The 72,089-nt window shown below is 35.9% G+C and overlaps 1 protein-coding gene, 1 long non-coding RNA gene and 1 pseudogene across 5 annotated transcripts; 2 read left to right on the plus strand and 1 right to left on the minus strand.

Annotated features, from left to right (window-relative positions):
* Positions 1 to 6,279: 6,279 nt before the first annotated feature.
* Positions 6,280 to 36,696, plus strand: LOC138857802 (uncharacterized). The gene is made up of 4 exons (XR_011396996.1): positions 6,280 to 7,526; positions 11,510 to 12,727; positions 16,711 to 17,928; positions 36,317 to 36,696. It is a non-coding gene; the product is annotated as an uncharacterized lncRNA (long non-coding RNA).
* Positions 28,235 to 56,586, minus strand: Gale (UDP-galactose 4'-epimerase). Of its 4 annotated transcripts, none has more exons than XM_014241476.3 (4): positions 56,331 to 56,586; positions 48,040 to 48,283; positions 28,990 to 29,280; positions 28,235 to 28,938 (listed from the first exon to the last, which is right to left on the minus strand). In XM_014241476.3, exons 2-4 carry the CDS (start codon positions 48,280 to 48,282, stop codon positions 28,417 to 28,419), a joined length of 1,056 nt encoding a protein of 351 aa, XP_014096951.1. In that variant the 5' UTR covers position 48,283; positions 56,331 to 56,586; the 3' UTR covers positions 28,235 to 28,416. The 4 variants fall into 4 exon arrangements, with proteins under 4 accessions (XP_014096951.1, XP_014096949.1, XP_014096950.1 ...); XM_014241474.3 differs by having other exon boundaries at positions 48,040 to 48,290; XM_014241475.3 differs by having other exon boundaries at positions 56,311 to 56,586.
* On the plus strand, positions 32,752 to 36,317 carry LOC138857801 (uncharacterized; annotated as a pseudogene).
* Positions 56,587 to 72,089: the final 15,503 nt, after the last annotated feature.

Raw genomic sequence — 72,089 nt, forward strand, 5'->3', positions numbered from 1 at the left:
TCTTCAAGCGGCTGATGACGCCATAGTAGAATCTGACGATTCAGATCTACCCCAAAATTTTTAAGTCCTCTGCTTACGCCTAATATGAAAACTGCTTAGACCAGTATGAATCTACAAAAGTTATGATCTCTGATCAATTAAAGCTAATAAATGCAATTGCACCTACTCCACATTCGAGAGCAGAGCTGCTACAAATAGAAAGTCAAGAGGCAAGTTCAGAGGAGGAGGTTATAAACAATGGCCGTCCTTCCGGGACATGTTTATAGCAGGCGCAATAATAACACAATTCGCACTTAATGACGCCAATTTCAATTCGATTTGGGAAACTCTAAAAGCAAGATGTGAAAATGAAAGAATATCGGTCGTAAACAAGTAACGATACTAATAAACTTACCTAGGATTTAAAAACAAACAAATGAAGAATTTATAAACTTACCTAAAATTCAGAAAGGAGCAAGTGAATAATTTATAAGACTACAATCCACTGTTTCAAATTGTTTGTCGGATCTATCGACACAAAATATTCCCACAGAGAGCTGGGATTCAATACCGGTAAACATATGCAACGTCGCATTATCAGAAAAATCGTTACTTTTAGACAAAAAACTAATTTAAACAAAATTGGTTCAAAACGACCTAAAAAGAAGCTACAATAGACCCAAGCTAGTAGCAAAACCAAATTAAACAGAAGCTTTTACAAAACGTAATCGTTCACATCGGAACAGAATAAACATACGTCATGCGAACTATGCACAAGAGAGCATAAACTACAATCTTGCGAGAAGTTTAAAAACTTAAAAGTTAACGAACGAAATAATTTTGTCAGATCAAAAAGACTTTGTACAAATTGCTTGTCACATGCGCATACACTTAAAAAGTGCAAAAGCAAATTCAATTGCTTATATTGTCACAAAAGACACCACACAATGCTTCGTTACAGTAATTTTCCATATCACCCCAAAGAAGCACTTATACAAAAAGAACCACAGGTTTAGTTTTAACAACAAGTCGTCTCCATCGAACACCGAAGAGAACTGTTTAAACTTAGAGCCTCAATAGACCAAGGATCACAACGATCTTTCATAGTGTCTAGGGTGCAAAATAGGCTAAAACTGCCATCAAAACAATATATTTTTGAAATTACGGGAATGGGTGGAAGAGTAGTCCAAAACTCAAACAAAATCTGCCCCATTACCTTAATTTCCCCCAAGCGGATAGGAACATTCAAGCAAAAGCTATAGCCTTAGCGCAACTTACAAATATGCTTCCAAGCTAGGACACAAATAGCAAGCATTTGCAAAAGGTTTCACACCTGAAGCTGGCAGATCCCAACTGCAATGCCCCCACTCAAATAGGTATAATAGTAGGCAGCGACCTTATACCGCAAATAATAATTTAAGGTGTTGAAAAAATTTCAACCACCCTTCTAGCCCAAAATACTATATTTGGTTGCATTCTAAGTGAACTAGTTACAGAACCAGTTTCCACATCAACAACTCAAGTTGACGAAAAGTCGAAAGAATACGTTAATTCACAATTCAGGGAAATTTAGGCAGTTAGAAAAACGCCCCCTGATATCAATTACAACTCCAGAAGTCAGTATTGTGAAGACTTCTACAAAGCCACAACTACTCAATCAAATAATGGCCTGTACGTCCTACGAGTACCACTAAATTCACAATCTACCAACACTCCACGAATTGGCAGAAAAAACAAAGTCAGAGTCCCTTCTGACAAGATCAGGTTTAAAAACACAAATATGTAACTTTTCGACCCCGCAGGATGGCTCTTGCCAATAATGATACAAAAATCCTGCTTCAAAAATCTTGAGTCATGTGGCGCGCTACTACTTGCCAAATTAGGGCATACGCACTTAACATAACATATTTTTTTTTATTTTTTTTATTTTGTAAAAACACCCCTTTGGGGAATTTGTTTTATAGCAATCTAGTAAATTAATACTAATAAACTATTTGTTTCTGACTTAAATTTATACGGTTTTAAAATTACAAAATGCTTATCCTATGATATTCATTTCAGATGTTAAACTTATACATATCTATGTATTATAGTCACTATTTTAGTGAGACCTGAACAATGATTATTTTATTTTATAGTTAATTTTTTTTTTTTTTTTTTTTTTACACAAGTTCGAAAGGTTTTTCTCGCTTTAATCTTCTGGTAAGGCCATCATTATTAAGGAGCTGGAGAGCCTCAATGTTGATATGTTGTTGGAGTCGTTGTGCATGACCTTGAGCATACTTTTTGATGACGGTGTCAACAGTTTCTACATTCAGATCCGTATGCAAGTTGTCATTGCGAATGTACCAGGGTGCATTAACAATACCACAAAGTACTTTGTTTTGAAATCTTTGGATAATTAATCTGTTGCTTTGACTGGTACATCCCCAGAGTTGAATACCATAAGTCCAGATCGGTTTAAGGACTTGTTGATACAAGAGTAGCTTGTTGTATATTGACAAGGCAGAATATCTGCCTAATAGCCAGTACATTTTTCTGTACTTATGTTTTAATTCTTCTCGTTTTTTTTTGACATGTGATTTCCACCTAAGTTTAGTATCAAGGGTCATACCAAGATATTTTGCTGTATTCTCATACGGAACTATTTTTTGGTTCATAAATATTGGTTTGTGCTGTATACGTTTATTGATGAAATCGATATGCACTGATTTGGTTTCATTTAGCTTAATGCGCCAAGTAGTTGTCCAGCGTTGTACTTCTGCAATGGCTTTTTGTAATTTTTCTGTTGACTCAATATTATTGTCGCCAACGGCTAAAATTGCAGTATCATCAGCAAATGTAGCAACAATATTTTCGTTAAATGTTGGTAGGTCACTAGTATATAAGAGATAAAGAACTGGTCCCAATACACTACCTTGCGGAACTCCCGCTTGGATTTTTTTTATTACAGAAAAAGCGTTCTCTTGTTTGATTCTGAAATAGCGTTCTGATATATATGATTTCAGAATTTTCGAGAATTGTGTTGGAAGTAACATTTTAAGTTTATAGTTCAATCCTGCATGCCAAACTTTATCGAAAGCTTGTGCTACTCAAGGAATATTGCTGAGCACACTTTTTTTTCTTCTAATGTTTTTATACTCTCGCAACCTGTTGCTACAGAGTATAATAGTTTTGTTCACCTAACGGTTGTTTGTATCACCTAAAACTAATCGAGTTAGATATAGGGTTATATATATATAAATGATCAGGATGAAGAGACGAGTTGAAATCCGGGTGACTGTCTGTCCGTCCGTCCGTGAAAGTCTAACTTGAGTAAAAATTGAGATATCTTTATGAAACTTGGTAGACATGTTTCTTGGTACTAATTACCATTAATCAAAAACAAATAACTTGCCATAACTAAGCTCCGCAATAAGATACAAGACTGTTATTTGGTACACAGGATCACATTAGAGAGGGGCATCTGCAGTTAAAACTTTTTTTTTAAAAGTGGGCGTGGTCCCGCCTTTAATAGGTTTAATGTGCATATCTCCTAAGCCGCTAATGCTATAATAACAAAATTCACTAGAAGCAAATGTTTTTAGCACTTCTATTGACGGTGTGAAAATAGTTGAAATCGGGTGGCAACTCCGCCCACTCCCCATATAACGGTACTGTTAAAAACTACTAAAAGCGCGATAAATCAAGCACTAAACACGCCAGAGACATTAAATTTTATCTCTGAGATGGTATAAATTGGCTTTATAGGAACCGCGTTCAAAATTAGTCAGTGGGCGTGGCACAGGTGAAAACCCATATCTTGAGATCTGCTCAACCGATTTGAACCAAATTCGGTGCATAACGTTCTTTTCATGTTTCTATGTCATAGTGCGAAAATGGGCGAAATCGGACTACAACCACGCTTACTTCCCATGTAACACCATTTTTAATTCCATCTGATTCTTTCACTTTCCACTATGCAAATCAAGTAACAATGATTAATAGCAATTAAAGTATGCCACCTTGCGGCCAAAAATTGTCTAAATCGAACCAAAACTGTTCAAACCCCTAAGTACTAAATATGTGGACCCCAGTGCCTATAGTTGACCTTCTACCGAAAATATCTGTCAATCCACAAAGAAATCTCAAACGAGTATACCATTTGACTTTGCGAGAGTATAAAATGTTCGGTTACATCTGAACTTAGCCCTTCCTTACTTGTTTCAATTGTATCAGTTATTCGATGAACCTGATCAATCGTAGAGTGTTGATTCCGAAAACCAAATTGATGATTTGGAATAAGATTTTTCTCATCAATTATTGGTTTTAATCTTTTCAATAAAAGTTTTTCAAACAATTTGGACATAACCGGAAGCAGAGAAATTGGTCGGTATGATGTGGTTTCATGGGGTGGCTTTCCAGGTTTGGGTATCATAATAACTTCAGCCACTTTCCATAATGACAGTACATATTGTAGTCTGAATGATGCATTAATCAGATTGGTTATTTTAAGTAATGCTTTCCTTGGTAGTTCTCTAAGTATCTGGCCGGTAATCAGGTCGAAACCAGGAGCTTTTTTAGGGTTCATGGTATTTTTAATTTCTTTTTTGATTTCAGCTAGAGTGACCCGTGGTATTTCCATACTTTCTTGTGCAATAATGTTTGGTAACAGTGTAGTGTCATCCATCGTGTTGGGTTGAAAAATCGTTTCAAGGTGTTCAGCAAATCTGGATGCTTTCTCATAGTTATTTCTAGCCCAGCTACCATCAATGTTTTTAATTGGAGGGGTTTGCATAATTGGTCTTTTCAGTCTTTTGGTAGACTTCCAAAGTGAATATTCAGTACTTGAGTCATTTGTAAGTTCACATAGAAACGCACTCATGGTATCGTTCTTAAATTGTTTAATTTCGTTTCTCAATTGAGACGTTAAGTTATTCAGTCTAGTTTTATCTAGTGGGACTCTGGATTGTTGCCATTTTTTCCTCACTTTTCTTTTTTCAAAAATTAGTTCCAATATTTCTTTAGGATAATTGTTACCTTTTGGTCTTAAACAAACTTCAGATGTATTTTGCCACGCTGAATACTGGATATCATTGGTCAGTTTTTTTACATCCAGATCTAACTGTTCTTCAGATTGTAATGGAACTGCTAATTCAATTCTTTGGTCAAGTAAAATTCTAAAGCTTTCCCAATCAGTCCATTTGTTAGTCAGATATGGGTTAGCTGGCTTCATTATAACGTTTTCACTTAAAGTTAGAACAATCGGCGAATGATCTGAATTTAAATCGAGAAGATCTTCTATTTTTATGTAATTGCTTGAAACATCTTTTATCAATAAGATCAGAAACCTTGTTTGGGTCAGTAGGCCAGTATGTGGGTTTGCCCGTTGATAAGGTTTCACACCCATATATTTGAACCGCTTTTAATAACTCCCTTCCTTTAGTTGTGATGAGCCTCGATCCCCAGTGCGTGTGTTTAGCATTAAAATCACCACCAATGATGAATCGTTTTCCTATGTTTTTGAAGAACTCTTCATATCTATCACACTTAATATTGTGTTTCGGGGGGCTGTACAAGCTAACTACCGTAATGTTACCATTCTTTGTTTTAATGTTTATTGCCGTTGCTTGTATATCTTCCGCTTCCAGTTTCATTTGCTCATTATGGTTGAGATTTTCATTGATTATTACCGCACTTCCTCCCCTTGCTGCCATATAACAAAATTATTCTAAGAAAGTCGAAAAAAATCGACACCTCTCTTACAATAGTGCCTCATAGTTGTCAAAACTTTTATAATTATAAAATAATTCAAAATCATACTCCCAATGTGATACAGTGACGCACCTAGACTTACAAATAGCAAAGGTGGCACTTATCGCATCTATCTAAGCGCTGCTAATATGGGTGGTTGATTTATGGGAATCAGCTATAAAAAGCTTCAAATCCTAAAGTAGATAGATATTACAAATATAAATATAATATATCGAATTTACCACATTACTTCCGTTAGAAAAAACCATTCTCAATTCACGGCTAATCACTGTACTCTCCCAAGATCCCTCTTCAAAGGTTTCAAAGGAGCACCCATTTTTTCAATGTCTGAGCCAGGCGTGGAGTCGCTATCCTATAAGCCGATAATAAAGAAATAATGAATAACCGCCAATTAAAATAACATATATATAAGTATCACATAATAATAAGTCAAGCCAGAAAATTCATATTAAGGGTATATCCATATTACCCCCTCACGTACAATAAAGTTGCTTATCTTATCTAAGCACTAGTACCAACATAAAAATACAAATTTTGATATAAAACCAAAATCTTCTTTTATGTTTTATCTACAGATAAATATGGCTATACCACTACTGCATTCACATGCATACCGCGCCCTCGAGTACTCCAACAGCAGTACCCCGTGATACCTGGTACATTTACAGCATATATGTACTACTAAATGAGTATAAACTTCCTCCTCCAAATATACCGCTCCACCTGGGAAACTAATGGCACGCCCCAATATAAACCATCATATACACCACAAGTGGGAACAAATCTGAGAACACTCACAGGATCTCACCACAAACGACAACACCGCCACACTCAACCATTAAGAAAACCACGTACGATGACATCTGACTTCACCAATTATACAAAAGGAACTGGATCATCATTCGCTAAAACAATTCGTTTCGTCAACACGCCTGAGCGCAATGCCAACATTCGTTCTGCAAACATTAATTACAAAAAGTAATTCAGCAATTGTCAAGTTATGCAAACGTTTACGAAAAGAATTTACAAATAATTTTGCTTTAAATTTTTCGCGAAATATAATTTCTCAAAAGTTTTCATAAACTTACGAAAAGACTTAACAAATAATTTTGCTATCGATTTTTCTGAGAAATATAATTTCTCAAAAGTCTTCATAAACGAATACAACAGCTCTACATGTACTGACAATGCCACTTTTAGAACTAAGTAAAATAGAATATAAGACGAAGGAAAATTGTAATTTCGGTCAGTTTGATTTGGATAATAATAAAGTGCGGTCGTACTGACCAAAAATAAACTAGTGTGTTTTTTTTTACTTCCGTCACAATGGAAGGTATTGATTGGCGCCCGAGCAAAATTTAAAAACCGGGAGTTATTTTTTAACAAAAAGCCCTCAAGCAGTGCTGTTACAAAGGACTAAATACTTAGCTTATCGCGTGAAACGTCCTCAATTAGTACGGTGCGTAGCTGAAGTTAAAAAACCGGAAACATATCGCGTATGGTATACGGCATATTGATAATGTGCGAGAATGTATCCATAAACTTGTGAAATCGCAAGGAACCCAAAATACTCCAAATCATAACTTTTATAAAAAGTCACAACAAGAATAAAAGTGAGACATTAGTTTTGAATACAAAGCCCAACTGAAAACTGCGGAAATTAACAAAACGCTGAAGTGAAAGCAAAATCCAAAAAGTCCCAAGTGACAGTGTGATAGATAAACGGTGCCCAAGTAGCAGTAACAACTATCCAACAAACTTTAAACAACGAGGGAATCCATAATTGAACCTAGGTAAATTATAAATAAAAATTATTTTAATTTATGTAAAAAAACAACTTTTAAATAGTTGAAATACCCGTGAATATATTTAAAACTATTATTTAATAAAAATTATTATAAATGTATGAAAAATATATGTTAAGCTTCAGAAATTAGAAAAAAAGAGTGCTTAAAAATGTCATATGTCCTAAACCATACACCACCTAATGCACATCGAACTATACACCCTAATATTAAACATAGCGACAGAAATATTTACACGACAAGGACCACAAATAGTACAGGCAACACTCAATCCTAATGCAGGATCGAATATAATTTTCTACCAAGTAATAGAAGAACAATTTAGAAATGATCTGGGAGATCTTGACAAGATTTCCGACATAGTAAAATGTCTTCGCGAATTCTTAGGAAGTCAAGGTGAATATAATTCATAGAGAAAGAGTGTACAACGTATCCTACAAATATATGAACACACAAAAGGCACACCCAAATATTATGGTATTTTAAATACCATTAGAAATAAAATAGTGAGAGAAGCAAATATTGCTTTGAAATCTTACAACACTCTACCGGATTGATATTGGAAATAGCCAGTACATTTTTCTGTACTTAAGTTTTAATTCTTCTCGTTTTTTTTTGACATGTGATTTCCACCTAAGTTTAGTATCAAGGGTCATACCAAGATATTTTGCTGTATTCTCATACGGAACTATTTTTTGGTTCATAAATATTGGTTTGTGCTGTATACGTTTATTGATGAAATCGATATGCACTGATTTGGTTTCATTTAGCTTAATGCGCCAAGTAGTTGTCCAGCGTTGTACTTCTGCAATGGCTTTTTGTAATTTTTCTGTTGACTCAATATTATTGTCGCCAACGGCTAAAATTGCAGTATCATCAGCAAATGTAGCAACAATATTTTCGTTAAATGTTGGTAGGTCACTAGTATATAAGAGATAAAGAACTGGTCCCAATACACTACCTTGCGGAACTCCCGCTTGGATTTTTTTTAGGACAGAAAAAGCGTCCTCTTGTTTGATTCTGAAATAGCGTTCTGATATATATGATTTCAGAATTTTCGAGAATTGTGTTGGAAGTAACATTTTAAGTTTATAGTTCAATCCTGCATGCCAAACTTTATCGAAAGCTTGTGCTACTCAAGGAATATTGCTGAGCACACTTTTTTTTCTTCTAATGTTTTTATACTCTCGCAACCTGTTGCTACAGAGTATAATAGTTTTGTTCACCTAACGGTTGTTTGTATCACCTAAAACTAATCGAGTTAGATATAGGGTTATATATATATAAATGATCAGGATGAAGAGACGAGTTGAAATCCGGGTGACTGTCTGTCCGTCCGTCCGTGAAAGTCTAACTTGAGTAAAAATTGAGATATCTTTATGAAACTTGGTAGACATGTTTCTTGGTACTAATTACCATTAATCAAAAACAAATAACTTGCCATAACTAAGCTCCGCAATAAGATACAAGACTGTTATTTGGTACACAGGATCACATTAGGGAGGGGCATCTGCAGTTAAAACTTTTTTTTAAAAAGTGGGCGTGGTCCCGCCTCTAATAGGTTTAATGTGCATATCTCCTAAACCGCTAATGCTATAATAACAAAATTCACTAGAAGCAAATGTTTTTAGCACTTCTATTGACGGTGTGAAAATAGTTGAAATCGGGTGGCAACTCCGCCCACTCCCCATATAACGGTACTGTTAAAAACTACTAAAAGCGCGATAAATCAAGCACTAAACACGCCAGAGACATTAAATTTTATCTCTGAGATGGTATAAATTGGCTTTATAGGAACCGCGTTCAAAATTAGTCAGTGGGCGTGGCACAGGTGAAAACCCATATCTTGAGATCTGCTCAACCGATTTGAACCAAATTCGGTGCATAACGTTCTTTTCATGTTTCTATGTCATAGTGCGAAAATGGGCGAAATCGGACTACAACCACGCTTACTTCCCATGTAACACCATTTTTAATTCCATCTGATTCTTTCACTTTCCACTATGCAAATCAAGTAACAATGAATGATTGGGTATCATAATAACTTCAGCCACTTTCCATAATGACAGTACATATTGTAGTCTGAATGATGCATTAATCAGATTGGTTATTTTAAGTAATGCTTTCCTTGGTAGTTCTCTAAGTATCTGGCCGGTAATCAGGTCGAAACCAGGAGCTTTTTTAGGGTTCATGGTATTTTTAATTTCTTTTTTGATTTCAGCTAGAGTGACCCGTGGTATTTCCATACTTTCTTGTGCAATAATGTTTGGTAACAGTGTAGTGTCATCCATCGTGTTGGGTTGAAAAATCGTTTCAAGGTGTTCAGCAAATCTGGATGCTTTCTCATAGTTATTTCTAGCCCAGCTACCATCAATGTTTTTAATTGGAGGGGTTTGCATAATTGGTCTTTTCAGTCTTTTGGTAGACTTCCAAAGTGAATATTCAGTACTTGAGTCATTTGTAAGTTCACATAGAAACGCACTCATGGTATCGTTCTTAAATTGTTTAATTTCGTTTCTCAATTGAGACGTTAAGTTATTCAGTCTAGTTTTATCTAGTGGGACTCTGGATTGTTGCCATTTTTTCCTCACTTTTCTTTTTTCAAAAATTAGTTCCAATATTTCTTTAGGATAATTGTTACCTTTTGGTCTTAAACAAACTTCAGATGTATTTTGCCACGCTGAATACTGGATATCATTGGTCAGTTTTTTTACATCCAGATCTAACTGTTCTTCAGATTGTAATGGAACTGCTAATTCAATTCTTTGGTCAAGTAAAATTCTAAAGCTTTCCCAATCAGTCCATTTGTTAGTCAGATATGGGTTAGCTGGCTTCATTATAACGTTTTCACTTCAAGTTAGAACAATCGGCGAATGATCTGAATTTAAATCGAGAAGATCTTCTATTTTTATGTAATTGCTTGAAACATCTTTTATCAATAAGATCAGAAACCTTGTTTGGGTCAGTAGGCCAGTATGTAGGTTTGCCCGTTGCCCGATAAGGTTTCACACCCATATATTTGAACCGCTTTTAATAACTCCCTTCCTTTAGTTGTGATGAGCCTCGATCCCCAGTGCGTGTGTTTAGCATTAAAATCACCACCAATGATGAATCGTTTTCCTATGTTTTTGAAGAACTCTTCATATCTATCACACTTAATATTGTGTTTCGGGGGGCTGTACAAGCTAACTACCGTAATGTTACCATTCTTTGTTTTAATGTTTATTGCCGTTGCTTGTATATCTTCCGCTTCCAGTTTCATTTGCTCATTATGGTTGAGATTTTCATTGATTATTACCGCACTTCCTCCCCTTGCTGCCATATAACAAAATTATTCTAAGAAAGTCGAAAAAAATCGACACCTCTCTTACAATAGTGCCTCATAGTTGTCAAAACTTTTATAATTATAAAATAATTCAAAATCAAGTTAGGGGACCACCATACTCCCAATGTGATACAGTGACGCACCTAGACTTACAAATAGCAAAGGTGGCACTTATCGCATCTATCTAAGCGCTGCTAATATGGGTGGTTGATTTATGGGAATCAGCTATAAAAAGCTTCAAATCCTAAAGTAGATAGATATTACAAATATAAATATAATATATCGAATTTACCACATTACTTCCGTTAGAAAAAACCATTCTCAATTCACGGCTAATCACTGTACTCTCCCAAGATCCCTCTTCAAAGGTTTCAAAGGAGCACCCATTTTTTCAATGTCTGAGCCAGGCGTGGAGTCGCTATCCTATAAGCCGATAATAAAGAAATAATGAATAACCGCCAATTAAAATAACATATATATAAGTATCACATAATAATAAGTCAAGCCAGAAAATTCATATTAAGGGTATATCCATATTACCCCCTCACGTACAATAAAGTTGCTTATCTTATCTAAGCACTAGTACCAACATAAAAATACAAATTTTGATATAAAACCAAAATCTTCTTTTATGTTTTATCTACAGATAAATATGGCTATACCACTACTGCATTCACATGCATACCGCGCCCTCGAGTACTCCAACAGCAGTACCCCGTGATACCTGGTACATTTACAGCATATATGTACTACTAAATGAGTATAAACTTCCTCCTCCAAATATACCGCTCCACCTGGGAAACTAATGGCACGCCCCAATATAAACCATCATATACACCACAAGTGGGAACAAATCTGAGAACACTCACAGGATCTCACCACAAACGACAACACCGCCACACTCAACCATTAAGAAAACCACGTACGATGACATCTGACTTCACCAATTATACAAAAGGAACTGGATCATCATTCGCTAAAACAATTCGTTTCGTCAACAGGCCTGAGCGCAATGCCAACATTCGTTCTGCAAACATTAATTACAAAAAGTAATTCAGCAATTGTCAAGTTATGCAAACGTTTACGAAAAGAATTTACAAATAATTTTGCTTTAAATTTTTCGCGAAATATAATTTCTCAAAAGTTTTCATAAACTTACGAAAAGACTTAACAAATAATTTTGCTATCGATTTTTCTGAGAAATATAATTTCTCAAAAGTCTTCATAAACGAATACAACAGCTCTACATGTACTGACAATGCCACTTTTAGAACTAAGTAAAATAGAATATAAGACGAAGGAAAATTGTAATTTCGGTCAGTTTGATTTGGATAATAATAAAGTGCGGTCGTACTGACCAAAAATAAACTAGTGTGTTTTTTTTTACTTCCGTCACAATGGAAGGTATTGATTGGCGCCCGAGCAAAATTTAAAAACCGGGAGTTATTTTTTAACAAAAAGCCCTCAAGCAGTGCTGTTACAAAGGACTAAATACTTAGCTTATCGCGTGAAACGTCCTCAATTAGTACGGTGCGTAGCTGAAGTTAAAAAACCGGAAACATATCGCGTATGGTATACGGCATATTGATAATGTGCGAGAATGTATCCATAAACTTGTGAAATCGCAAGGAACCCAAAATACTCCAAATCATAACTTTTATAAAAAGTCACAACAAGAATAAAAGTGAGACATTAGTTTTGAATACAAAGCCCAACTGAAAACTGCGGAAATTAACAAAACGCTGAAGTGAAAGCAAAATCCAAAAAGTCCCAAGTGACAGTGTGATAGATAAACGGTGCCCAAGTAGCAGTAACAACTATCCAACAAACTTTAAACAACGAGGGAATCCATAATTGAACCTAGGTAAATTATAAATAAAAATTATTTTAATTTATGTAAAAAAACAACTTTTAAATAGTTGAAATACCCGTGAATATATTTAAAACTATTATTTAATAAAAATTATTATAAATGTATGAAAAATATATGTTAAGCTTCAGAAATTAGAAAAAAAGAGTGCTTAAAAATGTCATATGTCCTAAAAAATACACCACCTAATGCACATCGAACTATACACCCTAATATTAAACATAGCGACAGAAATATTTACACGACAAGGACCACAAATAGTACAGGCAACACTCAATCCTAATGCAGGACCGAATATAATTTTCTACCAAGTAATAGAAGAACAATTTAGAAATGATCTGGGAGATCTTGACAAGATTTCCGACATAGTAAAATGTCTTCGCGAATTCTTAGGAAGTCAAGGTGAATATAATTCATAGAGAAAGAGTGTACAACGTATCCTACAAATATATGAACACACAAAAGGCACACCCAAATATTATGGTATTTTAAATACCATTAGAAATAAAATAGTGAGAGAAGCAAATATTGCTTTGAAATCTTACAACACTCTACCGGATTGATATTGGAAATAGCCAGTACATTTTTCTGTACTTAAGTTTTAATTCTTCTCGTTTTTTTTTGACATGTGATTTCCACCTAAGTTTAGTATCAAGGGTCATACCAAGATATTTTGCTGTATTCTCATACGGAACTATTTTTTGGTTCATAAATATTGGTTTGTGCTGTATACGTTTATTGATGAAATCGATATGCACTGATTTGGTTTCATTTAGCTTAATGCGCCAAGTAGTTGTCCAGCGTTGTACTTCTGCAATGGCTTTTTGTAATTTTTCTGTTGACTCAATATTATTGTCGCCAACGGCTAAAATTGCAGTATCATCAGCAAATGTAGCAACAATATTTTCGTTAAATGTTGGTAGGTCACTAGTATATAAGAGATAAAGAACTGGTCCCAATACACTACCTTGCGGAACTCCCGCTTGGATTTTTTTTAGGACAGAAAAAGCGTCCTCTTGTTTGATTCTGAAATAGCGTTCTGATATATATGATTTCAGAATTTTCGAGAATTGTGTTGGAAGTAACATTTTAAGTTTATAGTTCAATCCTGCATGCCAAACTTTATCGAAAGCTTGTGCTACTCAAGAAATATTGCTGAGCACACTTTTTTTTCTTCTAATGTTTTTATACTCTCGCAACCTGTTGCTACAGAGTATAATAGTTTTGTTCACCTAACGGTTGTTTGTATCACCTAAAACTAATCGAGTTAGATATAGGGTTATATATATATAAATGATCAGGATGAAGAGACGAGTTGAAATCCGGGTGACTGTCTGTCCGTCCGTCCGTGAAAGTCTAACTTGAGTAAAAATTGAGATATCTTTATGAAACTTGGTAGACATGTTTCTTGGTACTAATTACCATTAATCAAAAACAAATAACTTGCCATAACTAAGCTCCGCAATAAGATACAAGACTGTTATTTGGTACACAGGATCACATTAGGGAGGGGCATCTGCAGTTAAAACTTTTTTTTTAAAAGTGGGCGTGGTCCCGCCTCTAATAGGTTTAATGTGCATATCTCCTAAACCGCTAATGCTATAATAACAAAATTCACTAGAAGCAAATGTTTTTAGCACTTCTATTGACGGTGTGAAAATAGTTGAAATCGGGTGGCAACTCCGCCCACTCCCCATATAACGGTACTGTTAAAAACTACTAAAAGCGCGATAAATCAAGCACTAAACACGCCAGAGACATTAAATTTTATCTCTGAGATGGTATAAATTGGCTTTATAGGAACCGCGTTCAAAATTAGTCAGTGGGCGTGGCACAGGTGAAAACCCATATCTTGAGATCTGCTCAACCGATTTGAACCAAATTCGGTGCATAACGTTCTTTTCATGTTTCTATGTCATAGTGCGAAAATGGGCGAAATCGGACTACAACCACGCTTACTTCCCATGTAACACCATTTTTAATTCCATCTGATTCTTTCACTTTCCACTATGCAAATCAAGTAACAATGAATGATTGGGTATCATAATAACTTCAGCCACTTTCCATAATGACAGTACATATTGTAGTCTGAATGATGCATTAATCAGATTGGTTATTTTAAGTAATGCTTTCCTTGGTAGTTCTCTAAGTATCTGGCCGGTAATCAGGTCGAAACCAGGAGCTTTTTTAGGGTTCATGGTATTTTTAATTTCTTTTTTGATTTCAGCTAGAGTGACCCGTGGTATTTCCATACTTTCTTGTGCAATAATGTTTGGTAACAGTGTAGTGTCATCCATCGTGTTGGGTTGAAAAATCGTTTCAAGGTGTTCAGCAAATCTGGATGCTTTCTCATAGTTATTTCTAGCCCAGCTACCATCAATGTTTTTAATTGGAGGGGTTTGCATAATTGGTCTTTTCAGTCTTTTGGTAGACTTCCAAAGTGAATATTCAGTACTTGAGTCATTTGTAAGTTCACATAGAAACGCACTCATGGTATCGTTCTTAAATTGTTTAATTTCGTTTCTCAATTGAGACGTTAAGTTATTCAGTCTAGTTTTATCTAGTGGGACTCTGGATTGTTGCCATTTTTTCCTCACTTTTCTTTTTTCAAAAATTAGTTCCAATATTTCTTTAGGATAATTGTTACCTTTTGGTCTTAAACAAACTTCAGATGTATTTTGCCACGCTGAATACTGGATATCATTGGTCAGTTTTTTTACATCCAGATCTAACTGTTCTTCAGATTGTAATGGAACTGCTAATTCAATTCTTTGGTCAAGTAAAATTCTAAAGCTTTCCCAATCAGTCCATTTGTTAGTCAGATATGGGTTAGCTGGCTTCATTATAACGTTTTCACTTCAAGTTAGAACAATCGGCGAATGATCTGAATTTAAATCGAGAAGATCTTCTATTTTTATGTAATTGCTTGAAACATCTTTTATCAATAAGATCAGAAACCTTGTTTGGGTCAGTAGGCCAGTATGTGGGTTTGCCCGTTGCCCGATAAGGTTTCACACCCATATATTTGAACCGCTTTTAATATCTCCCTTCCTTTAGTTGTGATGAGCCTCGATCCCCAGTGCGTGTGTTTAGCATTAAAATCTCCACCAATGATGAATCGTTTTCCTATGTTTTTGAAGAACTCTTCATATCTATCACACTTAATATTGTGTTTCGGGGGGCTGTACAAGCTAACTACCGTAATGTTACCATTCTTTGTTTTAATGTTTATTGCCGTTGCTTGTATATCTTCCGCTTCCAGTTTCATTTGCTCATTATGGTTGAGATTTTCATTGATTATTACCGCACTTCCTCCCCTTGCTGCCATATAACAAAATTATTCTAAGAAAGTCGAAAAAAATCGACACCTCTCTTACAATAGTGCCTCATAGTTGTCAAAACTTTTATAATTATAAAATAATTCAAAATCAAGTTAGGGGACCACCATACTCCCAATGTGATACAGTGACGCACCTAGACTTACAAATAGCAAAGGTGGCACTTATCGCATCTATCTAAGCGCTGCTAATATGGGTGGTTGATTTATGGGAATCAGCTATAAAAAGCTTCAAATCCTAAAGTAGATAGATATTACAAATATAAATATAATATATCGAATTTACCACATTACTTCCGTTAGAAAAAACCATTCTCAATTCACGGCTAATCACTGTACTCTCCCAAGATCCCTCTTCAAAGGTTTCAAAGGAGCACCCATTTTTTCAATGTCTGAGCCAGGCGTGGAGTCGCTATCCTATAAGCCGATAATAAAGAAATAATGAATAACCGCCAATTAAAATAACATATATATAAGTATCACATAATAATAAGTCAAGCCAGAAAATTCATATTAAGGGTATATCCATATTACCCCCTCACGTACAATAAAGTTGCTTATCTTATCTAAGCACTAGTACCAACATAAAAATACAAATTTTGATATAAAACCAAAATCTTCTTTTATGTTTTATCTACAGATAAATATGGCTATACCACTACTGCATTCACATGCATACCGCGCCCTCGAGTACTCCAACAGCAGTACCCCGTGATACCTGGTACATTTACAGCATATATGTACTACTAAATGAGTATAAACTTCCTCCTCCAAATATACCGCTCCACCTGGGAAACTAATGGCACGCCCCAATATAAACCATCATATACACCACAAGTGGGAACAAATCTGAGAACACTCACAGGATCTCACCACAAACGACAACACCGCCACACTCAACCATTAAGAAAACCACGTACGATGACATCTGACTTCACCAATTATACAAAAGGAACTGGATCATCATTCGCTAAAACAATTCGTTTCGTCAACAGGCCTGAGCGCAATGCCAACATTCGTTCTGCAAACATTAATTACAAAAAGTAATTCAGCAATTGTCAAGTTATGCAAACGTTTACGAAAAGAATTTACAAATAATTTTGCTTTAAATTTTTCGCGAAATATAATTTCTCAAAAGTTTTCATAAACTTACGAAAAGACTTAACAAATAATTTTGCTATCGATTTTTCTGAGAAATATAATTTCTCAAAAGTCTTCATAAACGAATACAACAGCTCTACATGTACTGACAATGCCACTTTTAGAACTAAGTAAAATAGAATATAAGACGAAGGAAAATTGTAATTTCGGTCAGTTTGATTTGGATAATAATAAAGTGCGGTCGTACTGACCAAAAATAAACTAGGGTGTTTTTTTTTACTTCCGTCACAATGGAAGGTATTGATTGGCGCCCGAGCAAAATTTAAAAACCGGGAGTTATTTTTTAACAAAAAGCCCTCAAGCAGTGCTGTTACAAAGGACTAAATACTTAGCTTATCGCGTGAAACGTCCTCAATTAGTACGGTGCGTAGCTGAAGTTAAAAAACCGGAAACATATCGCGTATGGTATACGGCATATTGATAATGTGCGAGAATGTATCCATAAACTTGTGAAATCGCAAGGAACCCAAAATACTCCAAATCATAACTTTTATAAAAAGTCACAACAAGAATAAAAGTGAGACATTAGTTTTGAATACAAAGCCCAACTGAAAACTGCGGAAATTAACAAAACGCTGAAGTGAAAGCAAAATCCAAAAAGTCCCAAGTGACAGTGTGATAGATAAACGGTGCCCAAGTAGCAGTAACAACTATCCAACAAACTTTAAACAACGAGGGAATCCATAATTGAACCTAGGTAAATTATAAATAAAAATTATTTTAATTTATGTAAAAAAACAACTTTTAAATAGTTGAAATACCCGTGAATATATTTAAAACTATTATTTAATAAAAATTATTATAAATGTATGAAAAATATATGTTAAGCTTCAGAAATTAGAAAAAAAGAGTGCTTAAAAATGTCATATGTCCTAAAAAATACACCACCTAATGCACATCGAACTATACACCCTAATATTAAACATAGCGACAGAAATATTTACACGACAAGGACCACAAATAGTACAGGCAACACTCAATCCTAATGCAGGACCGAATATAATTTTCTACCAAGTAATAGAAGAACAATTTAGAAATGATCTGGGAGATCTTGACAAGATTTCCGACATAGTAAAATGTCTTCGCGAATTCTTAGGAAGTCAAGGTGAATATAATTCATAGAGAAAGAGTGTACAACATATCCTACAAATATATGAACACACAAAAGGCACACCCAAATATTATGGTATTTTAAATACCATTAGAAATAAAATAGTGAGAGAAGCAAATATTGCTTTGAAATCTTACAACACTCTACCTGATTGGACAGCCATCTCAAAATGTTTATCACTGCATTACGCTGATAAGAGAGATCTAGCGACTCCCGAGTACCAAATGACTTCATTAATATGGGGTAGGTTCTCAGTGCAAGATTTTTCCCAAAAAGTTTATAGACAATTATCATTAATATTGAACAAATTAGGAAGCTTAAATGTATCAAAAGAGTCTGTAAACTTATTGACTCAAACATATAGTTACAGGGCATTAGATACCTTTATCCGCGGTCTAAATGGTGATTTGTCAAAATTCTTAGAAACGAGTCAAAATTCTTTGAAACTTGAAAATTAAACTTATAGAGCAAATTATGCTCTTAACAATAATTCAATAGGAAATTTCCAAAACCAACTACAACGCAACTACTACAACCTCTACGCACCCCACCACTGCCTCCTCGTCCAAAATATTTTATTCTCAACTCACTTACTGTCCCCAAGGGCCTCGCGAGAAATTCTTATTTAATCCTCAACAAAGATACATACCAAACAGACAATACAATTATCAACAACCAGATAACCAATATCTAGAATTTAGCGATATTCATTTTTTAGGATGATAAGCTCTTTGTTACCCTACATAGAATTTACAACGAAGAGCGGCGAAACCCTAAAAATTTTAGTCGACACCGGGTCAACAAAAAACTATATTCAACCACAATTCGTAAGGAAACCTATAGCAAATAAGAATGCTTTTTATGCAAAATCGGTAGCAGGCGATGTAGAAATCAAAGAACACTCCTTTGCTAATTTATTCTATATTAAAGAAAATATTAAGTTTTACATAACGCCATCATTGAAAATATTCAATGGCATTTTAGAGAACGACACGCTAAAGCAGTTCGAAGCTGTCATCCACCCAGGAAATAACTTCTTACAAATTAAAAATGGTAATAAAGTAAAAATTAAACAATTTGCGTCTCATGCCCCCTTAAACTCAATAGAAATGGGACGAACACCTTACATCGTCACAAAAAAAAAAACTAGGTATGTTAGTGGCAAGACACCCGAAACTCTTTTCAGATCCGGATGAAAGACTTACATTTACCACAAAAGTAGTAGGTGAAATCCGTACGAAGTCTGACTCTCCTACTTACACTAGATTTTAGCCCTATCCTATTGCTTTAAAAGCTGAAATTGAAACACAAATTGATAAGTTACTTCATGATGGAATTATTAGGCCTTCACGTTCCCCGTACACCTCTCCCGTATGGATTGTAGGTAAAAAACCTGATTCGGCAGGTAACAAGGGAGTACAGAATGGTAATCGATTATAGGAAATTAAACTCCGTGACAATTTCGGACAGGTATTCAATACCAGAAATAAATCTCGTTACATCGCAGCTGCGGGATAACAAATTTTTTATGGTAATTGATTTAGAAAGTAAGTTTCACCAAATCCCTCTGAAACCGGCAGATTACGAAAAAACATCGTTTTCTGTTTGCAACGGCAAGAACGAATTCACTAGGTTACCTTTCGGACTTAAAAACGCTCCGTCGATTTTTCAACGAGCTCTCGATGACATCCTCCGTTAACATATCGGAAAGAAATGTTACGTTTATATAGATGATATCATTATCTTCAGTAAAAGGGAAGACGAGCACACAAATAATATTTTAAAAAATTTTAAAACTTTGGAGGATGCCAATTTAAAAGTACAACTGGGACCTGAAACACTAAAGGAACTTCGATCTTTTCTAGGATTGTCTGGGTATTACCGAAAATTTGTTAGGGACTATGCAAAATTGGCTAAGCCCTTGACATCACTCTTAAGAGGGGAAGAAGGTAGAATCTCGAAGAAAAAATCTTTCTTTGTTTCAATAAATCTAAACCTAGAAGCTAAAGAAAAAAAGGTGCAGTTCTATCACAGAACAACAAACCTATTTCCTTTATTTCGAGAACTCTGAATAAGGCGGAGAGCACTACGCCGTCAATGAAAAAGAATTTCTTGCCATAATATAGGCACTAAATTAATTTCGAAACTACCTATACGGATCAGCAAACGTAAAAATATACACGGACCACCAACTTCTCAAATATTCTCTAAGCAACAAGAATAATAACAGTAAGATGAATCGGTGGAAGGCCATTCTCGAAGAACACAATTATGAACTCTTATATAAGTCAGGAAGAGCAAATCTCGTTGCTGACGCCCTCTCCAGAATACCACGAGATGTTCAAACACTATCCATGGCAACAAATAGTGCTGAAAGTTCTGCTCATAATCTGATATGTCATGTTGACGCTCCCATAAACGCATTTAAGAACCAAATCTTTCTCAATATAGCCCCCACCCCAGATTATAAGTTCGAAATCGTTTTTCCTACCTACCATAGGCATACAACATCCCAACCTCAATAAATCAATCAAAATTTCGATAATTTGGTGCAAATTTTAAAGAAATCTTTATCCATTGACCCTAAATTGTATAAAAGCTTCCGAACCAACTATAGGAATAATAAAAGAAATATTTCTAGAACATTTCCCAAACTATAAGATTAGATTTCCGAATAAACTAGTAAGAGATATTAAAAGTGAACAAGAGCAAGAAGAAGTTATCTTAAAAGTGCACAAGCGCGCTTACAGAAGCGTATGGAAAATAAATTACAATTCTTATAAAATAACAACTTTCCAGATATGACAAGGAAAATTAAAAATATTATAAAAAATGCGCTTCCAATGAAGCCACAAATCCAAGCCACACCTATTCCTCAGTTTCCAGGACAGATAGTCCACATGGACATATTCTTAGTTGGAAAAGAGCGGGTATTCACAGCAATTGACGAATTCTCCAAGTATGTTATAAAAAATTCATGATAGAAAATGAATTTGGAATAAAAATCTTTCGTACAGCCCCCTACACTAGTTGTTCTAACTGTCAAATAGAACGATTTAATTCCACCTTACAAGAAATCATGCGTTGTTTACAAACAGAAAAAATACATCGATCATATCATGAACTCCTAGACAGATCCGTAAACGAATACAACCTATCTATTCATACAGTTACAGGAAAAAAACCCTTAGAAGCATTTTTTGGCATACGGGTAAGCTCGAATCCCGGACTACTAGCAAAAGACAAAGAAAAGAGAATTAAAAAACTCGTAGAGAACCAGAGATACCACTTACCATAACGAAAACAGGGCACCCCCAAAATAATGTACAGAAGGAGAGGAAATTTTTGTAAAAATAAATAAAAGACTAGGAAACAAACTCGCGGCCAAGTATAAAAAGGAAACAATAGCACAGAATCTTAATACTACAGTTATAACCAAAACAGGAAGAGTAGTTCATAAAAACAATATCAAGCAATCTTGAAAATTAACAATGACACATAATATTACTTTTAAACAATCACATCATGGATATCGGACAAATAATATTTTCTTGCAAGTTAGGAGTTATCCCCACTGACATTTTGACACAGAAAGAACTAAACCTGATCACAGACTTTGACAGCTATAGTAAAATAAAAATTGCAGTGCTTTTTCAAAATAATAACATAATATTAACACTACTTATAGCTCAATTTTCTCCTAATGTATTGTACTATCTAAAATAATATTTGAACCCCTGCCAACTATTCAAAACAAATCTATAGTATAGATTTTAAGGAAGCACACTGTGAACTTGAGAAATTAGAAATCGCTGATGTAAAAGAAGTTGTTCAAGAAATAGTTGTATTTAAAAACTTCAAAGATGTAAATCATAAAACAAAAAGGAAAATTTTTGATATATATAACTCTTTTCATCATAGCATTTGTTTTATTCACATAAACGGAAATGGTACATAGTATCAAAACCACAAATAACTACAAATACTGTCTCAAGTGAGAAAAACGGACCATTTCTACAAATTTCAACAGCAAATTAAATTAACTATAAAAACGATTGAGAACAATCGACTTAAGAGGGGAAGAGTTAATGCAAACATTAATAACAAAATAAATACAAAATGAAATTCAGCAATGGTCAAGTTATGCAAACATTTACGAGTAGACTTTACATATAATTTTGCTTTCAATTTTTCCGCTAAATACAATTTCTCAAAAGTCTTCATAAACTTACGAAAAGACTTTACAAATAATTTTGCTTCCGATTTTTCCGAGAAATATAATTTTTCAAAAGTCTTCATAAACGAGTACAAACAACTCTACAAATGCTGACAATGTCACTTTTAGAACTAAGTAAAATAGAATATAAGACAAAGGAAAATTGTACAAAAAACAAAAATATGTTATACTTGTAGGGAATAGCACATAATTAGTGGTACACACGTATATTCAAAGTTCATATCTGCACGTTCTTCGCAATACCCCTTGTTCTTGTTAAAACACAAGCAAGCAGGATTGCAAACAAAACATTCAATCATATTATATATGCACATAAATACGAACATAATGTGCATGCTTATGTAAAAAGGTTATTAACCTTGTTTTAATGTACACAATTCACAATTAACAGTTTTTGAACTCGTCTCCAAGCTGCATATGACGCATTTGTAGAATCTGATAGTAGACTCCGATCTACCGGAAAATTTCAAATCCTCGGCTTACGCCAAATACGAAAACTGTTTAGACCAGTTTAACGAAACAAAAACAATGATTTTTGACCAATTAAAATTAATCAAAGCAATTGCACCACAGCCGGTATTAGAGTAGACACAGAAATCTTTCATGGTAAATGAAATTAAATAGAAGTTTCTTCAAAAATCAAACTTTCACATCCGAACAGTACAAACAAACGTCATGCGAACTATGTACAGAGTATGTATTATCTACCGAAACAATTTTGTAAAAACAAAAAGACTTTGTACAAACTGCCTGTCAAATGCGCATACACTTAAAAAGTGCGATAGCACATTTATTGCGATAGCAAATAATTGCGTTTACTATGATATGCGACATCATTAAATGCTTCATTACAGCACATTTTCCAGCTCACCCCCAAACAGCGCGAATATGAAAAGAGCGTCTATGTCACAAAATAGGCTACAACTGCCCACAAAACTAGCTGATTTTTAAATCACGGGGATGGGCAAAACAGTAGTCCGAAACTTAAACAAAATCTGCCCCATTACCCTAATTTTCCGCAAAGCGGATAAGAGCATTCAAGCAAAACACATTATTCCAAGCTATCACATAAATAACAAGCATTGGCAAAAGGTTTCACACCTAAATATAGAAGATCCCAACTGCGATCTTATACCACAGGTAATATTCGAAGGTATTAAGAACATTTCAAACACACTTCAGCCACAATATACTATTTGTGGTTGGATCCTAAATAGACTAGTTACGGAAGCAGTTACCACCATGACAACTTCATTCGCCATGCACCGATCGAACCACCAGGATCCACCATACAAGAGGACACAACATACACCACACCGAAAGAAGTACAAGAGAACAACGAGCGACCTCAAAGCTCTCTTTCGCAACGCCATCGAATAGATATACGCGCTATACACGACCCCCGCTTGGCATCCGTAACGGCAAAAGATTTACTAGTTTTATTTTATAAATATAAAATAAATAAAATTGTGAACTTAATTTTTTAAAGAAAACTAAATACAGTCCGGTTCTTTAGTGAAGGCTTTAATGTCTACGGTGAGTGGGAAAAAACTTTAGAGAATATTTTCGAAACAAAAGTTTATTGCATATTTATTGTTTTTCCTCACTACTTTTGAGGATGCAATGTAGACGTGTTATCGATCTTTTTTGGGTGTTCGGTTCCCCAGAAGGCCTTAATTTACCCATATAATATATACAGTTCTAAATACAATAAATCTAACTAGAAAAAAAATACCAAATCTAACTAGAAAAAAATGTATATATAAAATCTGGTACACTTTATGAAGAGAAATTACATTAACAATATAAGTTTAAATAATCAATTTAAACAAAAACCAAAATGAATATATAAAACCTGGTACAATTCATGAACAACAATAATAATAATCCAAACACTGTACTAATTAGTAAATAATATTTACAAAATATTCTATATCATTAACAGCGATATACTTATTAAATGTTAATTTAATCTTTAGGAATTTAAATAATTGAAAAATATTTGAATTTGTAATAAAAACATTCTTAAAGTTATAAATTTTAAAACATAACACGGCAACACACTGTAGCAGATTTGAGGAATTTGGACGTTGTAGCAGAGAATGTAAAGTATAGAGAAGGTCCAACTACGTAGCAGCGTGTGAATTGTCAAAACCTAACAAAATATGATGAGCGTGTTTCACCACAGCTAGCTCGGAGGGAAAAATTTTAACAGTGGCGTCTGAACAGAGCTGAGCATTCAATAAAAATTATGCTCAGAAGTTTGCATTGATATTACAGCCGCATGTTACTCCTTTGACTTACATTTTTATACGCGTATATGCAATCATATTTTTATGATATGAATATCATTATGCCAATTTTTATGAATGCATGCAAAACTGATAAGACTCTAATAAATTATGTAATTTTCAAAATAATATATAGTCAGTTTGGGCATTTATTAATATTATATAGTTTTTACATAATATGCGTTCCTAATAAATATTTTGTATTATAATGGTATATCTGTTATCATATTAATCTTATATAGTCATATGTACATATATCTGAACATACGCATTTGAATGTACACATTCAGAAATTCAAATCATAATTTTATCCCTTATCAATACACTATATGTGCGCGAATTGATTTATATGTCAACATACTTGTATATATGTATGTATATATAACATTGCCGAACAAATAATGCATACACAAACCAACCTAAATACATATGAATATCCGTACACATGTAAATATGTAACCCGCAAAAACTACAAAAATTGTTCTACAAAATCAACAATTGTTACAAGCCAAATAGCCGAAGCCCAAATTTATAGTAAATCACACAACAACAACATTTACATTCATGAAAGCAACCTCGCTTCATCCATTACAACAGACACCCTCTCATCTCCCCGAGCATGCGTTTGCCTACAAGCGTCTTTTCGCGACGATGGCAAAAGCTAAAAATCATAAATTGAACAAATTTCTGATGTTCCCTCTAGAAGGGAAAAGTTGCATCCCCGCAAGCCCACAAAACACAGAAAAAAAGTGACAAAAGTGGCAACAAATCTTTTGTCGATTTAAAATATTTTACAATTCAAAAATATTTTTCCATTACAAAAATCTCCGTCAATATGTATGCATGCTCATACATAAACATTCATATTTACGATAGTTTGTTGGCAAAGCTGTTAGAGCGGCAAGGAAAGCGGTGACACCCGGCGGCCATTCCTTAATTTTTTTTTGGCACAGTTTGGATTTTCTACCAACAACACAATGTTGTGACGCTTTGTCGTCGCGTCAGTCCTTCGACACAGTGACTCTTTGACAAGAAAACAAAAAACGTGAGCTTCGGTCATTGGTTGTCCGTGGCAACGGAGATTTCGCATGAAACATTGAGTGTACCTATTTACATACATACGTTGCATATAGACAAATTAACAATTATAATGGGTACTTTCATATTTGTTCACATGCACACATAATTACAAGATGCGTTCCAAAGTAAAAAGTAAAAAAGTAACAAAGTGTAAACTCTATTGGCGCCATCTATATGTCGACTAGTGCGTTAGAATCTGCTACCCTTTATCGACTTCCAGTAAAAATTTCCTGACATTTCATCTATTGGAAGTGAAGTTATTGCGTTTTACGTGTCAGTATGTTTTTGTCATCAGTGCGAAAACGTGCTTCGAATAAAGAACCAACATCAAATTTTGTTTTAAAATTGCTAAAACTTTCACCGAAACGTTTCAATTGATGAAACAAGTTTATGGCGATTATTGCCTATCCCGTAGTAGAGTGCACGAGTGGTTTCAACGTTTTCAAAGTGGTCGTGAGGACATAAATGAGAAATGAGCCGAAACCCAAAAAATCGAAGACAATGCGTATTTGTTTTTATGCTTCCAAGGGTATTGTCCAAAAAGAATTTGTTCCACCCGGCCAAAACGTTAATGCGGTATTCTACCTTGGAGTTTTCAAGCATTTGGTGCGCCGTATTCGACGTTTTCGGCCCGAATATCGCGAAGATGGAAGTTGGCATTTGTTGCACGATAATGCGCCGTCTCATCGATCACCTGATATGTCACCGTGCGACTTCTACCTATTCGGAAAAATGCATTTGCCGATGAAAGAAAAGCGTTATGCAGACGTGGAGGCCATACCGGGCAACGAGCTAAAACACTCGTTCGATATGCTTTTGGACCGTGCAAAAAGCTGTATTAAAGCAGGAGGAGACTATTTTGAATAAAATTAATTGATTTTTGCCGATAAAACCATTTGTTCTGTATTTTTTTTAAAGTCCTGTTTACTTTGGAACGCACCTTGTATACATATATCTTGGTTTAAGAGTATTTGGAACCGCTTGGTCTTTTTTTATCAGGTTATGTCAAGCAAGAGGTGTACAAAATCAAACCCAGAAATCTGACTGAACTGAAGCAGTCCATTAAATAGATAATTGAGGCAATTAGGTGTCGCATATGCGCGGTTGAGCATGGAAGAATAATTAATTATTTAAATAAAATGAAATTGTAGCACGATTCGTCAGCCACCCTGTATAGGCAGAATATCTTCAAATTATATGCAAAGTCGTTTGCGCATTCTTAACATTGAAATTAGCATTACTTTTTTCAATTAACATTGAAAATGCTCAATTCTGCTATTTTTCAGTCCCCTGATGTTAATTGTGGCCAATAATTTTCTGTGGTGAAACACGCTCATCGTTTTCAGTTCCCCTGCGGAAAGTGAAATAACATTCTGTATAATCTACATTCTCTGGTTGTAGTAGTAAACTATTAGTAGGAAGTGTGACATTTTTGCGTGTGTATTAGTGAATCTTAGGATTGGTTACTTGTAAATTTATACAATGATTTGAAACTTAAAGCGCTTATAAAATATAGTGTTTGCAGATTCATAATAATATCAATTCAAATATTCATATTATATTTCGATCCCAAGAGATTGACTCTTGAGATCCAAAACTAATGATCATCGTTAGCTAATAAGATTTTGTGGATGTTGAAGATATATATTCTTAAACCGAAAGTAAGTGCTTGAAAGGAGTATAAGAAATCAGTAAAAAATATAGGGTGCGTTTGAGCTACGTAATAATTGCAGCAGTACAGCTACTGTGTTGCATATTTGTGGATACTTTGCTGATGATGCAGAACGTGATACTTTGACAAATTTGCAACACTGCTGTCGTGATTGCCATCTCGAACGCACCCTTATTATTAGCATGTTTAGAGTGCGATTAGTCGAAGTCGAATTTGCTCACATAAAATTTTTTCGACACCACCCAATATAACGGTTATGTTAAAAATACTAAAAGTGCGATAACTCACTAAACAAAATCATCAGAAGCATTAAAAGGCACGACCTGTATATGGTACAGAAGGTCCTCATAGGAGTCGGTGTTCAAATTGAACAATGGATGTGGTATCCGTCCATCTTTAGATTGCAGTAACTATTCGACCAATAGTAGCAGGCAATAGTATAAACTATTCGGTTACTTCCTAACTTAGTCCTTCCTTACTTGTTTAATATTAGTTGAATACTTGTATTAATAAATGTAACGGACCACCCAGAAGAAATGCAAAAACAAGATATAAGCTTAAAATTTCAATCTAACTATGTTTTCATTATCAATAATTTGGTTAGTTAAAATATTATTATGCACAATATCTGTAATATGTTTATTATATATTATTTTGGTTTCACACTTTTATAATATTTTTTTCCGACTCTATCGAAGGATAAATTGTATATACTAGAAATTACTATTAAAAATTTTGTATTATCGAACAATCTTATTAATAACTGATGTTATTGATTGTCAAAATAAATTAAATTATTTTGAAGCATATCCATTAGGGTTATTGCTCTGCCAACGCCAAGTATCAGCACACATTTCAATTATGCCGCGTTTAGCTTTCCAACCAAGAGAAACTTCAGCCAGCGTAGCATTGGCGAAACAAGTTGCCACATCACCAGATCGCCGATCGGTCATTTCATAATCAATTTTTCGATTACTAGCCTCTTCAAAGGCATGCACCATTTCAAGAACAGAATATCCAACACCAGTGCCAAGGTTATATGCAAAAAACCCAGTCTCGGCTACATTTCTTAATTTTTCCAGAGCTCTTAAGTGTCCTTCTGCAAGATCTACAATATGAATATAATCGCGAACTCCGGTTCCATCTTTTGTTGGGAAATCAGAACCATAAATTTTCAAAACATCCCGACGGCCGACGGCCACTTGAGCAATAAATGGCATCAAGTTATTAGGCTCTCCGTTGGGGTCTTCGCCAATACATCCGCTCGGATGCGCTCCAACTGGATTAAAGTAACGCAATGACACAACTGCCCAACGCTAAAAACAGTATAAGTTAATATAACAATTGAAAATAAAAGAATCACTCACCTTATCGGATTTACATAGATCCTTCAAAATTTCTTCGGTAAAATACTTTGTTTTGCCATAGGGGCTTGTACAATTGCCGGTTGGATGATCTTCAGTTACAGGCAAGAATTTGGGTTCACCATAAACAGTGGCACTGGAGCTATACACAAATTTAAACACGTTGTTATCAGCCATAGCTTCCAGGAGAACATTTGTACCCGTCATATTATTATGATAGTATTGAAGCGGTATACGACAAGATTCTCCAACTGCTTTAAGCGCAGCAAAATGAGCCACCATATCGATTTTGTGCTGAAAGTTAATCAACATATACATTTTTGATTGTGCCATGTGGATAACGAATTAATAGCAGAAAACAAAAGAAAAAAAGAGAGAATTTTAAGTGGTTAATATGTCGAATATCTTAACATAACTAAGAAGCTATGCTACAATTAAGGGAGGAGTAAGGTTACCCTACAAGACGGATGACCACTACATATTTAAAGCTATCTTTTTGGTTTAAATTTAATATTCTGTTTTAAGAGTAGCAACATTCGTCATATCTTCTGAATGCTTAAGAAAGAGATGCACCTAAAGCTATTCCATGTTTCATTAACAACGGCTGGCATTATTTGGAAAAAAATTTTAAGTTAAGCGCTTTGTCTGATTTGCTTTTTATATATTGTTCATACCAAATGAACACATCCCTGCATTGTTCTCCAAACTCGTATAGATACGAATTAGAGGACAATGGAAAAGGCTCAACAGCACCAACATAGCTCATAATTCCAATAAGGAATTAATAATAAATCAGCAGGCAGGAGCAGATATCAACGCGGACGGACATAAAAAGGCACGAAAATCAGATCGCCCCAGCAGCACAACAACAACAACAACAGCAGTGCATTGCGATCATGCAAAAAACCCTGTAGGAAAAAAATCGAAAGACCCAGTAGGAAATTTTTCGTTCATCGGAATTTTAAATATTGTGCATATATAAGACACACACAAAAAAAATTTTTTTTTGTGGAAATTCGCCAGCATTTGGGAATTTGTTTGTTAAAATTTAAATAAAGAAAAATTACTTAAAATTTATTATTTGTTTCATTTCAATTTTATAAATTGTTGCGATATATACATAAAAATCTATATAATAAATAAATAAACAAATTCGAATATATCGAAGACCATTACGAAACCCATCCCGAAGATGAATCCGTTTATACTCTGGAAATAAAAAGAGTTGAACTCAATGCTATTTACGACAAGGCAAACAAGTCGTACGATGCCTTTCGTAGAACCCCACAAAAACCCGGTGAAACTATTGACTTCTCAAAAGTTAAAGAAAAATTTATAACAGGTCATCAATTTTATTTGAAATGTTAAGGATCCATTAACCAAGCTATTGATGATCTTAAGACCCAAACCCCCACAATAAAAGAACGAGCTTCAGATGAAAACACATCGCGGAGCATAGGATCTTCAATTCATCTACTTCCCTTGTGACACGGACATATTTTATGGCGACTTCGTAACCTGGCCCTCATTCAAAGACATGTTTACGGCCATATATGTAAACAATCACAAAATTATTAACGTGGAGAGACTGTTTCACTTAATTCAAAAAACCCGAGGAGAAGCAAGAGCAATAGTTAAAAACGCACCATTAATAAATGATGGTTTCTTGATGGCACGGAGGGACCTGGTATCGCAATACGAAAACCAACAAGTTCAAGTCAACGCGCAATTAAAAATTTTGTTCAATTTACCCCAAGCAAACCAGGAAAGTGGAAGCGCTTTTAAACACCTTCAAAGGACCGTCAACAATTGTCTTACAAATCTTCATAATGTATACATAGACACGAGTAGTTGGGATTCAATCTTAATCTTATGTGGATTGAAACTACCTAAAACTTTACTTCATCAATTCGAGGACACCCTAGAAGACGCGTTTCTCACCTATAGATACAAATCTTTAGAAGCAGTGGGAAATCTAACTGACCCCGTTCCAGTTACCCAATCCGACAAGTGGCCTTATAGAAAAGGAAAAGACAGGAAGTTTAATACCTTTCACGCGAACGTCTCTGGAACTGCGAAATTGAGTTTTTTACACGCTAGGGAAAGCCCTGTAAGAGGCAGCATCATCTCAAAAAAACCCCAAGACTTTTAGAGTTGTAAATTATGTAGAACCCAACATTCCATTCAAGAATGCCCAAAGTTTTTACAAATGAATGTCGAGACCCGAATAAACGTAATAAAAAATAATGGTTACTGTTTTAATGCCTTGCATTATCGCATAGAGCAAATACTCATCCCGCAAGGATCAAGAGCCTCGAACCCGCCTCTTGACTCTACCAATAGTAGTACCTCCCAAACCTTTAATCCCAATACAAATCCGCAAGCCTACACAACCCTCTTACAGTCCACTGAAAATAAAACTCAAGACTCACACAACTCAAGTAGGAAGCAGGTTTTGCTAGGTACTTCTATAGTGCAAGTTTATTGGTCAGAAGCTACCTTCATTTCCGAGAAGTTCCACAGAAAATTGGACATACCAACATTCAAGAGAAACGCACAAGTGACAACAGCTACCAAAAGTTGCGAACTCACCCTTCGTTCACCAACAAAAAGGGAATTTAAGATAACAACCCACTCGTTTATCTTAAGAACTTTAACCGATAACTTACCTACGCACTCACTTGATAGAATAATTTGTAATAAAGAATTCGGTTTTAGCTTAGCTGACCCTCACTTCTATAAACCCAGACCTGTCGGCATCCTTATCGAAAGTGATCTGTACTTACAAATAATTCTCAGTGGCGTACATAGAAATGTACTCGGGTCATTACTAGCCCAAGAAACAGAATTCGGTTGGATTCTTTCCGGACCCACACCTGAAAAACCCATCTCACCCTCATAAAACAACCCGAAGACACTCAACTGGGCGCTACGTGGTAACATTACCCTTTAAAACCCTAGAAAAAATAGACTTGGGCAAGTCAAGACATATAGCTTTAGCTCAGTTTCTAAGAAATAAAAAATCCCTATCTAGAAAACCTGAAATAAAAACAGAATACAAAAAGGCCATCAACGAGTACCTGGAACTCGATCATATGACCAAAATAAAATATGACCCCGCAGAGAATACGAAAGCATACTATCTATCACATCACGCAGTCATCAAACCCGATCGCTTAACGACCCAACTGCGAGTGGTACTCCACGCATCATGCCCCACCTCAAATATAAACAGCCTCAACGATGTATTACACACTGGGCCTATTCTGCAAGCAGACCTGGTAATGCTAGTGGTAAAGTGGCGTATGTTTCCAATCGTATTCAATGCAGATATTCAAAAAATGTATCGTCAAATACTTGTTGAAAGCAAACACACTCCATTTCAAAGAATCTTATTTAGAAGATCGCCTAACGACCCCAGAGAAGATTTTGAACTACAAACTGTTACCTTTGGTATTAACTGTGCCCCATATTTAGCTTGGAAATTAGCGGAGGATGTACAAGGAACCCACCCCATGGCAGCAGAGATACTTCGAAACGGAATGTACGTCGATGATGTACTTGCAGGAGCACATGACGTAGCAACTGCGAAGATGGCACGAGACGAACTCACTTCATATTTGGAGTCCGCAGGATTTGCTCTACGCAAATGGACCTCAAATGACCCAAAAGTCTTATCTGGAATCTCACAAGAACACCTGTTGGATACCAATTTACTCAGTTTACCGGAATCCAATAGCACAAAAATACTGGGGATCAGATGGAATGCAAAAAAATATGCATGCTTTTTTCTCATCAACCCTATTCACGATAAGACATCGTTTACTAAAAGAGACGTATTATCGATTATAGCAAAATTGTTCGACCCAGCTGGTTGGCTCAGTCCCGTTGTAATCACAGCCAAAATAATAATGCAACAAATATGGCTCGATAAATCCGATTGGAATTAAAGTTTAAAACCCTTTCGACATCTAAAGCCCTTGACGCATTAGAAAAAGCTTACGCAGCAAACCTATACATCAGTGTTTCTACAAACACAAACACCTGCACAACTCTTTTGATATCCAAGGCTCGTGTGTCCCCAATAAAAAGTATATCTTTACCAAGGCGAGAACTTTGCGGAGCGGTTCTTCTGGCGAATCTAGTGGATGCGACCCTACCCCAATTAAACATTACTCAGTACCGCACTCCCCTTTGGACGGATTCTACAATTGTCCTTTCTTGGCTAAGCAAACCCCCATGCTCATGGACAACCTTTGTATCCCATCGAGTTGCCACAATTGCAGAAAAGGTTGGAACCGAAAATTGGCATCACATCGAAAGCCAGGAGAATCCGGCAGATCTGGGTAGTCGCAGATGCACACCTCTGGAAATAGTTAACAATGACCTCGGTGGCACGGACCCCAATGGCTAAAACTCGATACATTGGCCAATTACACGAAAATCAACCGATACAACACTGGAACTGCGGCCAATCAAGACTTTCGTCAACACAACACAAGAGGATATACTGGATAGATTTTCATCACTACCCAAAGCCATTCGAGTCATAGCATATTTATTCAGATTCTGCTCGAATGCGTCACCCAACAGATCATAACAGCCATACACAACGTTGGATATAACCCCAGACGAGTTCAAAACTACCCGCACGAAGTTAATTATTTAAACCCAAAGAAAGCACTTCTAGAAGGAGTATGAAGCTTTAACTCAAAACACCAGCGTACACAGAAAAAGTAGAATTTTGACCCTAAACCCTTTAATCGATCCCAAAGGAATAAGGCGAGTTAATGGCCGATTGAGCAATTCAGCCGCATTATCAAATAACGAGCGGCATCCGATTATATTGTACTGCCCTATAGCAGACGATTAACAAAACTACTCACCCAATTTACCCACTCAATTACCCTACATGGTGGCAACTAGCTAGTTTTACGACTCATGCGTACGGAGTTTTGGACACCGAAGCTTAAAACGCTCATCAAGACCATTATCCATCAGTGCAAAACTTCCGTCTTACACAAGAAGAGAGAAACTACTCAAATCATGGCAGCTCTTCCAGCGGAACGATTCTTTTCCAGGCGCGGATTTTCCGCCGATATCTATTCGGACAATGGTACTAATTTCGTGGGAGCGTCTAAACTCTAATCAAACATCGACGAGAATTCATAAAATCACTAAAAACACAAGTAACAACAAGTGAAGCTCACCAAAACATCAACTGGCACTTTAATCCTCCAGGAGCTCCACACATGGGTGAACTCTGGGAAGCAGGAGTGAAAAGTTTAAAGAGCCACTTTAAAAAGGTGTCCCAAATCCAAAAATGCACTTTCGAAGAATTATCTACCCTTCTAACCCGAATCGAAAGCTGCTTGAATTCTCGACCTTTAAGCCCACTAAGTGAAGACTCCAGGAATATAGAACCTATAACTCCAGGCCATTTCTTAATAGGTACCATTTTATTAACCCCAGCAGAACCCAAATTAGAACTTACACAGCTAAGCATCGCACATAGATGGCAAAAGTTAAAGACACTTCTGCAAACGATGGAAAGAAGAATATCTAAAAGAACTCCACAAACGGTATAAGTGGAAATACCCTCAACGCAATATATAGGTCAATAATATGGTAGTTATACGCCAAGAAACTCTACCCCCAAATGAATGGAAACTTGGTCGCATCGAAAAAACCTATCTCGGTGCAGACAATAAGACCAGAGCAGTTGACATACGTACTTCTCAAGGAACAATTACCCGCTCAATAACCAAAATAGTCACCTTGTCAAATAACTAAAAATAATTCTTTATAGTGACATGGCTCCTCAAAATAGCATCAAACCAATCTGCAGCCGACAGACCAATCCAGCCTTCACCGTACGATCACTCAGCGTCACCCGAAGCATCACCCCACTCTCCGAAAATGGGACCCTGGCTAGACGCTTACATCGCTTTAAAGCGACCCTCTCCCCCATTCGAGAAGAAAGAGGAAGCGCCTACCGCACAGCGAACTATCACCCATTCATCAAAACGCACACATAAACACGTCGCCTGTGGATTGTGTAAAAAGGATCACCGATTGGTGATATGTTCAATTTACAAAAATGAACATTCACGAAAAGTTTGACGCAGTAACTAAGTATAAGTACTGCGTCAACTGCTTGCCCAGATCGCACTCAACACAAAGCGCAAAACGATGTAGCATGTGTAACGGGGAGCATCATTCAACCCTACACGGACACCCCAGGTTTTACTGCAAAGAGACAACCAAAACAACAAATAGCGACAAAAGACTGCACAAAGACCAAGAGATTCCAACGCTACTGGCCAAGTCGACCCTTATACCCACTGCCATGATAAAAATAAAACACGATGGCAGATGGAATAAAATACATGCCATAATTATCCTGACCCGAAAAGTAACAATAATTGTCTAGGTCTTGGTTCAGGGATTGAGGTTGCCGAAAACATACCTCGACTTTCACCGTATATGTAAAATCGTCATAGGGTCACTAACTGATCTCGACTGGCATGTCGAAGTCAATTGTCTTATGACGCAGGAATTACCGACCCGACCCTACAATCGTGATATAGGTGGCGAAATCTTGAAGAGATTCGACCATTTAGTCCTAGCCGACCCTATGTTTCACAAGGATGATAAAATCATGATGGAACTGGGAGCAGACATCTACCCAAGGATAATGAAACCCGGATTATTCAACCCAGACAACAGCACCGTGATCGCACAAAGCACCGCACTCGGTTGGACTCTAACCGGGGCTTGTGCGATTTAAGCTAGGGATAGGAAAGTCGACTCTGACTTTGGTCAAGAATCGATTTTTAACTTAAAATAATCGACTTTTTAGAATCGAATTTGAATGCTTCAAGTCGATTAAAATCGATTTTCACTCGATGACTTCGACTTTTCTGTTAACAGTTATAACATTCGATGGTAGTACAGTTTGTATCGTTTCCATGTACCGACTCTTTTATATTTTTTTATACCTTATCGTTAAACTAACCTCTTTCTGATTGGACAAAAATAAACATCATCGCTGGGATCCTTGTTAACCGTTTAAAATAAGCATAGTATAACATAACTGACGGAAATATAATTGTTTAATTTTTAAAAAAGTCGATTAAAGAATCGACTTTTAGCAATGATTAATCGACTTTAAGAGTCATAAAATTCCAAGTCGATTCTAAAATCGAAAGTCGACTTTTCGCGCGCTGTTACCATCCCTAATTTAAACCCTAAGTAACCACTCAACCCATTTTAAAACAATATTCATTAACCCAAAGCGAAATAGATCTAATAACTTTTATATTCGCAGACCCTGCAAAGCGGCCGGGATGATCATACCGAATGAACACATCCCTGCATTGTTCTCCAAATTCGTATAAATACGAATTAGAGGACAATGTAAAAGGCTCAACAGCACCAACATAGCTCATAATTCCAATAAGGAATTAATAATAAATCAGCAGGCAGGAGCAGATATCAACGCGGACGGACATAAAAAGGCACGAAAATCAGATCGCCCCAGCAGCACAACAACAACAACAACAGCAGAACCACCAAAATCTACGCGGGATTATCAACCCACATCAGGTTACAATTAAGTTTTTAGTTAATTTATATTATTTAAGTCTAACTAACATATAACACATAAATTGAACTCCTTACAAACACACACATAAATATTGTACAATTAACCCAAATTGTCTATATATTTATTCCCTATATACTCAAATTAATTAAAGTTAAATTTTGTTGAATTTTAATTAACATTTTATTTTATTTGGCACACCGGCAAACTCAACGTCGAGTACCCCGACATATATAATGTTATTTTATTTTATTTTATAACACCCAAAGGCGTTTATAAAGAAGGTAAGTACTTGAATTTTATGTTGTTTATAAAGTATTTGTTAAGTGTTTGTAGAGGACACTCAACACTTTCCATTTTGTTGGTGGACTGAGGACCAGAGGAATTTCGCCATGGTAACTGCGTATCGAATTTAAATCCTCCATGTGTTGGGCATAGGAGTAGTACGTAAATTGGTTGAAAACGAAATGAATGGTGTGCAGCGGCTTGTACTTAATGAATACAAGTAAATTATATAACTTTTCTAGATGATATAGTTAGATAATTGAGGACATATAACGGCATTATAATAATATATAATTATGAATAATTTGATCATATCTGATAATAATAATATATACCATATTATAATTTTAATATAAAAAGAACTAATAATGCAATTTCAACACAATTTGTTGCAGGTATCAAGACGATAATACGACACGAAAGTTGGTCTGGTCTATAATACATAAATATATAAATTAAATATATACATACCATACATATAAAGTATTAATTAATTTTAATATTTAGTTTAAGAAATAACGTTTCTATAATTAAATAAATCGAATTAATTTAAAAAAAGTGGTATTGTAACGGATTTCTCGATAAATAGTAATCGTAACTCACTCTTGCGTTCAATCATTGGATTGTTAAATAAAAATCGCAACTTAATGATAATTTCTTTACTTCTAATCCAAAGACTTAACGCTTACTACTTATTATTCGAATTCCCAACTTCTTAGTTATATCTTAATTGCTCTTATAGCAGCAACACCCTAAGTAGAACTGTGTCTGCTGCACAATCCGGCAGACCTTATATAATATATTCGATCTTCAACATAACATCGCCTCTAAACATTATGGCTACTACGAATTCGCTAGTCCGTTCCGTCTCGTCTTCTAGGATGATGTTAGCTTCTTTAACAGTCTTTGTTTTGTTGGAGTTAATTTCATTCGTTTTCCGGATACCCAGTTTCTGGTACATCCCTTGCCTTAAAGCTGACTTGTGAATTTCATTGTTGACCAGAACGTAATTCCATTGGAACACCGAATCTCGTTACCCACTTGTTGCTGAATACGTCCGCTACTGGTTCAGTCTCTTGACTAGTAATTCTGGCCATTCGTTGAAATGATTATTGACTACCAGAACATGACTATTTCCTAATTTATTTTTGGGAAATGGACCATTTTCATCCACTCTAAATTGATCAACTGGTGGAACCGAATTGTACTGTTTCATGTGGCCAGGACTTCTGGACCTTGACCCTTTAGATACAATACACTCAGTATATTCTGCAAACCTCTCCATAGCTGATTGACGACAACCAGTCCAATTTCTCCAAGATTTTCGTGATTCACAAGTGCCCATCTCTTGGACCTTGGTACTGCACGTTAAGAACTTCAGGAATTCTAACCTTCGGAACAACCATAAGTGCTCGAGAGCTTTGAACATCTTCGCTTTTCCATACTCGATGCAAGCAGCCACACTCCTCACCTCTGCCCAATATTCTTTCGCAACTTGCCTTCCTGTAGTTATTCCTCCACTCGTTGTACATCGGTTCAAATCCACTTCAAGCATTAAGCAACACACTTCCTACATTCCACAATTGAGGGAGAATGTAGCAAATCGGCGTAAAGCCATTCCTCTTTCTGTTTTAACTTCCGAAGTGGCAGGACCATTTCAGCTACCCGCAACAAAACTGGCGGATCAAAGCGTTTATAATTTTTTGTTTTAAAATGAGTTGAAATTCAAAACAAATCGCATTCGGCAAACACGTTAAAAAGAAAAAAAAATTAATCAAAATTTTAACAATTTTTTGTTTTAACAAGAGTTTAAATTTAAAACAAAGCGAACTCAAAATGAAATTGAAAAAGACGAAAATAAGCAAAAAGGAGAACAAATTAAATTAACATACATACAAAAGACGTTGAAACGCAAAATGACATTGAAAAAATGACATAAGAAAAAATTTAAACAAATAAAAATAACATAAGAAAAGACGGTAAAAGGCAAAATGACATTGGAAAAAACGAAAATTGCCAAAAGTAGAACAATTTAAAATACCGGAAGAAAAGATAGTGGGACGCAAAATGAAATCGAAAAATGCGCAAAAAGTAAAACAAATTAAAATACCATAAGACAAAGAAATCCACGACAAAAAAAGTGAAATTTAAAACAAAATATGAACATCTTCAATGACTAATACGTCTAGTAGAAACAAGCGAAAAGGACAAAAAGCAAGGAAATAACCGATGAAACACCGATGATAATACGATGCGAACACCAAAAACAAACAAGAAATATCCGAGGGAAATCTAAGATAGCTGTATTTACATTTTAAGTTAACTTTAAATTGTCGTTGAATCTTAAAAACAATTAAACCTCTTTTTTTTTAAATCGAAAATATTGAAATAGGTATTTGATACTCTTACCTTAAACGAAAATAAATAGGGGTGCTTGTAAAGAACGTCTCAATCTACTTATTAGTTATTTTTGAAAAAACTATTCATACGAAAAGTAGATCAGGCTAATTTTGCGGAAAAAAACAATGGAAGCGACGCAAATAAGCAATTTCAGTTAATATTCACTTGTCCTAAAACTTCTAAAATATATAAAGAGTTTTGACGGCAATGACCCTAATCAACTGCCAGACTTCATAAACCAAATAGAGAACATCCTACCATCTATCGTAGAATTTGACAATAACAGTAGTAGTATACTTTTTGGCTATGTCAAAAATAAATATGTTGGTAAAACCAGAGAAGCAATTCACCGACACAAAAATATAACCTTCTGGGATACAAACGTTAGAAAACGCTTACAAAATAATCGCAGAAGCGAGACAACACGCCTATACTTCCTACGGAGCCATAAGTAAAAATTCAACTGCCCAAACAAATAGAAATTTTAGCAATAGCCCGGAAAGCAATAATTGTTACCAAAACAACATGCGGAACAATAGACAATACGGTTATTTTTACAATCAAAATCAGAATAAGAACGAGCGAAAAAAGTACAACGTCCACAATGATAGAAATTTTAACGATACTTACCATTAAAATAATAACTACAACCCCAACAGGATAACATAAATATGAACTGACTCCAATCAAACTCGAATGAGAAGACCAGAGACTATGGACTCAGATTTCACGTACACGGAAGAAACAACTTCCTTCTATAATAGTAAAAACACACTTAGGACCACTATATTCCGTTATAGAAACAGGGGTGGAACTCAGTTTAATATATGAGGGAATTTGCAACCCTAAATGGAAAGAACACGAACTTAAGACTTTTTGCACAGTATCAAATTTTACAGATTTCAGTGAAGCAAATAACACGTTTCAATTCCTTGAATGCAATTTCAGTAAATACTTCAACGGACTGTTAGGAAACAATATTTTCATTGAAATCGATTGTAATATAAACTACCCAAGCAGATTTTTGAGTACAAGAAAATCATTCATAAATTTCTTATGAATAAGGAGGAAGAAGCGTATCCGAATAACAGTTTTAAAGGTAGTGCGATAGAAATTCTCACAAACACAGTAAAATATAAAAAAATTTGGGAACACATAAGTTATAAGTTATAAATTAATAACTATTGTTATGAAGATACAAAGATATATATTATCATGAAAACGACAGCCTGCCATTCACTACTATAATAAAACATAAAATAACTACACACAACGATATTCCCATTTATTCCAAAATGTACAGGACCCAGAGATACATAAGCTTCCGAGAAGCTTGACGCGTCTAATAAATTAAAGTGTCGCATCGTCATCGACTACTGAAAGTTGAATAACACCACTGTAGAAGACAGATTCCATATTCCAAATATAGAAGATATATTTGATGAGCTAGGGAGATGCCTTTACTTTACAGCACTCGACCTGGCGAAAAGCTTTCACCAAATCGAAATGAATGAAAGCGATATCCATAAAACAGCATTTTCTACAGCCAACGGTTACTATGAGTTTCTACGTATGCCTTTCGGCTTACGTAATGCCACCAGCCACGTTTCAGAGACTAATGAATGATGTTTTGAATTTATCGGAAAAATTTGTATAGTATATTTAGATGACATACTTGTGTTTTCTACAAGCATGCAATAGTACATAAAATTTTGTACTGCCTACATAAAGCAAATTTAAAAGTCCAAGTGACCAAGTGTATCTTTTTAAAACAACAAACTAAATTTTTAGGGCACGACATCTCGCACGAAGGAATAAAACGAAACTAAAGAAAGTTGAAGAAATTGACAAAATTAGGCTTCCCAAAAACCAAAAAGAGATAAAAAGCATGTTTATTCATAACGGGTTATTACAGGCGATTTATCCGGGATTAATCTAAAATAACTTACCCACTCGTAAAATATTTAAAGAAAAATACAAAGATACAAAATTTATAGATGCATTCAAGAAATTAAAAGGATTTATTAAATCAGAACAAATCTCCACACACCCCGATTTTCAACAACGCTTCCGATTAGTCACCGATGCTAACAACTTTGGTTTGGCAAATTAGTTTGCTAAGCTAGAACATCTCTCAACGTACACGAAAAGAATTATAGCACGATCGAGAAAGAACATAATAAAAACCGACCATCGCCCACTCGTAGGGGCTAACTAATGTAAAAGAACCGAATAGCAAATTTCACGCTGGAAAATAAAATTAAACAAATTTGAATTCCAAAAAGAATATATAAAAGGAGAAGAAAACGTAATAGTGGACGGACTTAGAAGAATAGTATACGATACGGACGCCCAGCTAGACAACTAGAAACTTATATAAACGAACTTACTGATGAAGATGTCGATACAGTTCATAGTGCAGAAACGGATAGTACAGACGTTATTTCAAATAAAGTGGAGTTAGTAAAGGTGTCGGTACCGAAGTTAGCGCAAGAACCGTTCGTCAGAGTCTTCAAAACGTTGGTTTGAACGCTCGTCGGGCCGCCAAAAACCCACTTTAAACCTCAAAAATGCGAAAAAACCATTTTCGATGGGCAAAAGAACATCAAAACTGGACTCATCTTAATTGGCGAAATTTTATCTTTTCAGATGAGTCTAAATTTAACCTTTTTTCGGCGACGGTATGTCCTACGTTAGAAGGAGAACCGGTTCAGGGACAATTGTCAGAATCTCAACCCCATTGAGAGGCTTTGGTTTATAATGAAGGCTTAGGTGGCACAGAAAAGACCAAAAACTTTAGCCGAATTAGACACAATTCTCGAAGAAATACCACACAACTGTATCGTAGCAGGAACTTTACAAATCCTCATTAATTCAATGCCCAAAGCGTGTAAAAGCCGTTATTACAAGTAGAGAAGGTTCGACAAAACACTAATGAGATTGTTTTTTATTTTTATATTGTTGACTACCAAAATGATAAAATATCTAAAATGAATGAAAAATAAAAAATTTTGTGCAATGCACAACACTGACTTTGTTTACACTAATAACTCTGTATAACTGTATTAACCATAATTTATTGTTTAAAAAAAAATAAAATTAAACATTTGACTAATATAGTAAGGAAAAACTATAATTTTTTAGTGGCCGGATTTCACTGTCCGCTAAGGAATATACGGCATTTAAATACTGAACAAGATTTAATATATTTGAATTAAAAACAAAAAGATATAAATACCGACAAATGCAACGACACCCAATCAAATTAACAGAGACCGTTGAATCTGAGGGTGAAGGTCACGTAATGCGTCCCACACTTCCCACATTCCACAATTGAAGTGGAACGTAACGCACCAGCGTGAAGAATAGAATAGAATGAATATGAGGTTTGCACTGCGACCCGGGTCTATTGTGCCCTAACAGCGTGAAGACATTCCTCTTTATGTTTCAACTTCCGAAAAGGTTAGACCATTTCAGCTACCCGCAACTATACACGCTTCGTGCCCTTCCAACTGCAAGGATACTTGTGCTGGTATACGCACACCCAGCTCTTTCGACTGTGAGGACACTTGTGCTGGTATACAAGCTTCTTGCTCGCTCCCAGAACGATTCCAACGCAGCATCTTAATTGCTCTTTACACGGCAACACTCTAACTAGAACTGTGTCTGCTGCACAGTCTGGCAGCCCTTATATAGTAGATCTTTAACAAAACATCGCCTTCAGAACATTCTGGCAACTACGAATTCACTAACTGGAATCTGGCAGTTTATCTTCGATTCGATTTGGTTCTATCATCCGTGTTCGTCCCAGTCTTTCATTTTAAAGAATTGGAATTGGTTTTGGTAATAAAAGGGTAACCGATACACACATGAATTTTTTAGAAGTAACAAATGAGTAGCCGAGGAAAATCGAGCTAATAGATATGCTTGTTATAGATAAAAAATACGCTAACATGTTTATATGTTAAAGGTTGCAACCTGCTAACCAAAACAATAACACTAACAGCAACTTGGGTGACAAATACTTTTGTTATGGATAACATTTCGGTAACCTTTTTGCTAACAAATGTGTTTTTATGGGTAACACATAGGTAACCTATTCGCTAACAAAAGTATTTGTTACCTTTAACGGACTGTAAACAAATTTAATAACCAATGTATGTCATTCTGTTAACCAAAACATAACAAACAAGGTACGCATATGAGAGGTAACTTAGAACGAGACAGCATGCCATAATTGCAATGTGTTGTGGCGATGTGTTACTTTTTTCCCAATCTCTGAACTAAAGTAACAAATAGTTTAACGTATGCATAAGTGAACAATAACAATTCGCTACCACGTTGGCTAACAGACACCCGTCTTGCCACGAAAATCATGCAAAAACAGACAAATTTTTGTAAATTTTGTGTGATGAAACAGTTAACATCTCTTTAGTAAAACTAATGGTAAATAAACTAATAAACAGTATCGATATTTCAATCTTATAATTATTTTGAAACACTGAAGGAAAATATGCAATTTTTTGCGAAAAGACGACTAATTTGTTATTATAAATAAAAATTGTTAACCAATTTCGAAATAACTCTCCAGCTTTACCTCGTTAAGTATGTACAAAAGAATCGGTGTTATGTCGGTGTAGTAGTTCTGAAATACACTGCCTTTGAAAACATAAGTTGTGAAGAAAACGCTTTAAAGTTTTGATTGTGATGTAACTATGTAATATTTATTTAAGGTTTAAAAATACTGATAACTTCGGCAATTTTTCTCCAATCGATTTGAAAATTGAAAATACAAATATGCTAAGTTTTGGCGCAGCCGAACATGTAAAACTCTTGTAATTTTTAAAGATCAAAGAGCATATAACCAGGTGTTAAAGTTAAAATTATATTTAAAAATGTTACACACGAATTTATTCATTATTCGACGATATTTTGAAAGACATTGACAGCATTGATCAAATTTTTTAAATAAATAGTAAAGAGAAACATACAAAAATAGGAAACAATGAAGTTCATTCAAATAATCTTAAGATTTATTTACTAATTATCAATTTATAAGAAATCTGCCTTTAAATAAAATTCTTACAATTATAAATATTAATTTTACCTTATATATGCATTAATAGAAAATTTAAATTCCTAAAAATTATTTTATATATAATAAAAAAATTGTACAATATAATAATAATTTTCTTTAAATAGCAAGGACTTTTTTTTCTACTTTGGTCAATTAATTCGTTGCGAACGTTTGTAAATAGAAAAACAATTATAAAATATACGTATTTCCTTTAAAGATATTCAATGTACTCAAATTCTAAAATTTGCAAAATTATATATGCATTTTTTTTGACATTTTTACCTCATATAAAAAGGCTTGGTACACAAAATGGCGACAGGCGAACCGCGGTAGGTAGACGATATTCTCTCGTAATGTAAATTTTAGTATTCTGTTGTCGAAAAGCAGCTATATTTACGCTATTAGAGATATTTAATAAAGGTAAGTCTAAACCTGAATTTTCACATTGTTTTTTATTTTGCATAGAATTAATTGACAAACTGTATCTCGCAAACATAAAAACTATATGAAAAAACTTGTTCAGAGCAAATCTTTCCCACACCTCCTCACACATTGAGTAAATATGTCAAATCGTTGTTTTAAAAACTACTAAAAGTGAGTTAAGGCGGCGTCAGAATGGGTATTTGCTACACTATGTCGGCGACGGATAAGTATGCGAATGAAGTGTCGTACGTTACCCAGACGTATGACACAATGAATGGAATGGATGCTTCATTCATGTGATTCCGTCGCTATCTATATAAATGCACACATTTAACTCAGTTGTCAGTTGCATACTTTTCCGCTGCGGAATCAACGTACCTATTCTGACGGCGCCCTTAAATCGCTGAAGAAAATACCAGAAGCACAATAAAGGACGAAAGGAATCGGTCTCGAAACTGAACAATTGGCAGTGCACAGCTCTCTATTAAATTAAATCCCATAATTTAGAAACGACGCAAGCAAATTTGGTGCATAACATTATCTTACAGTATGTAAATCATTGTACAGGCATACAAGTAAACAAAGAATCATATGGTTTCCAAGAAAAGTTTCAAAATCAACGTTTTTTGGGTACAGAGATTTAAATAAAAGGAGTGTAATATTATATTATAACTTTTTTTCTTCTGAAAAGGTATTTTTAGTGGAAAATATTAATGAAAATGTTTAAGAATATATAGAAACCAATCTACCAAGTAATAAACAATATTTATAAAATATTCTATATCACGGTTCTACACACACCATTTTTTTAGGTAAAATTTGGGAAAATCCGATCCTATGGCAAGTAGAATAAAAATGTTGTGCATAAATATTTTAGATTTTTGATAGAAAATATATAGTTTCAGGATGTGGTGTTACTACTTGGCAATTCCTATATTGCTTTTCTAAAGTAAAGAAGAAGAAACCTGCAGACAGTTCACAAAACTTGCATTGTGAACACACAAAACAGTCCGAACGTCATAAACTATGTATGTGCAAGTTCAGACGAGGACTCCTTTTGCCGCCCAAATCGGTTATCGTGGGCGAGGGAACGACTAGGAAAAGCGAAGAGACTGAGTACATGTGGTACACTTTGATTTTTTTCCGTAACAGCGCGCTGCTACAAATATAAAGCTATGATTGTGCGTCGCCATTCAGTTTGTTTGTCTTGCCTTTAATTTGATAGGTATGAGATGCGTTAAAATGGTACGAATATTCGTGTAGATATTTGCACATATTACACTGGAACATTCAATAGTGGAGTTTGGGTCGGTAGAAATTTCAAAATCAGGGAACTGATCAATAGTAACTGTCTACATTATTTTGCGACTTGTTGAGTAATAATACATTGAATATCTTTAAAAAAATATGCATACTTTATCTTTTATTTATTTACGAACATTTTTTACTAAATAATTTACCAAATTTGATCTTCAAAAATGACATTGCTCCGTGATTGAATTTTGGAAGTAACAATTATATTCACCCTTTTTTTGATTTCTCACCAATAGAAACTGATGCAATTATATGCTGAAACTAGTATTTATAATTGTAATAATTACAATTTACACAGAAATTTAGTAATTTCACGACAAACGTATAAATTAATTCAATTTTACTAAATATAATTATTTTTAATTGTAATGTACGCCATTGTTTTCCATTTTTCTATGTAACAATCCAGTTTCAGTATCCAACGCAAGCAAAAGAACAATTTTAATCAACTATATTTAGACTATAGGGGTGTTAGATCACTTGGGTACATATCTAATACAGTTTTTTAATTTTTTTGGATACGTAGCTAGATGATAGCAGAACGAACCTGGTAGTCTTGAGGTTCGAAAAACCAGAGTCATTGCAAGCAGAGATTTTTAATAGACAATAGGACTGCACTATTTGGTCTATATATGTACATACAAGGTGCATTCCAAAGTAAACAGTAAAAAAGTAACAGAGTAAACTCTAGTGGCGCCATCTATATGTCGACTAGTGCGTTAGAATCTGCTATCCGACTTCCAGTAAAAATTTCATGACATTTTATCTATTGGAAGTGAAGTTATTGACTTTTAAGAGTCAGTATGTTTTTGTCATCGGTGCGAAAATGAGCTTCGAATAAAGAGCCAACATTAAATTTTGTTTTAAAATTGGTTTAACTTTTACCGAAACGTTTCAATTGTTTATTGCCTATCCTGTAGCATTATTGCCTATCCTGAAGCAGAGTGCACGAGTGGTTTCAACGTTTTCAAAGTGGTCGTGAGGACATAAATGAGAAATGAGCCGAAACCCAAATATTCGCGCCTGGAGAAGTCAAAAGTGAAAACAATGCTGATTTGTTTTTATGCTTCCAAGGGTATTGTCCACAAAGAATTTGTTCCACCCAGCCAAAACGATAATGCGGTATTCTACCTTCGGCCCGAATATCGCGAAGGTGGAAGTTGGCGTTTGTTGTTAACAATCAACCACTCCCCGTATTCACCTGATATGGCACCGTGCGACTTCTACCTTTTCGGATTAATGCATTTGCCGATGAAAGGAAAGCGTTATGCAAACGGAGACCATTCAAAAGGCTTGCAACGGCATACTGGCGGCCATACCGGGCAACGAGCTACAACACTCGTTCGACATGCTTCGAGAAGGAGACTATTTTGAATAAAATTAATTGATTTTGCCGATAAAACTATTTGTTCTGTCTTTTTTTTTTAAAGTTCTGTTTACTTTAGAACGCACCTTGTATGTATAATCAAAACCAAAGAACGTGGAAATCAGAATCGTGCACACAAAATAAATAGTAATAAATCAATATATGACCGAAATCCATCGTAAAAAACTGTTCATGCTGAGCATTGTGGATTTTATAAATTTGTTTTTAATTTTTAATCCGTAGTACCGGATTAAAAAAAATAAATCCCAAGATTAATTATTAATTAAAATTTAAAATAAAAATTTTCAATTCAAAATTTTTAATCCCAAATTTCTTGAATAAAAATTAGATTTTTAATTAAAAAATATGTAAAAAATGGACTACAGATATAATTTTTAATCTATGATGTTGAGATTTAAAATTTAAAATCTAATTGTTAATCCAAAATTGTTCCATTAAAAAATTCACAACCCTGATTGATACAATACTGTACTTTAATGAATACACTTCTTATTTTAATACATTGTGGATAGTTAAAAATTGAAAGGAATTGTCACATTAAATATAAAGCAATAAACTTACCTCTTGAAAAACTGAACGAACTTGATCTCTATCCGTAATATCTATGCAATAGTAAATTAAAGTCTTTCCAGTCAGTTTTTGAACTCTATTTAATGACTCAGGTAGCTTAGACGACCCTGAGCTATACGCATTACTTAAGTTATCTATACAAATCACGTTGTAACCTGCATTCAACATCTCCAAGACTGTGTGGGAGCCTATATATCCCGCACCTCCGGTTACTAAAACATTTGGAGGACTCATTCTAGATCCTATAAAGGGAAAATATACAAATAGCTTAACAAAGTGAGAGGTACATAAGTAAATATTCAAATAGTATATAATATTAATGTCAACAAGATACAAATTAAGTTTTCTTAGATGCTTATTGCCTTACGGCTAAGAACTTAATTATTCACACATTCATCGATGACGAAATGCTGCTTAAACTTACATTTGATATCAATCAACATATAAGATAAGAAGGCTTGGGGAAGTTATGAACATATGTATTTTATACAGTTTTATTGGAATACATTGATTTAACTTCTTTTTTGATTAGAAAAAATGTAAACAGGAAATCGGATAGTCACCACACGCACTCTGATAACTCACTAAATAAATACTCCTGAACTATCAAATTTCACAAATAAGGTAGTTGGAAAGGCTTCATAGAAGCCGAAATAAAAATTGGACAATGGATGTGGTACCACCACCTTTAGGTGAAGTTGTATATTTCAGAAACTACTGGACCAATTCCAACCAAACTCGTTAAATAGCTTTATATTGACATGGATATCTAACACTATACAATCACGCCTACTTTCCATATAACAAAATTTTAAATTCCATCCATTTCCTTTATTATACAGTAAGAAAATCAAACACCAAAGAAGTTATCGGAAGAAAACTTTGTACAAATACTGCCTTTAAGATATGGCATCTAACTTTTTATAACGGTCGTTATCCGACCATAACTTATTAAGCCCTCAGTAACCGATGGACACTTTTTACCGAAATAGCGTTCAATCTCAATCTTATATCAACAACGAAACTTACATAACGTTAATTTATTAATATGGTTCCCAACTCTACTTGGTTGAATTGAAGTTGAACTAACTCAACTTCAGATAAACCCAACTCTTTTTATGTATTACGATTTTCAACTATTTTCGGTCGAAGTTTGATTGGTATTTCCAAACTAAAAAATCAAACTTTAAATCAAAAAATCAAAACTATTTAATTAAGTTTTTGCTCACAAAAAAGTGAATACTTATTAAAATGGACATTAGTTTTGATTTATATTATATTACGATGACAAAAATGTTGGGGCCGAAACTTTTGTGCAGCGCATAAGGAAAAGCCTTCGTGATAACTCAAATCCATTCGAACTTCTTAACACCAGGTAAGCCAAAGTTTTTTTGAAAATTAAATGGGTCCTTAATCATTTTTATTGCAGATTTATAAGTTTTTTTTCTTTTAAACGAGGAATCATTTTGTTTCTTACTAAATGATGTGAAGGAACGTTACCACAAACTATCCATTTCCTTCCTGCGGGTAGTTATCACAAATGCATTTTAATAAATTCGAACTTTACGATATCTATGGTTGTTACAAAATCTGCTTTTAAATATTATGAACACCGTTTTTGTGCGATGTGGATAAAACACCAATGACTGAAAAGGAGCATATTCCTAGAAGTAGTATGTTGTATCGACTCTTTATTTATTTATTTAAACGCCAATCGGCAATATACATCGATATAATAAAGAATTAAAGTATTATACAAAAGTAGCTAGGGTATATTATTGTAATATCTGGAAAATATTTAAATAATTGTAAGTTAATATGTAATTCAGACTTGATTTAGATGTAATTCAGACGAGCAGGTGTCTCCTGGTGTTTTCGGTAAAAGCAGCGTATGTTCCTCCATAGAAATCAATTTCACCTTGAAGTGAATGTACTAAATTAGCCAGTCTATTCTGAGGACCATGGATAACATAATTGTTCTTGGATTTCGATGTTTTTAGTAATCTATTTCGCCTCAGGGTAAGACCAGCAGGGGCGAGTTCAAAACTGTTTAGGATCTCATGAGCATCAGTGATGTTATTGACTACTTTGTAGAAAAAGCATAGGTCAGCGACCTGTCGACGAGAAGACAGTTTGTTTATACAGTAGCACTGGTAGACCTCATCAGTAGAGCAGATGTGACTTGGTGAAGATAGTTTATAGGCCAGTGACTTACAGAATTTACGCTGCACCTTTTCAACTTTATCGATTGTCGTGTTAGTGTAGGGAGACCAGATTACCGAACCATATTGTAAAATTGGTAGTACAAGTGACTTGAATAGTCTAATGAGTGTCCAAGGTAATATCTTTACGGTAAATACTATATGTTGAATCAATGACTTCACCATCACATATGGATGAGTGAAGCCAGGATTCCGAAATACATACAACGTCGTACTGGTTAACCGCTAATGCGGTTTGAAATGTTGAGAGTTTTGTACGCAGACCTCTGACGTTCTGGTAGCACAGGTGGACGTAAGATACTTTCTTCTTGCTCGTTGAGCGGACGAAAATTTCTTTTAACGATTCTTGGGACACCATGGATATATTTAATTGTGTTACTCTCATCACCACTCTTCACGATTGAATCAAGCTCTTGACGCAAATTTTTCAGATGAAGTTGTTGAGAGGGAGTTAGATCAGTCTTGAAAATAAAACCTGAGTTTACGTCTGTTGGTCTGTATTTGATAATGGAAAATGCATCGGCTGCTGAGCGGGTGGTAATGTGAAGAGGACGTGTACGTCCAGGTGTAGGACGACCCAGTCTACGTAACTTGAGTTCAGTGGCCTCATCCTTGAGACTGAGAGGCAAAGCTGTGACTAACTTTGTTCTGTCATCCTCTAAACGGTCCTTTCCAGCAGCTTTATCAGACTCAGGAATATTTAGGGCAATCACGTTGGTTTCACGGCGTTTTCGTTCCGACAGTTTAGTGAAAAACTCTTTCTGACTGGTAGGCAGCCTCAGATCTACGTTTAGCTCGTCTTCAACTGAAGTAAGTCTGTCATCCAGGGCACAACATTGATTTGATAGCGAGACGTTTTGTTTTGACAGTATGCTTACCTCTTTTCTTAAGTCCTTGATTTCACTTACAACTGATTTTTTTAGGTCCCTGAACTCACGTTCATAATTTGTTGTAAAACGTTCAAAGTGTCTCTTGAGTAAGGTTTCAATATCCTTTGACGGTGGCGGATCACAAGTGTTTGACAACACTTCAACTGAATTTTTTTTTTTGACGGGTTGAGTTCAAAATCATAATACCGAATTTCAAAACTTCAACCAAAATACAGTTGGGTTGAAAACCGTAATAGGGGCCTTAATCAGTCAAGTAGTATGAATTATTTCCTGTTCCGCTGTTTCACGCACTTTGCCTCATTTTAAGTTAAAGCCAGTATTCAAGTTAGAGCCGGTATTACCTAATTTGGTTTACAGAGCTTATTACAGTTAGTCGTTATTGCCAGATCATAAAAAATTCGAATTATTAGACATTTAGAATACATTAGAACACCGGAACTGTCCGCATAGAACAAGCCGTGTAAGTAGAACGAAATATATTTGCTCCTAACAAATTCAAAAAGTTTATGATCGTTGTTAAGTAGCGTTTATGTTTTTGGAAAATGTGTTTAGTTTTTTTACTTGCTTCAGTCTTTCTTTTACGGCTGCATCGCTTTGGCTGAGAGCCACTGTATGTAGATGGCTAAATGTATATATCTTTCAAACGGCTAAAGCTAACTCATCCAAACTTTCTGAGAAGAAGACGTTTTAGCCCTTCTTCATTATTAACAGAACGAGAATGAGGGGCATCTCTGATTTGAAAGTTTTTAATATGTGCGCCTGGCCCCGCCACCTACGAAGTGTAATACACATACATGTCTCACAAAACGCCAAGCTATATCAACCAAGCCATTTGCTCGAAACAAATCTTTTCGGCGCTTCTTCCAACAGTGTGGATATTGATGAAATTAATCGATTTGGTTTATTTTTGATACCAAATGCCAAAAGTGAAAAATGATATCCTAATTTTTAAAATGAAAATCAGTATCTTTCATTGCAAGTTGAGAGCGTAAATCACGTACCTGACTTTGACAGATATTTTGAACGAATTATGATATAATAAATATAAATATTGGTTAGCAACTCAAAAATATATTTTGTATAATGGCAACCTTTTTTACAAACAATTTATATCTAATTTTATTCCTTTTTGCAGGTCTGCCATTTGAGGAAAAATTGCTGTAGATGTAAAATTTTATCAAGGAGTTCACCTCACACGCAGGAGAAACAAATAACATTTCTCGCTCTTATAACAGCGGTGAATCTGTACACATACGCTTTCTTAACATAACCAACCGGCGAATATTGAAGAGAATATAATATGTATGCCAAACTGGGAATATTGATATGCCATTTGAAATATATTCCCTTTTATTGAACTATTATTTATTATTTTTTAAACTATTTTATGTTAATTAATTTTTTCTTTATTATGAGAAATATATTAAAATTCTTTTAAATTATTACTAGTAAAGTATTTTGATATATTTCTTAAAATAATTCATGTACTTGACACCATTATGGAGTCAAAAAAGTACAGAATTGTGTTTTGCCGTCGGCATTTTTATATCATGTGTACATGTAAACAAATATGAAAGAAAAATATTTGTAAATTTGTCTACAAACATACAATATGTATGTAGATATGAACACTTATTACTTAATGTGAAATCTCCGTTGACACGGTCGCCCATGATCGAAACTCACGTTTTTTGCTTTAATATCAACGAGTCAAAGGACTGACGCGACGACAAAGCGTTACAATATTGTGTTGTTGGTAGAAAATCCGCGATGTGCTGAGAACGCTCGCCTATTGTCACCGCTTCCCTTGCCGCTCTAACAGCTTTTCCCACAAATCATTGTAAATATGTATGTTTATATATGAGCATCCATACATATTGACGCAGATTTTTGCGAGTCACGGAAAAATATTTTAGAATTATGATATATTTTAAATCGACATAAGCTTTGTTGCCGCTTTTGTCATTTTTTTCTGTGTTTTGTGGGCTTACAGGGTTGTCACTTTTCCCTTCTAGAGGGAACACAAAAAAGTTGTTAAATTTTTCTACTTCTAGCTTTTGCCTTCGTCGCGAAAAGACGCTTGTAGGCAAGCGCATGCTCGGGGAGATGTTTAAGGCGTTTGCTTTTATGAATGAAACGACTTAGCTTATTGCATGTGTGCCAGCGTTCATGAATGAAAATGTTGTTGTTGTGTGATTTGCTACAAATTTAGGATTTGTCCATTTGGCTGCCATATTGATTTCTGACGCTGCTCATGCTATTTGAGAGAATTGTTGTTTTGTATAACAACGTTTGTATTTTTTGCATACATACTTACATATAGCATATTTGTGCATACATACTTACATATAGAGCAGTGCGCGCACATGTATTTATTGATAAGTGATAATATATTATTATATTATATAATATAACATATTGATGTACATATGTACATACTTAAATTATTAGTTCTGTAACAATTGAAATTAGAAAACTATTAAAAAAGTAAAATATATTTTTTTTGCATAATCTTTCGCATTTTATCAAGCCTCATTTGTGCAAAAAAAATCATATTTTATCAATTTTGATCATAAAAATCGTTTATATGACAAAAAATAACCATGCATATGTGAAGTGGCATCTGTATTTTTTGTTTAAAAGATTTAATTTTTCTCTTTACGTTGGAAGATACGTATTTTATCAGAGAACGTTGTTATAAATTCTCATTTCTGTTAAATAACAGCAAATATTACAGAAAATGGTGAACTCCTTGATCTCAATTTTTCAGCTCTGTTAGCCGTCCAATCGACCATCATACAAAATACAATTTGCACTTTCTCGTTCTTCAAAGTTCTCTGGTTAGACAACTTCGCGAAAATTCGAATTTCGATTTGAATTTTTAAGGAAGGCGTACGTCATATCATTCACGATTTTTCACAAATGCGTTTTTTGAACATTGATCTTCCCACCATATAAGGTATATATCATAAAAAAAAAACGATCGTTCAGGAAATCATTTAGCTATATATGTACAAACATTTTACTCGCTTTTGCCATTAAAAAATCAATTTTAACACTTAAACTTATTCAAAAGTGCTGTATTATCCTTAAATTTACACTTAATCCCTACAATGTTTTTGGTTATAGAAGGCGTAGTTATTATCAAATTTTGCTGCTGTGATCTATCAAATTTCTAACTTGAATTGGCATAGTTTTAACACTTAATATTTTTCATTTAACGGCATTTAGTTACACATGGCAGTGGTCCGACCTCATCATAGTGTCAAGGGACATGTCTACAAAGCTTCTACAAGATAATTTATCAGACGGACAGACATCGAGAATTCAATATATCTAGGATATAAACAAAATGTAGTAAAGAGACTTCTCCTGCCAGTTAATAAGTTAATAAGTCTTCTAAGCTAATAAGTCTTCTAAGTTAATAAGTTGCCAAAAAAATTTTAATTCAATCACAATTTTGTTTAATAACAATTATTGAATTGATATGGAAGATTTCTTAATACAGTAGAGGCTCAGTTAAAAAAAGGGGAAAACTTTAGTATACCGTCCCAGGCTTTCGGGGATAAAATGGGTATGGGCGGATAGAGGAGATCCTCCAGATCAAGAATATATACAGATATATCCGCGGGGAACTAATGGTTTTCGAGATATTTACGTTTAAAGTTGAAAATTTCAACAATTTAAAGTACGCATTTTTTCGATTTCAAATGAATTATACACTTATATTTTCCACTTTTATATCCACTAACACTTCACTATATTTAATATCAATTGTTCACAAAAGTGTTTAGCTTCAGACTAGTAAAGACATATGAATTTATTTACGAAATATTTAGACCTATGTTTTTGAAAACAATTTCTAAGCTTTTTGGCATACTTTCTAAGCACTTACGACTATATTTCGTCGGTATTTTTCCCATTTCTCTTACATTTAAACGTCAAAGCTGTATGTCCTGTAACAAAATTACAGTTATAAATTGCTAATAGGTCTTTTACAAAACTTCTTTTGTTCAATTATATAAAAGCTTCGATAATTGCTTACATTAGTCATAAATGATTATTTTAAACTTATTTATGCGTTTCAGATCAAATAGTGGCTTCCACTATTCCTCAATACCAAAACGTTGTTATTGTGTGAATAAAATGAATTAAACAAAAGTTAAATATATTGATTTGAAGTTATTTTTGCACTATTCAATATTAAATAAAAGTGTGGAAACAAATTAGTGAAGTGTTACTGGATATAAAATTAAAAATAAAATGGTGGCGCTTCAAAAAAATAACCTCGGGGTCGTAAATTCCTCCATTTGGGGTATAATCTCTATTTTTATTTTATTTTTCTTCGTTTACAAAATATATTATATGGCAACACTGGTTTTTTGACATTTCCAACCTTTTTGTTGGTTGTCCAATTTAATAGAATTGAAGAATAATTTAAATATTGAAATAAAGCTATTTTTACATCATAGAGAATAAAAATTGTGTAAAAACGAATTACTGAAGTGTTAGTGGATATAAAAGTAAAAAAAACCAAGTGTATAATTCATTTTAAATCGAAAAATACGTACTTTAAATAGTTGAAAATTTCAACTTAAACGTAAATATCTCGAAAGCTATACGTTAGCGGCTATATCTATATATATTCTTGATCTGGATGACCTCCCCTTTCCGCCCATACCCATTTTATCCTCGGAACCCTGTGAGGGTATTCTAATGCCGACCCAAATATTCATTTTCAGGTGTATTATAGGAACCTTAGCAGAAGAAATCGTAGTTTTGCCAAAAACCTGCAATTATAATTTCAAGTGTATCACAGGAGGAAAATATTAATTTTCAAGTGTATTATAGGAGCCGACTGCTATCAGTTCCGAGTTCATCGGCTATCTAATAGCGTAAGAGGGAGGAATCACGAAACCTCTCACTCGACTCACTAACCCTAAATTGAAACCATTTCTATATATTATCTTTAGCGGACAGAAGACCGCTGTTAATCAAACACTTTGTGACTTAAGCAGTTATAACATATAAAAAAAATTGTACGCACTGTTAAACTAAATGCAATGTTATCTCAAGGTTACATAACAAACCATGATATTGACAAACATAAAAATAAACAAATATTTTGTAATCTGAATAACAATGTTCACCTGATTACACAATCACGTACTTAAAAACACCACGACTTTACCCTGCCACGTTCTATCCTCTACTAAATTTGTACACTAAAAACGGAACAAAGTGTTATCTTGCAAAGAGTTCAATCTGCCACGTTCCGTTTAATACTAAATAAAATTATAAAAGTAGCATCAACTACCGCATTTGTTATCACTTAATTTTACATAAGTATACTATGTTATTCAATTTTCTGTCCCATTACACAAATACACATTCGCAAGATAGGACTAATTAAATGGCGACGTTAGACGAACTAAATTTGTTTTTTAAACGTCGAAAAGAATTTAAGAAAACTATAAATTCATAACTGAGTACAAGGGCATATATTTTAATTAACCAATAAAATATTGCATAACTAAATAAATTCATTGAAACTTTAACCGCTGCCAACATATGATCTTTTGAAATTATTGCCAAAACACAGTTTAAAATTTTGTAATCAGGCGTACACACTACACAATAAAATCGTACAGACTTTCGAAGGTTACCCCCCGTCTAACTTAGGCATTTATGTACAATTCTCAAAAGAATATCTATTCGAAGAATATCTTATCCATTTTACTACCTTTAATCGCACTGCGCCGCCCCTCCAGTCGAGAATGGACATCCACGGTCCTAAGAATGGACATCCACGGTCCTAAGGAGGTCACATAGGCAGCATGACTCCCAGTGTGACCAATCGGGTCAGGGTATAGCTATCCGGTGGGGAGATGTTGAGCTCGAAAAATTTGATATATACATCCCACCTGTTACATGTTGCCCAACAGGATATCACTCGAATATATGTGCGCTACTTCGTTGTGAAACTTGACGCGCATCACGACCTTTAGTACCCCTGCCTGTCAAGTGATCATAGGAGGAATCTGGCGGAACAGATAGACGATTCGACATTCTGCACAATGAATGACGAAGCTCCCTCCAGAAATATGGGCACCTGTAATAGCTCGCCAGATACTACTTTCGCTAGCTGGGCGAGCGCCAATTCCGCAAGGTGAGCGCTGCTGCTACCGCTGTTGTTATTGTTGTAACGACTACCTAGTCCCTGTTAGGGTGATAAATTCCAGATTCGTTGTCGTCAAGGTCATCTAACGGGAGGCCCAGGAAACGAGCTGTTTCGACGGGGTCGGACCATAGGAAGAACGGTGTTAGATGAGTGGGGTTTGTTGCGCATGTAAAGACTCTGGTTTCGCGAGGCAACTCGAGCTCTACTTCTGCTATGGGTGGTGGTTTGACTCGTAATACGCCATTCACTGAGAGGGAGTCGGTTAAGGTGTTAATGGCTCCACTGTGAATGGCGGTCAGTGCCTGTCTGAAGTTCATTGCGTACTGTCTAATGTCATCGACGTAATCAAGGAAGGACCTCTTGATGTTCCTAGGAGGCGGCTCCGCTACAAACAGGCGACTACAGGGGTGGTTTCTACGAAAACACCCCAGCAGAAACTGCTTGGATAGGAGTACGTTGTGTTCCTTAACCGGAAGTATACGGGCCTCACTATGTAGGTGTTCGATTGGAGACATCAAGAGGCATCCCGTGATAGTCCGTAGTGCAGTGTTCTGACAGGTCTGAAGCTTTTTCTTCTGCGTGTCACTGCATCCAGGCGAACATATTGGGGCTGCATAATTTAGGACCGGCCGGCCGATTGCCTTGTATGTTGCCAACAACGTTTCTTTGTCTTTTCCCCAAGAGCTGCCGGCAAGCGACTTCAGAATTTGTTGCGGCTCTGTACTTTGGCAGTTATCGCGGTCGTGTGAGGAGTGAAAGAGCACAGACTGTCCAATGTGACGCCTAAAATTTTAGGGTTATTAACTGTCGGAATTTTTGTGCCATCGACTAAAATGTTCAGGTCCAGTCTGTACTCCGTCCAATTTGTAAAGATGGTTGCTGTAAATTTAGTGGGGGAGAGTGTTAGGTTCCTTGCAGAGAAGAAGCGAGAAAGATCGGAGAGGTAGCTGTTTACTTTTGAACACATGCCATCGATTCCATTGCCCGACGTCAATATCGTACAGTCATCAGGTGGTGAATGAAGCAGCTGTTTTAGCCAACGAGCGCGACACCTTACTCCATATCGATCCCTGTGATCCCCGAATAAGGGATCTAAATTTAGAGATTAGGCACATGGTAAACTAACATAAGCGGACAAAATGGGTAGAGCATCTGAAGTGTTGCAGCCTCTCCACCAGTGTAAGTAAGCTTTGGACTACTGTCAAGGCCTTGTCTAATCCGAGAAGACATGACGACCGGGTTGAAATTCAATTCGAAGGACCCGAAGCAGTATGCGAGCTTTCCTTACCGTCAGCTAAGGTGAGTTATATCTCCTTTTCCCAGTAGTGAAGACAATTGAGACCTTGTGACTCCGGACATTCACACATCACTTGAGTCTAGCAGACTACCAGCACTTAGCGTTTTAAACGCCCAGATATTTCAAGGCCTAAACCAAAAGCCACCTTGTGAGTGGACGATCCTCATAGCGTTGGACTTTTCAAAAGCTTTTGACACAGTCAACCATACAACGCTACTTGAAGACATCGAATAATATACGCACTTTCAGCGGTGAAGGGGTGAACAATGAACTACCTCAGCGGTCGGCACTCATCCGTACTGTTCTGAGGTCAAAATTCCAAAATAATGGGAATTAAACAGTGGTCCCGCAAGGTGGTGTCCTCTCTCCGATACTCTTTAACATCTATATCTCGAAACTCCCTGAACTAACAGAGGTAAGAGTTAACGACTATCTCTACGACCTTTCTCGTTTCTTCGCTGCAAGGAGCTTAACACTCTCCGCCACTATATCCACAGCGACCATATTCTCGAATTGGACGAAAGAGTACAGACTGGATCTAAACACTGCAATCTGTGTTTCGACGGTCAGTAACCCCAAAATTTTAGATGTTACCTTTGAACCCCTGTGCTCCTTCACTCCTAACTCGACCGCGATAACTTGTCGGCAGTTCATGGGGAAAAGACAAAGAAGTGTTCTTGATAACATACAAGGCCACACGCCAGCCGGTCTTAAGCTACGCTGTACTGGTATCGTCGCCTGGATGTAGTACAATGCAGACGAAGTAGCTTCAGACATGTAAGAACACTGCACTGCAGACTAACACTAACACAGCGAGGCCCGTATGTTTCCGGTTAAGGAACACATCGAGCTCCTCTCCACGCAGTTTCTACATGGATGTTTTCGTGGCAACCAGGGCTTCCGAAGTTACCACAAAAATCTTTAGTGACCCTTGCGCAACTTCATTCCGGATACTGTAGCAGGTTAAACTCCTACCTATCCAGAATTGACCTTGACATACCAAAAATATTTACAGCATGCAATAAGTCTCCTCATGCCTTCGACTTCGACGACAATTTAACCTTACCACCCAAGCGGGGATCAGATAACCGCTATAACAACAATATTTGTTTTAATTGGTTTATTTTTATTTTATTGGTAATTTGGCAAAATAAACCAGACAACTTTAACTTCGATTGCCTATAATTCGTGCCAAAATTACCTAACTACTAAATTAGGGCTGCCGGATTGACAGCAGACACTGTTGTAACTAGACTGTGTAAATTAGTTATAAGTAATAAGTTGTAAACTCAAATAAAGAGCAAGAATAATAGCAGAGAACTTATATTATAGAGAAGGTCCAACTACGGAGAAGCGTGTGAATTGTTGCATGCTATCAAATGCGGAGCGTGTTTCTCTACAGACAGCCCGGAAGGAAACGTATTAAGTCGCGCATTAACAGCTTTGAATGAAAATTATGCTCAGACATTTGCATTGATATTTCAGCCGGCTGCTAGCCTTTGGTTTATATGTTTATTCATTTATAATACCATGTTCGTACCGACACAAAATTCGTGTTTTCATAGACAAAAGAGGTTTTCACGCGAAAACTTGTGTTTTCATCCATACAAAATCTGTCAAACGAAAACACAGTTTTCGCTGAAAACCTCTTGAAACTTACATTCCACTCTTTATGATCGGTGCCTGCTCTAGTTTTATCGATATTATTAGAAGACATATTTTGCCAGCCCTAAATGTCAGTTGACAATTTGTTTACATTCCATAATTCTTCTAAACGTACCCTACAAGAAACTGCTGATGGGTTCACCAATCCACTCACATTTGATATGTCAGTACTGTTAATTTACATTTGCATTTTTAAATTCAGAACTATCCACTGATTGGAGAAAGACGTACGCAGAGTTATTGAGAGGAGGAGATGGCATCAAGTAAAAATTTATTTTCATATATTCATATTTTATTATATTTTTTGTTGCATTCCTTTTTATACTCTCGCAACCTGTTTCTACAGAGTATAATAGTTTTGTTCACCTAACGGTTGTTTGTATCACCTAAAACTAATCGAGTTAGATATAGGGTTATATATATATAAATGATCAGGATGAAGAGACGAGTTGAAATCCGGGTGACTGTCTGTCCGTCCGTCCGTGCAAGCTCTAACTTGAGTAAAAATTGAGATATCTTTATGAAACTTGGTAGACATGTTTCTTGGTACCGTGGGACGGTTGGTATTGCAGATCGGCGTAATCGGACCACTGCCACGCCCACAAAACGCCAATAATCCAAAACAAATAACTTGCCATAACTAAGCTCCGCAATAAGATACAAGACTGTTATATGGTACACAGGATCACATTAGGGAGGGGCATCTGCAGTTAAAACTTTTTTTAAAAAGTGGGCGTGGTCCCGCCTCTAATAGGTTTAATGTGCATATCTCCTAAACCGCTAATGCTATAATAACAAAATTCACTAGAAGCAAATTTTTTTAGCACTTCTATTGACGGTGTGAAAATAGTTGAAATCGGGTGGCAACTCTGCCCACTCCCCATTTAACGGTACTGTTAAAAACAACTAAAAGCGCGATAAATCAAGCACTAAATACGTCAGAGACATTAAATTTTATCTCTGAGATGGTATAAGATGACTTTATAGGAAGCGCGTTCAAAATTAGACAGTGGGCGTGGCACAGCCCACTTTTAGGTGAAAACCCATATCTTGAGATCTGCTTAACCGATTTCAACCAAATTCGGTGCGTAACGTTCTTTTCAGGTTTCTATGTCATAGTGCGAAAATGGGCGAAATCGGATTACAACCACGCCTATTTTCCATATGACACCATTTTAAATACCACTTGATTCTTTCACTTTCCACTATGCAAATCAAGCAACAATGATTATATCGGCGTAAAACTTTGCGTGAATAATACGTTTAAAGTATGCCACCTTGTGACCAAAAATTATCTAAATCGAACCAAAACTGTTCAAGCCACTAGGTACTGAATATGTGGACCCCAGTGCCTATAGTTGACCTTCTACCGAAAATATCAGTCAATCCACAAATAAATCTCAAACGAGTATACCATTTGACTTTGCGAGAGTATAAAATGTTCGGTTACATCCGAACTTAACCCTTCCTTACTTGTTATATTTAAGTATATTTTTATAACTAATTTTGATTAAAAGTTTGAAATTTATTAAAGAAATAAAAATTATATTATCTACTGCGCAAAAGACTTTTTCCCTTCTGATAGCGTTTCAGTCATAACTGACAATTTTCAGCTATGACGGATTTATAGTCCGCAATGACTCAGAAAAAACAAAACAAACAAACAAAAAGAAAACAAGACTCTTTAGAAAATAATAGAAACTTTGTTCTGCGCGCTGATACAATTTTTTCAGCTATGACTGTCATATTACCCATCAGATGACCGTCACTGTTCTTGTAGGGTACATGGCAAATGTAAACAAATAGATGTGTGAACTGTCAATGAAAAAGGTTCCACAATGCACAAATTGTGTTTTCAAGAGGATTTCAATTCGGTGCGAACATAGTATAAGCTATCATACTGTGACAAACACGGATGGTAGACCATTCATCGAGAAATCCGTTACAATTGGTGTCAGAAGTGGGATTGTCAAATAAATTCCCAAGGAGATAATTTGAAAATGGCCAAGTTTAACGATCTGAAGATTCCACAACTGCTAAAAAAGCTGGAGCAAGGTGAATTGCCGACAAATAGATTAAAACATGAATTACAATCACGGTTGAGAGAGGCCATGGAGGCGGAAAACATTAATATTGAGGATTATGTCTTTCACATGGAATTAGAGGAAGAGACAACAAAAAAAAGAATAAAAGGAAAAGGCTCAATGCTCGTCAAAGATGGTGGACATAAACATGATTTATGCTGCACTATCGCAGATGGGGAAAGAGCAGAATGCACGTATGTCTCAGATGTCAACGCAGATATCCACAGAAATATCGACACAATTTAAAGAGCAGGATGCACGTTTAACCCAACAAATAGCAGAGGTGTCATCACAAATGTTGACACAACAAACCCAATTGTCCTCGTTAGAAACGCGGTTGGAAGAGCAGTTCGCAGAGCAAGATGCACGTGTATCAGCACAGGTGTCCTCACAGTTGGAAGAGCAGTTCGCATCGCAAGATGCACGTATATCAGCACAAGTGACCTCACAAATAGCAGAAGCGTCCTCACAGATTTCGGAAGAGCGGGATGAAATTAAAACTGAAATGTATGAATTAAAAGATTATCTCCGCGAGCTACAATTTAATCGGCCAATTGTGTCAACAGCTTCTGCCCACGTAAAACCTCCATCATTTGATGGCACATAACCGTTCCACGTTTTTAAGCTTCAATTGGAAGATACGGCATCTTCAAATAATTGGAACGCTGAATATAAAGTAGCTGCATTGTTTGTTGCATTAAAAGCCGGAGATATTACAGATTTACAGACCATTCCAAACTGCGAGGCTGATGGGTGCATTAGAAAGACCGTATGGTAGTGAGCACAGGAAGCAGATCTTTCAAATCGGGTTGCGAAATCGCCGCCAGAAAGCCATTGAATCTCTGCAGGGGTTTTCTACAGAGATTGAGAGGTTAGCTTACTTAGTTTATGCACATAAGTCCATGGAATACATCGAGGACACGAAAATTCAGACTTTCGTCAATGGAATACGAGATAACACTACACGGTTCGCTGCATTAGCATGTCCAAAATTGACGTTTGCAGAAACCTTTTCGTTTGCTCTGACACAGGAAACTGGATCTCTGCTTTGCAATCAAACATTTAAAGCTCACAAAGTAGAAATAGAGAAACACACTTGGGCGAATCAATTACTTGAAAAAATTGACAACCAGCCCAATAATCCAGTTGGACGTAAACGCAAAGCTGAGGAAGATCAAGCAACTTTCAAATCAAACCAATCGTTAAACTAAAGCGAGCCAGCCGAAAAGGGCACGGGCTGGCTCCTGCAAGTAAATGCCCTGTAATCCACATTTCACAAATAAGCAGGAATACGAGTAACGTTACCGTTAGTGGATGTGTAGACGGCAAAAAGCGCATACTGATTGGGCGCATCACATTCCATAATTCGATCTGATCTGGTTGAGAAAGAAGTGAGACCGTTAGCTGGGCGCAAAGTTGCGTACTGCAACTGGAGAAGATACCCAAGTTCTCGGAAAGGTAACGTGCTAGAGCGTAATTGGAAAGGCAGCCGTGTTACACAATTTTATAGTGGCAGATATCGTTGACGAAGTCATAATTGGAGTAGACTTTCTATTGAATCAAGGAATCAAAATTGACACGAAAAACCGGATTATGTCCTATAGAAATATGGAAGTACCACTTATGTTCGGTTACGATAATAAGTACAACGTTAGACGAGTGATAACAACAGAGAGCCAGCAGACTCCACCAACAGCAGAAGCAGTTATTTGCGCAAAAATAGATGGAGACTATGAGCCAAACAAGTGGTGCATTATTGAGGCCACAAAAGAATCTACACCAAACTTTCTTATAGGCAAAACCCTGGCTATGGCAAGACAAGATAAACGTGTTCCAGTAAGAGTACTTAACGAGTGCAAATTACCAATCAAACTCTCCAAAGGAGCTATATTAGAGCAGTGTCAAGAGATTGAGGCCGTGATAAATAGCGAAATAGGTTTTGAGGAAGATTCCAAGGGTGAAAACGATATATCAAGCGAAATTAACGCATGGACCGAGGAATTAGAGGCAAACTATCAAACTACGGCTAAGAAACTTCTTCTCAGATACTCATCCATATTTGATAAAGACGATGCCAAACCAGGAAGAACCTAAGTTGTGAAACATTTTATTAACACAGGTAATGCAAGACCAATCCGCCAGGCTCCTTGAAGCGTTCCTTTAGCCAAACGAGAAGTTGTAAGCCAGACCATACGTGAAATGAGCGAAAGCGGCGTAGTCGAACCATTGGAGAGTCCGTGGAGCTCACCTGTAGTACTTGTAAAGAAGAAAGATGGCAACATGAGATTTTGTGTGGACTATAGAAGGTTGAATGCTGTAACGAAGACAGTTATCCACTACCTAGAATCGATGATACACTGGACTCGTTAACGGGCACAAAATGGTTCTCAACACTTGATTTGAAAAGTGGTTTTTGGCAAGTGGCTTCCCGCGTTTGAGATGGTCTATGGCAATTTGCCATAATGCCCTTTGGATTATGTAACGCTCCTGCTACTTTTGAGAGACTTATGGACCAAGTATTAAAAGGATTACACTGGAAGACCTGTTTGGTATACCTCGACGATATCATCGCCTTGGGTAAAAGCTTCGATGAACACCTTAAGAACTTGAAAGAGGTTTTCCAACGGATAGATTCAAAAAGGAGAGTATTTGCACAGCGAATGAAAAGATCAAGGCAGTAAGAGATTGGCCCACTCCTTAAAATTTACATGAATTGCGAAATTTCCTTGGACTGTGTACTTATTATAGACGATTCGTTCCAAATTTTGACAGCGTAGCTAGTAGCCTCCATTAACTCATAAAAAGGAACAGAGTTTTTGAATGGAATAAAGAACAGGAAGTGGCTTTCCAAACCCTGAAGAAACGGTTAAGTACTGCGCCAATGTTAGCATACCCGGTCCCAGGATCAACGTTTAATAAAATAATTGATGGGCATGAGGAAGTGCTTGCTTATTACAGTCAGACCATAAGCAAGCCAGAGAGAAATTTTTGCGTTATTCGGAGGGAATTACTGGCGTTGGTGAAGTGCATCAAACATTTTCATAAGTACCTTTATGGCCAGCGAGTTTGGGTGAGGACAGATCATGCAGCATTAAAATGGCTTCTGCAATTCAGGAACCCTGAAGGGCAGTTGGCGCGGTGGATTGAGAGACTCAAAAGTTACGACTTCTCTATTGAACATCGCAGAGGTAGTAGTCATGGAAATGCTAACGCCATGACCCGCCGTCTCTGTAATCTGGAATGCAGACATTGCTCAAAAGCTGAGGCCAAAGAAGACATTATAGATGTCCGATTAATGACTATAACATCAGAATGGGATCCGGAGAAGCTACGTAAACGTCAGCAAGAGGATCCAGATTTGAAAAGTGTAATACACGGATTGAAGATGAATAAACGTCCAACGAGAGAAGAAATAGCTGCAGAAAGTCCAGTCGTAAAGGCTTATTGGGCACAATGGAATAGTTTGAAGTTAATGTCTGGCTGCTCAACGAGCTGCACTACGGTCCAAGTGGAGGACACATGATAAAACAAAGATTTTATTGGGTTAGTTGTCGTCAATCAGTTACGGAGTGGATCGCCAATTGTGTCGAGTGCATTGCTGCAAAAGGGCCGCGGTCCAGGAGTCATAGTCAGATGAAGCAGTACAATTTATTTGCGCCGTTTGAGCGAGTAGCCATGGATGTAACACTTGGGTATCGAGATATGGTGTTCCAATAGAATTCTGACCAAGAGAGAAATTTTGAATCAGCACTAAACTACATTCGCAGTCCGATGGCATAGTAGAACAACTCAATCGAACTTTGGAAGAACATTTGAGGAAAGTTGTGGACAAGTATCAAAAAGATTGGGATACGCATATATCCTTGTTCCTGATGGCTTATCGGTCCACTGTACATGAAACAACGGGGCAGACTCCAGCAAGAGTAATTTTTGGTAAGGATCTTCAACTACCGATTGATTTAAAATTTGGAATTAACGAAAACGGAGGAAGGAATACTAAGAAATTCAGTAGCATCCTAGAAGACGAGATGAGGGATATACATGCTATGGTGAGACAGCGCACCAAATTATGAGCGATAAGATAAAAGCAAAATACGACAAGCCAGTAAACTCTGAGGGTTTTATTGAAGGCGATTGGGTGTTGCTATATAACCCACAACGAAAGAAAGGGTTATCTCCCGAATTACAGTGTAATTGGGAAGGACCATAACAGGTCATTAAACGACTCAATGATGTAGTGTATCGCATACAGACCTTTGGAAGACCAAGGAATAGAATGAGGGTGACTTAGGTAGAGGGCAGTGTGGCGAACACGAATACCAGAACAAATCAGAATCGACGATAAACTGCCAGAAGTAACTAGACAGCGACTTCGTTGTTGCCAGAATGTTCTAGTAGCGAACTTTTGTTAAAAGTTTACTATATAAGGGCTGCCGGATTGTGCAACAGGGACAGTTCTAATTAGAGTGTTGCCGTGTAAAAAGCAATTAAGATATAAGCAATAAGCAATAAGTTGTAAACTCGAATATCGAGCAATAAGTGTTAAGTTGCTGGAAATAAAAGTAAAGATAAGTGTATAGCCATTAAATTGGGACTTTAATTTAACAATCTAGTGATCGAACTCAACAGTGAGTTACAGGTAGACGATTTATCGAGAAATCCGTTACAATATTGTGGCGAACACAGCAATCTACTATATAAGGGCTGCAGAATTGTGCAGCAAACCCAGTTCTGGTTAAAGTGTTGTCGTATAAAAAGGAATTGAAATATAAGTAAGAAGCGTGAAACGAGTATAATGAGTAGTAATGCTTTAAGTTGTTGGAATTAGAAGTAAAGATTAGTGTGAAGACATTAAATTGGGATTTTTAATCCAGTGAACGAACTCAAGAGTTAGTAACACAATAAACGATTTATCAAGAAATCCGTTACAATTGGTGTCAGATGTGGGATTGTCAAATAAATTCCTAATAAGAGTTTTAAAATGGCAAAGTTTAACGATGTGAAGATTCCACAACTGAAAAAGTAGCTGGAAAAAGCGGTTACGAGAGGTCATGGAAGAAGAAAACATTAAATTTACGAATATGTGTTCCAATTGGAAAAAGAGGAAGAGATTACAAAGATAGATGAAAAGGAGATACTCAATGCTCGTCAAAGATTGTGGGTATGATATCCGCTGCCGTGCCGCAGATGTCGACACAAATATAGACACAGTTTAAAGAGCAGGATGTACGTCTGATCCTATAAATGTCGCAGTTAGAAACGCGGTTGTCAGCGCATTTGGAAGAACAGTTGCAGCGGAAGATGCACGTATATCAGCACTGACAGTTGAAAGAGCAGGATGCACGGATATCGCAGGGGACCTCACAAATAGCAGAAGTGTCATCATCGATTTCGAAAGAGCGGGATAAAATTAAAACTGAAGCGGATGAATTGAAAGATAGTCTATGCGAGCTACAAATAAATTGGCCAATTATGTCGTCAGCTTCTGCCAAGGTAAAACCTGCATCCTTTGATGGAACTAACCGTTCCATGGTTTTAATCCCAAAAGACGGCATCTTCAAATAATTGGAACGCTGAAGATAAAGTATCTGCATTGTTCACCATTCCAAGCTGTGAATCGAGTAGTTATGAAACGTTGATGGGTGCATTAGAAAGACGGTATGGTACTGAGCACAGGAAGCAGATCTTAAGAATCGAGTTGCAAACTTGTCCCTAGAGAGCCAATGAGTCATTGCAGAAGTTTTCTACAGAGATTAGGATGTTAACTCACTTAGTTATGCAAACAAATTCGTGGAGTTCATCGAGGACACGAAAATTCAGGCTTTCGTTTTTGGAATACGAGATAACACTACACGCTTCGCTGCATAAGCATGTCCAAAATTGACGCTTGCGGAAACCGTTTCGTATGCTTTGCCACAGGAAACTGCATCTCTGCTTAGCAATCGAACATTCAAAGCTCATCAAGTACACCTGGGTTAACCAATTACTTGAAAAAGCAATTGCTGCTGCAAGCAAATTCCCTGTAATCTCTATTTCACAAAATAAGCAGGTGTACAAGTAACGTTACCGTGAGTTGATGTGTAGATGACAAAAAGCGTATACTGACTGTGGATACAGGCGCGTCACATTCTGTAGTTCGATGATCAGGTTAATAAAGAAGTAAGACCATTAGCTGGGTCAAAGCTGGGTACTACAACTGGAAAAGATACTCAAGTTCTCAAAGAAGTCACGTGCGAAATCGTAATTGAAAATCAGCCGTGTTACACAATTTCATAGCGGCAGATATCGACGACGAAGTCATAATTGGAGTAGACTTTTTAACGAATCGAGGAATCAAAATTGACATGGAGAACAATCATCTATACATATATGGAAGTGCCACTGATGTTCGGTTACGATAATAAGACCAACGTTAGACGAGTGATAACAACAGAGTGCCAGCAATTTCCACCAACATCAAAAGCAGTTATTTGGGCAGAAATAGATAGAGAGTATGGGCCAAACAAGTTGTGGATTGTTGAGGCTACAAAAGAATCTACACCAAACTTACTTATAGGCAAAACCTTAAGCTATATTAGAGCAATGTCAAGAGATTGATGCCGTGATAAATTGCGAAATAGATCTTTAGGAAGATTTCATGGACGAAAACGACATATCGAGTGAAATTAACGAATGGCCCGAGGAGCTAGAGGCAACCCATCAAAATAAGGCGAAACAACTTCTTCTCAGATACACATCCATATTTGATAAAAACGATTCCAAGCCAGGAAGAATCAAAGTTGTGAAACATTTTATTAACATAGGTGATGCAAGACCAATCCGCCAGGCTCGAAGCGTTCTTTTAGAGAGACTTACGGATCAGGTATTAAAAGGATTCCAATAGCAGACCTGTTTGGTATACATCGACGACATCATCGTGTTGGGTAAAATCTTCGATGAACACCTTAAGAGCTTGGAAGAGGTTTTCCAACGGATAGCTAGCGCTGGTCTAAAGCTGAGTCCAAAGAAGTGTTCCTTTTCAAAAAAGAAGTGAGCTTCTTAGAACACAACTAATGAAAAAATAGAGGCTATAAAAGATTGGCCCACTTTTAAAAACTTATATGAACTGCTTAGTTTCCTTGGACTTTGTACTTATTATCGACGATTCGTTCCAAATTTTGCCAGCGTAGCTAGTAGCCTCTATGAACTCGGATATAATAGCAGAGTTCTTGAATCCATTAAATAACAGGAAGCGGCTTTGCAAACTCTGAAGAAACGGAAGTTCTGCGCCAATGTTAGCATACTCGGTCCAAGGAGCAGCGATTATTTTTAATACGAATGCTGGTGGGTTTGCAGTAGAAAGCGTTCTATCATAAGTCATTGATGGGCATGAGAAAGTGGTTGCGTATTACAGCCAGACAATAAGTCAGTCAGAGAGAAATTATTGTGTTACTCGGAGGAAATTACTGGCGTTGGTGAAGTTCATCAAACATTTTCATAAGTACCTTTATGGCCAGCGATTTCGAGAGACTCTAAAGTTACGATTTCCGTATAGAACTTCGCAAAGGTAGTAATGATGCAAATATTGATGCCATGTCCTGCCGTCTTTGTAATTTGGCATGCAGACATTGCTCGAATGAGGCCAAAGAAGACATTAAAGATGTCCGATTAATGACTATAACATCAGACTGGGTCAGAGGAGCTACGGAAATACCAGCAAGGTGATACAGATTTGAAAAGTGTAATACATGGATTTGAGATGAATTAACGTTTAACGAGAGCAGAAATAGCTGCAGAAAGCCCAGTCGCAAAGGTTTATTGGGCACAATGAAATAGTTAAAGCTAGTGTCTGGCTGCTTGCATGGCTTATTGGAAAGCGAAGATGGGCTAGAGATCTGATGATTGTTCCGAAAGTAAGAATTCCTGAAGTTCCCAACGAACTGCACTACAACCGTAGGCTTGATAGAATAAGTGAATCGAACTTTGGCATTTGAGGAAAATTGTGGTCAAGTAATAAAAAGATTGGGATACCCATATATCTTTCTTACTGATGGCTTATCGGTCTGGTGTACATGAAACAACAGGGCAGGCAGGGTTTTATTTAAGGCGATTGAGTATTGGTGTATAACCCGCAACAAATGAAAGGGTTCTTTCCCAAACTACGGTGTAATTGGGAAGAGACATACCAGCTTATTAAACGACTCAACGATGTAGTGTATCTCATACAGTCTATTGGAAGACCAAGGAATTAAATGAAGGTAGTTTATCTTGGAGGGCTTGCAGCGTTTGGTACCGCAAATATGTCTAATCATGACGAATAGATTTAGGTGGAGGGCAGTGGGCGAACACGAATCTCGGAACAAATCAGAATCGACGATAAACTGCTAGAACGAAGTAGATTGCAAAATTCGTAGTTGCCAGAATGTTCGAGTAACGAAGTTTTATTAGCAATCTACTATATAAGTGCTGCCGGATTGTGCAGCAAACACAGTTCTTGTTAAAGTGTTGCCGTGTAAAGGGCAATTAAGATATAAGTGAGTTGTGAATTCGGATAATGAGTAGTAAAGGGTAAAGTTGTTTAAATTAGAGATAAAGAGTGTGTAGCCATTAAATTGGGACTTTTATTTAACAATCTAGTGATCGAACTCAAGAGTGAGTTACAAGGTAGACGATTTATCGAGAAATCCGTTACAATATGAATATCGTTATGCGGTTTTTATGTATGTATGCGATACTGTCTTTTTATAAATTTTTGTATATCCAAATTTTTTTCATTTTCTTTTCTAGCATAACAATCTACTCAGAAACATTGGGTGTCAGTCAATTATAGAAAGTGGAATAACTGAATAGATAACAATGTATTTTATTTCCTGGAATACAAACGTTCCTCTGGTCAAAATTCTTTAGCGATAGCTTGTTGTTGGGAAAATTTAGAAAAAGATGTAATGCTATTTTGTATAATCTTATGTATCATTATTAAGCGTATAGCAATATCAGTGATAGAACAGAAGCAAGCATGCACTCCTTAATATGTAAGTTATTTTTTATTTGTATTTCCTGTTAGTTTATTCGGTAGCGACGGTGTTGTCGACTACCGCAAAATTATTTTATTTTAAATGATAACGATTTGAGTTCCGTTCTAAAACTGATTTATTAAAATTATATTTCCCTTATTTATAACCTACTATTACAACTAGAACTACCGCTGCTGGCGTTGACGCAGCGAATGTTTCTGCTGAGTTCAATACCTGTGCGAGATATTGAGTTACACCTGACAGTCACATGGTTGACGGCTACTGTAATGTATTGAATTGCAGTTGCCGTTCATACAGAAATCCAGACTGTACACGTTGCAATTTTGGCAATTCAAGAAACTGATTTAGTTAACTACTGTTAACTTGTATCGAATTGCAGTTGCCGGTCATACAGTTCATTTGAATCATGCGCGATCAAACTGCATGGATTGCAGTTTTGGCAGCTCAAAAGACTAGTTTAGTTAACTATTGTTAACTTGTATTTAAAGGAAATCATTTCTTTCCTGGGCCACAAATGTGAACTCATTCCCCCAAACAAATGAAATATAGCTCAAGGTTTAATTCCAGTGAAATATGTATGATGTATGTATGTACGTCGTGAACGTCTACGTCTTGATGGGCCGTGATATAAGCTATATAATGATGTGTATTAAGTTATTAAGCGAGTTTGTTTATATTTTGTTTGGTG

The sequence above is a fragment of the Bactrocera oleae genome, chromosome 6 (assembly GCF_042242935.1).
Source record: "Bactrocera oleae isolate idBacOlea1 chromosome 6, idBacOlea1, whole genome shotgun sequence".
NCBI lineage: Eukaryota > Metazoa > Arthropoda > Insecta > Diptera > Tephritidae > Bactrocera > Bactrocera oleae.

Coding starts and splice junctions, on each gene's coding strand:
- Gale (XM_014241476.3), bottom strand. CDS start 48,282: ATGAGTCCTCCAAATGTTTTAGTAACCGGAGGTGCGGGATATATAGGC. Junction 29,281..48,039: donor TTCGTTCAGTTTTTCAAGAG/GTAAGTTTATTG, acceptor ATTAACTTTCAG/CACAAAATCGATATGGTGGC. Junction 28,939..28,989: donor ATCTATGTAAATCCGATAAG/GTGAGTGATTCT, acceptor TACTGTTTTTAG/CGTTGGGCAGTTGTGTCATT.